The following is a 72,089-nucleotide window of genomic DNA, read 5'->3' on the forward strand; positions in this document are numbered from 1 at the left end:
AGCACAAAAGGAACGTGTTGCAGGGGAAACTTACTCTGGTTTCTCAGTCTGTTTCCTAGTGCCTTTTTGAAGTTCCTGCAGTTTTCACTGTAAAACCGAGTTGGAAATAGTACCTCCCCATATATATGTACGGAGTGTAGTTTCCAACTGAAAAGAAACATTGTGTTCCCAAAAAGCTACGTGAAGGAAGGCTTTCACACACATATATCTCTCTGAACTGAGAATGTGGATAGACGTTCGTTCATATAGTACAAATTGAAAAGGTTGTAGGAGAAACTTTTACTCTGGTTTCTCAGTCTGTTTCCTAGGCCGACTTGATGTTTCTGCATTTTTCACAGTAAAACCGTGTTCGAGCAAGTACCTCCCCATATATATATAAGGAGTGGTGATTGCAACTGAAAAGAAACTTTGTGGTTCCAACAATCTAGGTGAAGGATGGCTTCCACACACAATTATCCCTCAGATCTACGAATGTGGAGAGACTTTCGTTGATCTAGCACAAACGGAAGGGTTGCAAGAGACATTAACTTTGCTTCTCAAATCCGTTTCCTAGTCCCATTTTAGAGTGTTGCTTTCACTGAAAACCCCAGTTGGGAGAGTTATGACAGCTTGCCAAAGCGGCACCCCAGTTGATGAAACCAGGGGCTAGTACCTCCCCATATATATGTATGCAGTGGAGTTTGCTACTGAAAAGAAACTTTGTGTTCCCAACAAGCTAGGTGAAGGATGGCTTTCGCACACAATTTCCTCTCAGACCTGAGCACGTGGAGAGACGTTCGTTCATCTAGCACAAAGGGAACGGTTTGCAAGTGAAAACTTACTTAGTTTTCTCTATCTGTTTCCTAGTGCCATATTGAAGTTGGTGCAGATTTCACTGTAAAAACGAGTTGGAGCTAGTACCTCCCCATACATATGTATGGAGTGGAGTTTCAACTGAAAAGAAACTTTGTGTTCCCAAAAAGCTAGGTGAAGGGCGTCTTTCACTCACACTTATCTCTCAGAACTGAGCATGTGGAGAGACGTTCGTTCAGCTAGCACAAAGAGAAAGATATGAAGGAGAAACTTTGTATATGTTTTCTCAGTCTGTTTCCCAGTGCCGGTTTGAAGTTGCTGCAATTTTCACTGTAAAATCGAGTTGGAGATAGTACCTCACCATATATATGTATGGAGTGGAGTTTGCCACTGAAAAGAAAGTTTGTGTTCCCTAGAAGCTAGGTGAAGGACGACTTTCACACACACTTATCTCTAAGAACTGAGCATGTGGAGAGACGTTCGTTCATGTAGCACAAAGGGAAAGAGTTGCAGGTGAGATTTTACTCTGGATTCTCTGTCTGTTTCCTAGTGCCGGATGGAAGTTCCTGCAGTTTTCACTGTAAAAGAGAGTTGGATCTACAACCTCCGCATGTATATGTACGGAGTGTAATTTGCAACTGTAAAGAATCTTTGTGTTCCCAACAAGCTAGCTGAAGGACGGTTTTCATACACACTTATCCCTCAGAACTGAGCATGTGGAGAGACGTTGTTTCATCTAGTTCAAAGGGAACGGGTTGCAGGAGAAAGTTTATCTCTGGTTTCTCAGTCTATTTCCTAGTGCCGGTTTGAAATTCCTGCAGTTTTCACTATAAAACCGAGATGGAGCTAGAACCTCCCCATATGTATGTATGGAGAGGCGTTGGCAACTGAAAAGAAACTTTGTGTTCCCAACAAGCTATGTGAAGGACGGCTTTCAAACACACTTATCTCTCAGAAATATACACGTGGAGAGACGTTCATTCATCTAGCACAAAAGGAACGTGTTGCAGGAGAAACTTACTCTGGTTTCTCAGTCTGTTTCCTAGTGCCTTTTTGAAGTTCCTGCAGTTTTCACTGTAAAACCGAGTTGGAAATAGTACCTCCCCATGTATATGTACGGAGTGTAGTTTCAAACTGAAAAGAAACATTGTGTTCCCAGAAAGCTACGTGAAGGACGGCTTTCGCACACAATTTTCTCTCAGACCTGAGCACGTGGAGAGACGTTCGTTCATCTAGCACAAAGGGAATGGGTTGCAAATGAAAATTTACTTAGTTTTCTCAATCTGTTTCCTAGAGCCATTTTGAAGTTGGTACAGATTTCACTGTAAAAACGAGTTGGAGCTAGTACCTCCCCATATATATGTATGGAGTGGAGTTTCAACTGAAAAGAAACTTTGTGTTCCCAAAAAGCTAGGTGAAGGGCGTTTTTCACTCACACATATCTCTCAGAACTGAGCATGTGGAGAGACGTTCGTTCAGCTAGCACAAAAGTAAGGTATGAAGGAGAAACTTTGTATATGTTTTCTCAGTCTGTTTCCCAGTGCCGGTTTGAAATTTCTGCAGATTTCACATTAAAAACGAGTTGGATCTTGTACCTCCCCATATATATTTATGGAATGGAGTTTGCATCTGAAAAGAAACTTTGTGTTCCGAGCAAGATAAGTGAAGGACGGCTTTCACACACACTTATCTCTCAGAACTGAGCATGTGAAGAGACGTTCGTTCATCTAACACAAAGGTAACGTGTTGCAGTTGTAACATTTACTCTGGTTTCTCAGTCTGTCCTAGTGTCTGTTTGAAGTTGCTGCAGTTTTCACTGTAAAATCGAGTTGGAGCTAGTACTTCCCCATATATATGTATGGAGTGGAGTTTGCCACTGAAAAGAAACTTTGTGTGCCCTAGAAGCTAGGTGAAGGACGGCTTTCAAACACACATATCCCTCAGAACTGAGCATGTGGAGAGACGTTCGTTCATCTAGCACAAAGAGAATGGTTTGCAGGAGAAACTTTTAGTCTGGTTTCTCAGTCTGTTTCCTTGTGCCGGTTTGAAGTTCCTGCAGTTTTCACCGTAAAACCGAGTTGGAGCTTGTACCTCCCCATATATATGTATGGAGTGGAGTATGCAACTGAAAAGAACTTTGTGTTCCCAACAAGCAAGTTGAAAGACGGCTTTCACACACAATTATCTCTCAGAACTGAGCATGTGGAGAGACGTTCGTTCATGTAGCACAAAGGGAACGGGTTGCAGGTGAAATTTTACTCTGGTTTCTCAGTCTTTTTCCTAGTGCCGGATGGAAGTTGCTGCAGTTTTTACTGTAAAAGAGAGTTGGAGCTTCAACCTCCGCATGTATATATATGGAGTGGAGTTTGCAACTGAAAAGAAACTTTGTGTTCCCAACAAGGATAGGTGAAGGACGGTTTTCATACACACTTATCCCTCATAACTGAGCATGTGGGAGACGTTGTTTCATCTAGCTCAAAGGGAACGGTTTGCAGGAGAATCTTTATCTCTCTTTTCTCAGTCTATTTCCTAGTGTCGGTTTGAAATTCCTGCAGTTTTCACAGTAAAATCGATATGGAGCTAGAACCTCCCCATATGTATGTATGGACAGGCGTTTGCAACTGAAAAGAAACTTTGTGTTCCCATCAATCTATGTGAAGGACGGCTTTCACACACACTTATCTCTCAGATATAAACACGTGGAGAGACTTTCGTTCATCTAGCACAAAAGGAACGTTTTGCAAGGGAAACTTATTTAGTTTCTCATTCTGTTTCCTAGTGCCGGTTTGAAATTCCTGCAGTTTTCACTGTAAAACCGAGTTGGAGCTAGAACCGCACCATATGTATATATGGAGGGGCGTTTCCAACTGAAAAGAAACTTTGTGTTCTCAACAAGCTATGTGAAGGCGGCTTTCACACACACTTATCTCTCAGAATTAAACAATTGGAGAGACTTTCGTTCATCTAGCACAAAAGGAACGTGTTGCAGGCGAAACTTACTCCGGTTTCTCAGTCTGTTTCCTAGTGCCGGTTTGATGTTCCTGCTGTTTTCAGTGTAAAACGTAGTTGGAAATAGTACCATCCCATATATATGTACGGAGTGTAATTTGCAACTGAAAAGAAACATTGTGTTCCCAAAAATCTAGGTGAAGGCCGGCTTTCACACACACATATCTCTCAGAACTGAGAAAGTGAAGAGACGTTCCTTCATATAGCACAAAGTGAACAGGTTGCAGGAGAAAATTTTACTCTGGTTTCTCAGTGTGTTTCATAGATCCTGCTTGAAGTTCCTGCAGTTTTCACTGTAAAACCGAGTTGGAGCTATTACTTCCCCATATATATGTTTGGAGTAGAGTATGTAACTGAAAAGAATCTTTGTGTTCCCAACAAGTTAGGAGAAGTACTACTTTCACACAAACATATCTCTAAGAACTGAGCATGTGGAGAGACTTTCGTTCATCTAGCACAAAGGGAATGGTATGCAGAAGAAAATTTTACTCTGGATTCTCAGTGTGTTTCCTAGTGCTGGCTTGTAGTTCCTGCATTTTTCACTGTAAAACGAGTTCAAGCTAGTACCTCCCCATATATATATAAGGAGTGCGGTTTGCAACTTAAAAGAAACTTTGTGTTCCCATTAAGCTAGGTGAAGGACGGCTTTCACACACAATTATCCCTCAGAACTGAGCATGTGGAGAGACGTTCGTTCATCTAGCACAAAGGGAAATGTATGAAGCAGAAACTTAGAATATGTTTTCTCAGTCTGTTTCCCAGTGCCGGTTTGAAGTTTCTGCAGTTTTCACTGTAAAATCGAGTTGGATCTTGTACTTCCCCATATATATGTAAGAGTTTAGTTTGCAACTGAAAAGAAAATTTGTGTTCCCAAAAAGCTAATTGAAGGACGGCTTTCACACACACTTTTCTCTAAGAACTGAGCATGTGGATAGACGATCTTTCATCTAGCAAAAAGGGAACTGGTTGCAGGGGTAACATTTACTCTGGTTTCTCAGTCTGTTTCCTAGTGCCTTTTTGAAGTTGCTGCACTTTTCACTTTAAAACGAAGTTGGAGCTACTTCCTCCCCATATGTATGTATGGAGTGTAGTTTGCAACTGAAAAGAAACTTTGTGTTCCCAACAAGCTAGGTGAAGGACGGCTTTCACACACAATTATCCCTCAGAACTGAGCATGTGGAGACACGTTCGTTCATGTAGCACAAAAGGAACGGGTTTCAGGTGAAATAGTACTCTGGTTTCTCAGTCTATTTCCTAGTGCCGGTTTGAATTTCCTGCAGTTTTCACTGTAAAACCGAGTTGGAAATAGAACCTCCCAATATGTATGTATGTAGAGGCGTTTGCAACTGAAAAGATACTTTGTGATCCCAACAAGCTATATGAAGTACGGCTTTCACACACACTTGTCTCTATGAAATAAACACGTGGAGTGACGTTCGTTCATCTAGCACAAAAGGAACGTGCTGCAGGCGAAACTTACTCTGGTTTATCAGTCTGTTTCCTAGTGCCGGTTTGATGTTTCTGCTGTTTTCACCGTAAAACCTAGTTGAAATAGTACCTTCCCATATATATGTACGGAGTGTAGTTTGCAACCGAAAAGAAACATTGTGTTCCCAAAAAGCTAGGTGAAGGCCGGCTTCCACACACACATATTTCTCAGAACTGAGAATGTGCAGACACGTTCGTTCATATAGCACAAATTGAACAGGTTGCGGGAGAAAATTTTACTCTGGTTTCTCAGTGTGTTTCATAGTGCCTGCTTGAATTTCCTGCAGTTTTCACTGTAAAACAGAGTTGGAGCTAGTACTTCCCCATATATATGTATGGAGTAGAGTATGTAACTGAAAAGAAACTTTGTGTTCCCAAAAAGTTAGGAGAAGTACGACTTTCACACAAAATTATCTCTAAGAACTGAGCATGTGGAGAGAATTTCGTTCATCTAGCACAAAGGAAACGGGTTGCAGAAGAAAATTTTACTTTGGTTTCTCAGTCTGTTTCTTAGTGCCGGTTTGAATTGCCTGCAGTTTTCACCGTAAAACTGAGTAGGAGCTTGTACCTCCACATATTTATATATGGAGTGGATTTTGCAACTGAAAAAACTTTGTGTTCCCAACAAGCTAGTTGAAGGATGGCTTTCAAACACTTATCTCTCAGAAATGAGCATGTGGAGAAAAGTTCGTTCATGTAGCACAAAGGGAACGGGTTGCAGGGGAAACTTTAACTCTAGTTTCTCAGTCTGTTTCCTAGTGCAGTTTGGAAATTCCTGCAGTTTTCACTGTAAAACCGAGTTGGATCTTGTACTTCCCCATATATATATGTAAGGAGTTTAGTTTGCAACTGAAAAGAAAATTTGTGTTCCCAAAAAGCTAGGTGAAGTACGGCTTTCACACACACTTATCTCTAAGAAATGAGCATGTGGAGAGACGTTCGTTCATGTATCACAAAGGGAATGTGTTGCAGGGGTAACATTTACTCTGGTTTCTCAGTCTGTTTCCTAGTGCCGTTTTGAATTTACTGCAGTTTTCACATGTTAAACGAAGTTGGAGCTACTTCCTCCCCATATATATGTATGGAGTGGAGTTTGCAACTGAAAAGAAACATTGTGTTCCCAACAAGCTAGGTTAAGAAGCTTTCACATAAATTTATCTCTAAAAACTGAGCTTGTGGAGACTAAGTTCCTTTCTCTAGCAAAAAGGGAACGGGTTGTAGGAGAAACTTTTACTCTGGATTCTCAGTCTTTTTCCTAGTGTCTGTTTGAATTTGCTGCAGTTTTCACTGTAAAACCGAGTTGGAGCTATTACCTCCCAAAATATATGTGTGGAGTGGAGTTTGCAACTGAAAAGGAACTTTGTATTCCCAACGAGCTAAGTGAAGGACGGCTTTCACACACAATTATCCCTCAGATCTGAGCATGTGGAGAAACATTCGTTCATGTAGCAAAAAAGGAACGGGTTGCAGGTGAAATTTTACCCTGGTTTTTCAGTCTGTTTCCTAGTGCCGGATGGAAGTTCATGCAGTTTTCACTGTAAAAGAGAGTTGGATTTTCAACATCCGCATGTATATGTACGGAGTGTAATTTGCATCTGTAAAGAATCTTTGTGTTCAAAACAAGCTAGGTGAAGGACGGTTTTCATACACACTTATCCCTCAGAACTGAGCATGTAGAGAGATTTTGTTTCATCAAGCTCAAAGGGAACGGTTTCCAAGAGAAAATTTTACTCTGGTTTCTCAGTCTGTTTCCTAGTGCAGGTTTGATGTTCCTGCAGTTTTCATTGTAAAATCTAGTTGGAAATATTACCTTCCCATATATATGTACGGAGTGTAGTTTGCAACTGAAAAGAAACATTGTGTTCCCAAAATGATAGGTGAAGGCCGGCTTTCACAAACACATATCTCTCAGAAATGAGAATGTGGAGAGACGTTCGTTCATATAGCACAAAGTGAACAGGTTGCAGGAGAAAATTTTACTCTGGTTTCTCAGTGTGTTTCATAGATCCTGCTTGAGTTTCCTGCAGTTTTCACTGTAAAACCGAGTTGGAGCTAGTACCTACCCATATACATATAAGGAGTGGGGTTTGCAACTTAAAAGAAACTTTGTGTTCCCATCAAGCTAGGTGAAGGACGGCTTTCACACACAATTATCCCTCAGAACTGAGCATGTGGAGAGACGTTCGTTCATCTAGCACGAAGGAAAATATATGAAGTAGAAACTTAGAATATGTTTTCTGTTTCCCATTGCCGGTTTGAAGTTTCTGCAGTTTTCACTGTAAAACCGAGTTGGATCTTGTACTTCCCCATATATATGTAAGGAGTTTAGTTTGCAACTGAAGAGAAACTTTGTGATCCCAAAAAGCTAGGTGAAGGACTGCTTTCACACACACTTAACACTCAGAAATTAATATCTGGAGAGAAGTTCATTCATCTAGCACAAAGGGAACGGGTTGCAGGAGAAATTTTATCTCTCGTTTCTCAGTCTCTTTCCTAATGCCAGTTGGATGTTCCTGCATTTTTCACTGTAAAACCTAGTTGGAGCTAGTAACACCCCATGTATATGTATGGATTGGTGTTTGCAACTGAAAGGAAAATTTGTGTTCCCAACAAGCTAGGTGAAGAAAGGCTTTCACAAACTCTTATCTCTCAGAACTTAGCACGAGGAGAGAGGTTCGTTCATGTAGCACAAAGTGATCGGTTTGGAAGAGAAACATTTACTTTGTATTCTCAATCTGTTTCCTAGTGCCGGTTTGAAGTTGGTTCAGTTTTCACTGTAAAAACGAGTTGGAGCTAGTACCACCCCATATATATGTATGGAGCGGATTTTCCAACTGAAAAGAAACTTTGTGTTCCCAACAAGCTAGTTGAATGACGGCTTTCACCCAAACATATCTCTAAGAACAGAGCAAGTGGAGAGAGGTTCGTTCATCTAGCACAAAGAGAACGGATTGCAGGTGAATCTTTACACTGGTTTCTCAGTCTGATTCCCAGTGCTGGTTTGAAGTTGGTGCAGTTTCCAATTTAAAACCGAGTTGGAGCTAGTACCTCCCCATAAATATTTATGGAGTGGAGTTTGAAACAGAAAAGAAACTTTGTGTTCCCAACAAGCTAGTTGAAGTACGGCTTTAACACACATTTATCTGGAACTGAGCATGTGGAGAGACGTTCTTTCAACTATCAAAAAGGGAAGTGTTTGCTGGAAATACTTTTAGTCTGGTTTCTCAGTGTGTTTCCTAGTGCCGGTGGATGTTCCTGCATTTTTCACTGTAAAAACGATTTGTAGCTAGTACCTCCCCATATATATGTATGGAGTGGAGTTTGCAACTGAAAAGAAACTTCGTGTCCCCACGAGGTAGGTGAAGAGCGGCTTTAACACACACTTATCTCTGACAACTGAGCATGTGGAGAGACGTTCGTTCATCTAGCACAAAGAGTACGGGTTGGAGGAGAAACTATTAGTCTGGTTTCTCAGTCTGTTTCCTAGTGCCGCTTTGATGATCCTGCATTTTTCACGGTAAAATCGAGTTGGAGGTACTAACTCTCCATAAAAATGTATGGAGTGGATTTTACAAGTGAAAAGAAACTTTGTGTTCCCAACAAGCTTGTTAAAGTACGGCTATCACACACAGTTATCTCTCAGATCTGAGTATGTGGAGAGACGTTCTTTCATCTAACACAAACGGAAAGGGTTCCAGGAGAAATTTTACTCTGGTTTCTCAGTCTGTTTCCTAGTGCCTTTTTTAATTTACTGCAGTTTTCAGTGTAAAACCTAGTTGGAGCTAGTACCACCCTATGTACATGTATCGAGGGGTGTTGGTAACTAAAAAGAAACTATGTGTTCCCAACAAGCTAGGTGAATAACTGCTTTCACACACAGTTATTTCTCAGAACTGAGCACGTGGAGAGACGTTCGTTCATCTAGCAAAAAGGGAAAGGTTTGCAAGAGAAACTTTTACTTTGTATCTCAATCTGTTTCCTAGTGGTGGTTTGAAGTTGGTGCAGCTTTCACTGTAAATAGGATTTGGAGCTAGTACCTCCCCATATATATGTATGGAGTGGAGTTTGCAACTGAAAAGAAACTTTGTGTTCCCAACAAGCTAGGTGAAGGATGGCTTTCACACACACTTACTTCTCAGAACTGAGCATGTGGAGAGATATTCGTTCATCTAGCACAAAGGGAACAGGTTGCAGGGGAAATTTTATCTCTGGTTTCTCAGTCTGTTTCCTAGTGCCGGCTTGAAGTTCCTGCAGTTTTCACTGTAAATCAGAGTTGGAGCTAGTACCTCCCCATAAATATATATGGAGTGGAGTTTGCAACTCTAAAGAAACTTTGTGTTCCCAAAAAGCTAGTTGAAGGGCAGCTTTCTCACACACTAATCTCTCAGAACGGAGCATGTGGAGAGACGTTCGTTCATCTAGCACAAAGGGAACTGGTTGCAATAGAAACTATTACTTTGTTTTCTCCATGTGTTTCCTAGTGCCGGCTTGAAGTTCCTGCAGTTTTCACTGTAAATACGTGTTGGAGCTAGTACCTCCCCATATATATATATTTGGAGTTGAGTTTGCAACTGAAAAGGAACTTTGTGTTCCCAAAAACCTAGGTGAACAACGGCTTTCAACCACAATTTTCCCACAGAAATGAACTTGTGGATAGACGTTCATTCATCTAGCACAAAGTGAATGGGTTGAAGGAGAAACTTTTAAACTGGTTTCTCAGTCTGTTTCCTATTGCCAGCTTGATGTTCCTGAAGTTTTCACTGTAAAACAGAATTGGAGGTATAGCTCACCATATATATGTATGGAGAGGAGTTTGCAACTGAAAAGAAACTTTGTTTTCCCAACAAGCTAGTTGAAGGACGGCTTTCACAAACACATATCTCTCAGAAATGAGTATGTGTAGAGAAGTTCATTCATCTAGCACAAAGGGAAATTTGAAGGAGAAACTTTTACTAAGTTTGTCCATCTGTTTCCTAGTGCCAGTTTGAAGTTCCTGCAGTTTTCACTGTAAAACCGTGTTGGAGCTAAATCCTCCCCATAAATATGTATGAAGTGGAGTTTGCAACTGAAAAGAAACTTTGTGTTCCCAAAAATCTAGGTGAAGACTGCTTTCACACACACTTTTTTCTCAAAACTGATCAAGTGGAGAGAATTTGGTTCATCTAGCAAAAAGGGAACGGGTTGCAGGAGAAAATTTTACTCTGGTATCCCAGTCTGTTTCCTAGTGCTGAATAGAAGTTGCTGCAGTTTTCACTGAAAAATCGATTTGGAGCTAGTACCTCCCAATAATATGTATGGAGTGGAGATTCAACTGAAAAGAACATTGTTTTCCCAACAAGCTAGGTTAAGGACGACTTTCACACAGAATTATCCCTCAGAACTGAGAATGTATAGAGACGTTCGTTCATCTAGCACAAAGGGAACGGGTTGCAGGAGAAACTTGTTGTCTGCTTTCTCAGTCTGTTTCCTAGTGCCGGTTTGAAGTTCCTGCAGTTTTCACTGTAAAACCGATTTGGAGCTAGTACCTCCCCATATATATGTATGGAGTGGTGTTTGAAACTGAAAAGAAACTTTTGTCCCAAAAAGCTAGGTGTAGGACGGCTTTCACACACACTTATCTCTAAGAACTGAGCATGTGGAGAGACGTTCGTTCATCTAGCACAAAGGGAACGGGTTGCAGGGGAAACTTTTACTTTGGATACTCAGTCTGTTTCCTAGTTCCGGCTTGAATTTCCTGCAGTTTTTAGTGTAAAACAGAGTTGGAGCTATTACCTCCCTATATATATTTATGGAGTGGTGTTTGCAACTGAAAAGAAACATTGTGTCCCAACAAGCCAGGTGAAGGACGGCTTTCAAACACATGTATCTCTAAGGACTGAGCATGTGGAGAGACATTCGTTCATCTAGCACAAAGGGAACAGGTTTCAGGGGAAATTTTACTCTGGTTTCTCATTCTGATTCCTAGTGCCGGCTTGAAGTTCCTGCAGTTTTCAATGTAAATCCGAGTTGGATCTAGTAGCACCCCATATATATGTATGGAGTGGGGTTTGCAACAGAAAGAATCTTTGTGTTCCCAACAATCTAGGTGAAGAACGGCTTTCACACACACTTACCCTCAGAATTGAGCATGTCGAGAGACTTTCTTTCATCTAGCACAAAGGGAACGGTCTGGAGGAGAAACTTTTAGTCTATTATCTCAGTCTGTTTCCTAGTGCCGGGTTGAAGTTCCTGAATTTTTCACTGTAAAACCGAGTTGGATCTTGTACTTCCCCTATATATATGTATGGAGTGGAGTTTACAACTGAAAATTTAATTTTTGTTCCCAAAAAGCTAAGTGAAGAACGGTTTTCACACACACTTAACTCCCAGAACTGAGTACGTAGAGAGAAGTTCATTCATCTAGCACAAGGTGAAATATTTGAAGGAGAAAATTTAATATGATTTGTCAGTTTCCTAGTGCCGGTTTCAAGTTCCTGCAGTTTTCACTGTAAAACAGTGTTGGAGCATGTACCACCCCATAAATATGTATGGAGAGGAGTTTTCAACTGAAAAAAACTTTGTGTTCCCAACAAGCTAGGTGAAGGACGGCTTTCACAGAAAATTGTCTCTAAGATCTGAGCAAGTGGAGAGACGTTCTTTCATCTAGCACAAAGGGAACGGTATGCAGGGGAAACTTTTACTCTGGTTTCTCAGTCTGTTTCCTTGTGCCGGTTCGAAGTTGCTGCAGTTTTCACTGTAAAATACAGTTGGAGCTAGTACCTCCCCATAATATGTATGGAGTGTTGTTTGCAACTGAAAAAAACCTTGTGTTCCCAACAAGCTAATTGAAGGACGGCTTTCACACACAATTATCCCTCAGAACTGAGCATGTGGATAGACCTTCATTCATCTAGCATAAAGGGAACGGGTTGCAAGGGAAACTTTTACTCTGGTTTCTCAGTCTGTTTCCTAGTGCAGGCTTGAATTCCTGCAGTTTTCACAGTAAAACCGATTTGGAACTAGTACATCCCCATATATATATATGGAGTGGAGTTTGCAACTGAAAACAAAATTTGTGTCCCAACGAGCTAGGTGAAGGACGGCTTTCACACACACTTATCTCTAAGAATTGAGCATATGGAGAGACGTCCGTTCATCTAGCACAAAGGGAACCGGTTGCAGGTGAAACTTTTACTCTGTTTCTCAGTCTGTTTCCTAGTGCCGGCTTGAAGTTCCTGCAGTTTTCACTGTAAAACAGAGTTGGAGATAGTACCTCCCAATAAATATGTATGGAGTGTATTTTGCATCTGAAAACAAACTTTGTGTTCCCAACAAGACAGGTGAAGTTCGGCTTTCACACAAAATTATCCCTAAGAAATGAGCAAGTAGACAGAAGTTCTTTCATCTAGCACAAACGGAACGGGATCCAGGAGAAACTTTTACTCTGGTTTCTCAGTCTGTTTCCTAGTGCCTTTTTTAAGTTACTGCAGTTTTCAGTGTAAAACCTAGTTGGAGCTAGTACCACCCCATGAATATATATGGAGTGGTGTTTGCACCTGAAAAGAAACTTTGGGTTCCCAACAAGCTAGTTGAATAACTGTTTTCACACACTGTTATTTCTCAGGACTTAGCACGTGGAGAGACGTTCGTTCATCTAGCACAAAGGGAACGGATTGCAAGAGAAATTTTTACTTTGTTTTCTCAATTTTTTCGTAGTTCTGGTATGAATTTGGTGCAGCTTTCACTGTAAAAACGAGTTGGAGCTAGTACCTCCCCATATATATGTATGGAGTCGAGTTTGCAACTGAAAAGAAACTTTGTGTTCCCAACAAGCTAGTTGAAGGACGGCTTTCACACACACTTAATTCTCAGAACTGAGCATGTGGAGAGACATTCGTTCATCTAGCACAAAGGGAACAGGTTTCAGGGGAAATTTTATCTCCCGTTTCTCAGTCTGTTTCCTAGTGCCGGTTGAAAGTTCCTGCAATTTTTACTGTAAAACCGAGTTGGAGCTATTACCTCCCTATATATATGTATGGAGTGGTGTTTGCAACTGAAAAGAAACATTGTGTCCCAACAAGCCAGGTGAAGGACGGCTTAACACACATTTATCTCTAAGGACTGAGCATGTGGAGAGACGTTCGTTCATCTAGCACAAAGGGAACGGGTTGCAGGGGAAATTTTACTCTGGTTTCTCATTCTGTTTCCTAGTGCTGGCTTGAAGTTCCTGCAGTTTTCAATGTAAATCCGATTTGGAGCTAGTAGCACCCCATATATATGTATGGAGTGGGGTTTGCAACAGAAACAATCTTTGTGTTCCCAACGATCTAGGTGAAGAACGGCTTTAACACACACTTATCCCTCAGAACTGAGCATGTGGAGATACTTTCTTTCATCTAGCACAAAGGGAACTTTCTGGAGGAGAAACTTTTAGTCTATTATCTCAGTCTGTTTCCTAGTGCCGGGTTGAAGTTCCTGAATTTTTCACTGTAAAACCGAGTTGGATCTTGTACTTCCCCTATATATATGTATGGAGTGGAGTTTACAACTGAAAATTAAATTTGTGTTCCCAAAAAGCTAAGTGAAGAACGGCTTTCACACACACTTATCTCCCAGAACTGAGTATGTAGAGAGAAGTTCATTCATCTAGCACAAAGTGAAATATTTGAAGGAGAAAATTTACTATGATTTGTCAGTTTCCTAGTGCCGGTTTGAACTTCCTGCAGTTTTCACTGTAAAACAGTGTTGGAGCATGTACCACCCCATAAATATGTATGGAGAGGAGTTTTCAACTGAAAACAACTATGTGTTCCCAACAAGCTAGGTGAAGGACGGCTTTCACACAAAATTATCTCTAAGATCTGAGCAAGTGGAGAGACGTTCTTTCATCTAGTACAAAGGGAACGGTTTGCAGGGGAAACTTTTACTCTGGTTTTTCAGTCTGTTTCCTTGTGCCGGTTCGAAGTTGCTGCAGTTTTCACTGTAAAATAGAGTTGGAGCTAGTACCTCCCCATATATATGAAAGGAGTGGAGTTTGCTACTGAAAAGAAACTTTGTGTCCCAACAAGCTAGGTGTAGGACGGCTTTCACACACACTTATCTCTAAGAACTGAGCATGTGGAGAGACGTTCGTTCATCTAGCACAAAGGGAACGGGTTGCAGGGGAAAGTTTTACTCTGGATTCTCAGTCTGTTTCCTAGTGCCGGCTTGAATTTCCTGCAGTTTTCAGTGTAAAATCAAGTTGCAGATAGTACCTCCCAATAAATATGTATGGAGTGTATTTTGCAACTGAAAACAAACTTTGTGTTCCCAACAAGATAGGTGAAGTTCGGCTTTCACACAAAATTATCCCCAAGAAATGAGCAAGTAGAGAGAAGTTCTTTCTTCTAGCACAAACGGAACGGTATCCAGGAGAAACTTTTACTCTGGTTTCTCAGTCTGTTTCCTAGTGCCTTTTTTATTTTACTGCAGTTTTCAGTGTAAAACCTAGTTGGAGCTAGTACCATCCCATGTATATGTATGGAGTGTTGTTTGCACCTGAAAAGAAACTTTGGGTTCCCAACAAGCTTGTTGAATAACTGCTTTTACACACAGTGATTTCTCAGAACTGAGCACGTGGAGAGACGTTCGTTCATCTAGCACAAAGAACGTTTAGCAAGAGAAACTTTTACTTTGTTTTCTCAATCTGTTTCCTAGTGCCTGTTTGAAGTTGGTGCAGTTTTCACTGTAAAAAAGAGTTGGAGCTAGTACCACCCCATAAATATGTATGGAGTGGAATTTTCAACTGAAAACAAAATTTGTGTTCCCAACAAGCTAGATGAAGGACGGGTTTCATACAAAATTATCTCTCAGAAATGAGCATGTGAAGAGTATTTCGTTCTTCTAGCACAAATGGAACGGGATGCAGGAGGAACTTTATCTTTGGTTTCTCAGTCTGTTTCCAAGTGCCGTTTTGGAGTTCCTGCAGTTTTCAATGAAAAACCGAGATGGATCTTGTACATCTCCATATATATGATAGGAGTGGATTTTGCAACTGAAAAGAAACTTTGTGTCCCAACTAGCTAGGTGAAGGACGGCTTTCACACACACTTATCTCTAAGAACTTAGCATGTGGAGAGACGTTAGTTCATCTAGCACAAAGGGAACGGTTTGCAGGGGAATCTTTTACACAGTTTTCTCAGTCTGTTTCCTAGTGCCGGCTTGAAGTTCCTGCAGTTTTCACTGTAAAAGAGAGTTGGAGCTCGTACCTCCCCATAAATATATATGGAGTGGAGTTTGCAACTGAAAAGAAACTTTGTGTTCCCAACAAGCTAGGTGAAGGACGGCTTTCTCACACACTAATGTCTCAGAACTGAGCATGTGGAGAGACGTTCATTCATCTAGCACAAAGGAACGGGTTGCAGGGGAAACTTTTACTCTGGTTTCTCAGTCTGTTTCCTAGTGCCGGCTTGAAGTTCCTGCAGTTTTTACTGTAAAACCGAGTTGGAGCTAGTACATCCCCATATATATGTATGGAGTGCAGTTTGCAACTGAAAAGAAATTTTGGGTTCACAGCAAGCTAGGTGAAGGAGAGTTTCACACACACTTATCACTCAGAAATGAGCATGTGGAGAGACGTTCGTTCATCTAGCCCAAATGAACTGGTTGCAATAGAAACTTTTACTTTGTTTTCTCAATCTGTTTAATAGTGCCGGCTAGAAGTTCCTGCAGTTTTCACTGTAAAAACGAGTTGGATCTAGTACCTCCCCATAAATATGTATTGAGTGGAGTTTGCAACTGAAAAGAAACTTTGTGTTCCCAACAAGCTAGGTGAAGGACGGCTTTCACACACACTTATCTCTCAGAAATGAGCATGTGGAGAGAGGTTCGTTCTTCTAGCACAAATGGAACGGGATGCAGGAGGAACTATATCTCTGGTTACTCAGTCTGTTTCCTAGTGCCGTTTTGGAGTTCCTGCAGTTTACACTGAAAAAACGAGTTGGAGCTTGTACCACCCCATATATATGAATGGAGTGGAGTTTGCAACTGAAAAGAAACTTTGTGTCCCAACAAGATAGGTGAAGTTCGGCTTTCACACAAAATTATCCCTAAGAAATTAGCAAGTAGAGAGAAGTTCTTTCTTCTAGCACAAACGGAACGTGATCCAGGAGAAACTTTTACTCTGGTTTCTCAGTCTGTTTCCTAGTGCCTTTTTTAAGTTACTGCAATTTTCAGTGTAAAACCTAGTTGGAGCTAGTACCACCCCATGTATATGTATGGAGTGGTGTTTGCACCAGAAAAGAAACTTTGGGTTCCCATCAAGCTAGTTGAATAACTGCTTTTACATACAGTTATTTCTCAGAACTGAGCACGTGGAGAGACGTTCGTTCATCTAGCACAAAAGAACGTTTTGCAAGAGAAACTTTTACTTTGTTTTCTCAATCTGTTTCCTAGTGCTGCTTTGAAGTTGGTACAGCTGTCAATGTAAAAACGTCTTGGAGCTAGTACCTCCCCATATATATGTATGGAGTGGAGTTTGCAACTGAAAAGAAACTTTGTGTTCCCACAATCTAGTTGAAGGGCGGCTTTCACACACACTTACCTCTCAGAAATGAGCATGTGGAGAAACATTCGTTCATCTAGCACAAAGGGAACGGGTTGCAGGGGAAATTTTCTCTCTGTTTTCTCAGTCTGTTTCCTAGTGCCGGTTGGAAGTTCCTGCAATTTTTACTGTAAAACAGAGTTGGAGATAGTACCTCCCCATATATATGTATGGAGTGGTGTTTGCAACTGAAAAGTAACATTTTGTCCCAAAAATCCAGGTGAAGGATGGCTTTAACACACATTTATCTCTAAGGACTGAGCATGTGGAGAGACGTTCGTTCATCTAGCACAAAGGGAACGGGTTGCAGGGGAAATTTTACTCTGGTTTCTCATTCTGTTTCCTAGTGCCAGCTTGAAGATCCTACAGTTTTCAATATAAATCCGAGTTGGAGTTAGTAGCACCCCATAAATATGTATGGAGTGGAGTTTGTAACAGAAAAAATCTTTGTGTTCCCACAAGCTAGGTGAAGAACGGCTTTCACACACACTTATCCCTCAGAACTGAGCATGTCGAGAGACTTTCTTTCATCTAGCACAAAGGGAACGGTCTGGAGGAGAAACCTTTAGTCTATTATCAAAGTCTGTTTCCTAGTGCCCGGCTTGAATTTCCTGAATTTTTCACTGTAAAACCGAGTTGGATCTTGTACTTCCCCATATATATGTATAGAGTGGAGTTTGCAACTGAAAATATAATTTGAGTTTCCATAAAGCTAGGTGAAGGACCACTTTCACACACACTTATTTCTCAGAACTGAGTATGTGGAGAGAAGTTCATTTAACTAGCACAAAGTGAAATATTTTAAGGAGAAATTTTACAATGTTTTGTCTGTTTCCTAGTACCGGTTTGAAGTTCCTGCAGTTTTCACTGTAAAACAGAGTTGGAGCTTGTACCACCCCATAAATATGTATGGAGTGGAATTTTCAACTGAAAAACAAAATTTGTGTTCCCAACAAGCTAGATGAAGGACGGCTTTCACACAAAATATTTTCTAAGATCTGAGCAAATGGAGAGACGTTCGTTCATCTAGCACAAAGGGAACGGGTTGCAGAGGAAAGATTTACTCTGGTTTCTCAGTCTGTTTCCTAGTGCTGGCTTGAAGTTCCTGCAGGTTTCACAGTAAAACCTAGTTGAAGCTAGTACCTCCCCATAAATATGTATGGATTGGAGTTTGCAACTGAAAAGAAACATTGTGTTCCCAAAGCTAGGTGAAGGACGGCTTTCTCACACACTAATCTCTCAGAATTGAGCATGTGGAGAGACTTTCTTTCACCTAGCACAAAGGGAATGATTTGCACGAGAAACTTTATCTCTGGTTTCTCAGTCTGTTTCCTAATGCCGGTTGGAAGTTCCTGCATTTTTCACTGTGAAACCGATTTGGAGCTTGTACCTCCCCATATATATGTATGGAGTGGAGTTTGCAACTGAAAAGAAACTTTGTGTCCCAACAAGCTAGGTGTAGGACGGCTTTCACATACACTTATCTCTAAGAAATTTTCATGTTGAGAGACGTTCGTTCATCTAGCACAAATGGAATGGTTTGCAGGGGAATCTTATAATCAGGTTTTTCAGGCTTTTTCCTAGTGCCGGCTTGAAGTTCCTGCAGTTTTCACTGTAAATCAGACTTGGAGCTAGTACCTCCCCATAAATATATATGGAGTGGAGTTTGCAACTCTAAAGAAACTTTGTGTTCCCAAAAAGCTAGTTGAAGGGCGGCTTTCTCACATACTAATCTCTCAGAACTGAGCATGTGGAGAGACTTTCTTTCATCTAGCACAAAGGGAATGGTTTGCACGAGAAACTTTATCTCTGGTTTCTCAGTCTGTTTCCTAGTGCCGGCTTGTAATTCCTGCATTTTTCACTGTAAAACAGAGTTGGAGCTAGTACCTCCCCATATATATGTATGGAGTGGAGTTTGCAACTGAAAAGAAACTTTGTGTCCTAACAAGCTAGGTGAAGGACGGCTTTCACACACACTTATCTCTAAGAACTGAGCATGTGGAGAGACGTTCGTTCATCTAGCACAAATGGAACGGTTTGCAGGGGATACTTTTACCCAGGTTTCTCAGTCTTTTTCCTAGTGCCGGCTTGAAGTTCCTGCAGTTTTCACTGTAAATCAGAGTTGGAGCTAGTACCTCCCCATAAATATATATGGAGTGGAGTTTGCAACTCTAAAGAAACTTTGTGTTCCCAAAAAGCTAGTTGAAGGGCGGCTTTCTCACACACTAATCTCTCAGAACGGAGCATGTGGAGAGACGTTCGTTCATCTAGCACAAAGGGAAACTGGTTGCAATAGAAACTATTACTTTGTTTTCTCAATGTGTTTCCTAGTGCCGGCTTGAAGTTCCTGCAGTTTTCACTGTAAATACGTGTTGGAGCTAGTACCTCCCCATATATATATATTTGGAGTTGAGTTTGCAACTGAAAAGGAACTTTGTGTTCCCAAAATCCTAGGTGAACAACGGCTTTCAACCACAATTATCCCACAGAAATGAACTTGTGGATAGACGTTCATTCATCTAGCACAAAGTGAATGGGTTGAAGGAGAAACTTTTAAACTGGTTTCTCAGTCTGTTTCCTAGTGCCGGCTTGATGTTCCTGAAATTTTCACTGTAAAACAGAATTGGAGGTATAGCTCACCATATATATGTATGGAGAGGAGTTTGCAACTGAAAAGAAACTTTGTTTTCCCAACAAGCTAGTTGAAGGACGGCTTTCACAAACACATATCTCTCAGAACTGAGTATGTGTAGAGAAGTTCATTCATCTAGCACAAAGGGAAATTTGAAGGAGAAACTTTTACTATGTTTGTCCATCTGTTTCCTAGTGCCAGTTGGAAGTTCCTGCAGTTTTCACTGTAAAACCGAGTTGGAGCTAAATCCTCCCCATAAATATGTATTGAGTGGAGTTTGCAACTGAAAAGAAACTTTGTGTTCCCAACAAGCTAGGTGAAGGACGGCTTTCACACACACTTATCTCTCAGAAATGAGCATGTGGAGAGAGGTTCGTTCTTCTAGCACAAATGGAACGGGATGCAGGAGGAACTATATCTCTGGTTACTCAGTCTGTTTCCTAGTGCCGTTTTGGAGTTCCTGCAGTTTACACTGAAAAAACGAGTTGGAGCTTGTACCACCCCATATATATGAATGGAGTGGAGTTTGCAACTGAAAAGAAACTTTGTGTCCCAACAAGATAGGTGAAGTTCGGCTTTCACACAAAATTATCCCTAAGAAATTAGCAAGTAGAGAGAAGTTCTTTCTTCTAGCACAAACGGAACGTGATCCAGGAGAAACTTTTACTCTGGTTTCTCAGTCTGTTTCCTAGTGCCTTTTTTAAGTTACTGCAATTTTCAGTGTAAAACCTAGTTGGAGCTAGTACCACCCCATGTATATGTATGGAGTGGTGTTTGCAACCAGAAAAGAAACTTTGGGTTCCCATCAAGCTAGTTGAATAACTGCTTTTACATACAGTTATTTCTCAGAACTGAGCACGTGGAGAGACGTTCGTTCATCTAGCACAAAAGAACGTTTTGCAAGAGAAACTTTACTTTGTTTTCTCAATCTGTTTCCTAGTGCTGGCTTTGAAGTTGGTACAGCTGTCAATGTAAAAACGTCTTGGAGCTAGTACCTCCCCATATATATGTATGGAGTGGAGTTTGCAACTGAAAAGAAACTTTGTGTTCCAACAATCTAGTTGAAGGGCGGCTTTCACACACACTTACCCTCTCAGAATGAGCATGTGGAGAAACATTCGTTCATCTAGCACAAAGGGAACGGGTTGCAGGGGAAATTTTCTCTCTGTTTTCTCAGTCTGTTTCCTAGTGCCGGTTGGAAGTTCCTGCAATTTTACTGTAAAACAGAGTTGGAGATAGTACCTCCCCATATATATGTATGGAGTGGTGTTTGCAACTGAAAAGTAACATTTTGTCCCAAAAATCCAGGTGAAGGATGGCTTTAACACACATTTATCTCTAAGGACTGAGCATGTGGAGAGACGTTCGTTCATCTAGCACAAAGGGAACGGGTTTGCAGGGGAAATTTTACTCTGGTTTCTCATTCTGTTTCCTAGTGCCAGCTTGAAGATCCTACAGTTTTCAATATAAATCCGAGTTGGAGTTAGTAGCACCCCATAAATATGTATGGAGTGGAGTTTGTAACAGAAAAAATCTTTGTGTTCCCACAAGCTAGGTGAAGAACGGCTTTCACACACACTTATCCCACAGAACTGAGCATGTCGAGAGACTTTCTTTCATCTAGCACAAAGGGAACGGTCTGGAGGAGAAACCTTTAGTCTATTATCAAAGTCTGTTTCCTAGTGCCGGCTTGAATTTCCTGAATTTTTCACTGTAAAACCGAGTTGGATCTTGTACTTCCCCATATATATGTATAGAGTGGAGTTTGCAACTGAAAATATAATTTGAGTTTCCATAAAGCTAGGTGAAGGACCACTTTCACACACACTTATTTCTCAGAACTGAGTATGTGGAGAGAAGTTCATTTAACTAGCACAAAGTGAAATATTTTAAGGAGAAATTTTACAATGTTTTGTCTGTTTCCTAGTACCGGTTTGAAGTTCCTGCAGTTTTCACTGTAAAACAGAGTTGGAGCTTGTACCACCCCATAAATATGTATGGAGTGGAATTTTCAACTGAAAACAAAATTTGTGTTCCCAACAAGCTAGATGAAGGACGGCTTTCACACAAAATATTTTCTAAGATCTGAGCAAATGGAGAGACGTTCGTTCATCTAGCACAAAGGGAACGGGTTGCAGAGGAAAGATTTACTCTGGTTTCTCAGTCTGTTTCCTAGTGCTGGCTTGAAGTTCCTGCAGGTTTCACAGTAAAACCTAGTTGAAGCTAGTACCCTCCCCATAAATATGTATGGATTGGAGTTTGCAACTCTAAAGAAACTTTGTGTTCCCAAAAAGCTAGTTGAAGGGCGGCTTTCTCACACACTAATCTCTCAGAACGGAGCATGTGGAGAGACGTTCGTTCATCTAGCACAAAGGGAACTGGTTGCAATAGAAACTATTACTTTGTTTTCTCAATGTGTTTCCTAGTGCCGGCTTGAAGTTCCTGCAGTTTTCACTGTAAATACGTGTTGGAGCTAGTACCTCCCCATATATATATATTTGGAGTTGAGTTTGCAACTGAAAAGGAACTTTGTGTTCCCAAAATCCTAGGTGAACAACGGCTTTCAACCACAATTATCCCACAGAAATGAACTTGTGGATAGACGTTCATTCATCTAGCACAAAGTGAATGGGTTGAAGGAGAAACTTTTAAACTGGTTTCTCAGTCTGTTTCCTAGTGCCGGCTTGATGTTCCTGAAATTTTCACTGTAAAACAGAATTGGAGGTATAGCTCACCATATATATGTATGGAGAGGAGTTTGCAACTGAAAAGAAACTTTGTTTTCCCAACAAGCTAGTTGAAGGACGGCTTTCACAAACACATATCTCTCAGAACTGAGTATGTGTAGAGAAGTTCATTCATCTAGCACAAAGGGAAATTTGAAGGAGAAACTTTTACTATGTTTGTCCATCTGTTTCCTAGTGCCAGTTGGAAGTTCCTGCAGTTTTCACTGTAAAACCGAGTTGGAGCTAAATCCTCCCCATAAATATGTATTGAGTGGAGTTTGCAACTGAAAAGAAACTTTGTGTTCCCAACAAGCTAGGTGAAGGACGGCTTTCACACACACTTATCTCTCAGAAATGAGCATGTGGAGAGAGGTTCGTTCTTCTAGCACAAATGGAACGGGATGCAGGAGGAACTATATCTCTGGTTACTCAGTCTGTTTCCTAGTGCCGTTTTGGAGTTCCTGCAGTTTACACTGAAAAAACGAGTTGGAGCTTGTACCACCCCATATATATGAATGGAGTGGAGTTTGCAACTGAAAAGAAACTTTGTGTCCCAACAAGATAGGTGAAGTTCGGCTTTCACACAAAATTATCCCTAAGAAATTAGCAAGTAGAGAGAAGTTCTTTCTTCTAGCACAAACGGAACGTGATCCAGGAGAAACTTTTACTCTGGTTTCTCAGTCTGTTTCCTAGTGCCTTTTTTAAGTTACTGCAATTTTCAGTGTAAAACCTAGTTGGAGCTAGTACCACCCCATGTATATGTATGGAGTGGTGTTTGCACCAGAAAAGAAACTTTGGGTTCCCATCAAGCTAGTTGAATAACTGCTTTTACATACAGTTATTTCTCAGAACTGAGCACGTGGAGAGACGTTCGTTCATCTAGCACAAAAGAACGTTTTGCAAGAGAAACTTTTACTTTGATTTCTCAATCTGTTTCCTAGTGCTGCTTTGAAGTTGGTACAGCTGTCAATGTAAAAACGTCTTGGAGCTAGTACCCTCCCCATATATATGTATGGAGTGGAGTTTGCAACTGAAAAGAAACTTTGTGTTCCCAACAATCTAGTTGAAGGGCGGCTTTCACACACACTTACCTCTCAGAAATGAGCATGTGGAGAAACATTCGTTCATCTAGCACAAAGGGAACGGGTTGCAGGGGAAATTTTCTCTCTGTTTTCTCAGTCTGTTTCCTAGTGCCGGTTGGAAGTTCCTGCAATTTTTACTGTAAAACAGAGTTGGAGATAGTACCTCCCCATATATATGTATGGAGTGGTGTTTGCAACTGAAAAGTAACATTTTGTCCCAAAAATCCAGGTGAAGGATGGCTTTAACACACATTTATCTCTAAGGACTGAGCATGTGGAGAGACGTTCGTTCATCTAGCACAAAGGGAACGGGTTGCAGGGGAAATTTTACTCTGGTTTCTCATTCTGTTTCCTAGTGCCAGCTTGAAGATCCTACAGTTTTCAATATAAATCCGAGTTGGAGTTAGTAGCACCCCATAAATATGTATGGAGTGGAGTTTGTAACAGAAAAAATCTTTGTGTTCCCACAAGCTAGGTGAAGAACGGCTTTCACACACACTTATCCCTCAGAACTGAGCATGTCGAGAGACTTTCTTTCATCTAGCACAAAGGGAACGGTCTGGAGGAGAAACCTTTAGTCTATTATCAAAGTCTGTTTCCTAGTGCCGGCTTGAATTTCCTGAATTTTTCACTGTAAAACCGAGTTGGATCTTGTACTTCCCCATATATATGTATAGAGTGGAGTTTGCAACTGAAAATATAATTTGAGTTTCCATAAAGCTAGGTGAAGGACCACTTTCACACACACTTATTTCTCAGAACTGAGTATGTGGAGAGAAGTTCATTTAACTAGCACAAAGTGAAATATTTTAAGGAGAAATTTTACAATGTTTTGTCTGTTTCCTAGTACCGGTTTGAAGTTCCTGCAGTTTTCACTGTAAAACAGAGTTGGAGCTTGTACCACCCCATAAATATGTATGGAGTGGAATTTTCAACTGAAAACAAAATTTGTGTTCCCAACAAGCTAGATGAAGGACGGCTTTCACACAAAATATTTTCTAAGATCTGAGCAATGGAGAGACGTTCGTTCATCTAGCACAAAGGGAACGGGTTGCAGAGGAAAGATTTACTCTGGTTTCTCAGTCTGTTTCCTAGTGCTGGCTTGAAGTTCCTGCAGGTTTCACAGTAAAACCTAGTTGAAGCTAGTACCTCCCCATAAATATGTATGGATTGGAGTTTGCAACTCTAAAGAAACTTTGTGTTCCCAAAAAGCTAGTTGAAGGGCGGCTTTCTCACACACTAATCTCTCAGAACTGAGTATGTGTAGAGAAGTTCATTCATCTAGCACAAAGGGAAATTTGAAGGAGAAACTTTTACTATGTTTGTCCATCTGTTTCCTAGTGCCAGTTCGAAGTTCCTGCAGTTTTCACTGTAAAACCGAGTTGGAGCTAAATCCTCCCCATAAATATGTATTGAGTGGAGTTTGCAACTGAAAAGAAACTTTGTGTTCCCAACAAGCTAGGTGAAGGACGGCTTTCACACACACTTATCTCTCAGAAATGAGCATGTGGAGAGAGGTTCGTTCTTCTAGCACAAATGGAACGGGATGCAGGAGGAACTATATCTCTGGTTACTCAGTCTGTTTCCTAGTGCCGTTTTGGAGTTCCTGCAGTTTACACTGAAAAAACGAGTTGGAGCTTGTACCACCCCATATATATGAATGGAGTGGAGTTTGCAACTGAAAAGAAACTTTGTGTCCCAACAAGATAGGTGAAGTTCGGCTTTCACACAAAATTATCCCTAAGAAATTAGCAAGTAGAGAGAAGTTCTTTCTTCTAGCACAAACGGAACGTGATCCAGGAGAAACTTTTACTCTGGTTTCTCAGTCTGTTTCCTAGTGCCTTTTTTAAGTTACTGCAATTTTCAGTGTAAAACCTAGTTGGAGCTAGTACCACCCCATGTATATGTATGGAGTGGTGTTTGCACCAGAAAAGAAACTTTGGGTTCCCATCAAGCTAGTTGAATAACTGCTTTACATACAGTTATTTCTCAGAACTGAGCACGTGGAGAGACGTTCGTTCATCTAGCACAAAAGAACGTTTTGCAAGAGAAACTTTTACTTTGTTTTCTCAATCTGTTTCCTAGTGCTGCTTTGAAGTTGGTACAGCTGTCAATGTAAAAACGTCTTGGAGCTAGTACCTCCCCATATATATGTATGGAGTGGAGTTTGCAACTGAAAAGAAACTTTGTGTTCCCAACAATCTAGTTGAAGGGCGGCTTTCACACACACTTACCTCTCAGAAATGAGCATGTGGAGAAACATTCGTTCATCTAGCACAAAGGGAACGGGTTGCAGGGGAAATTTTCTCTCTGTTTTCTCAGTCTGTTTCCTAGTGCCGGTTGGAAGTTCCTGCAATTTTTACTGTAAAACAGAGTTGGAGATAGTACCTCCCCATATATATGTATGGAGTGGTGTTTGCAACTGAAAAGTAACATTTTGTCCCAAAAATCCAGGTGAAGGATGGCTTTAACACACATTTATCTCTAAGGACTGAGCATGTGGAGAGACGTTCGTTCATCTAGCACAAAGGGAACGGGTTGCAGGGGAAATTTTACTCTGGTTTCTCATTCTGTTTCCTAGTGCCAGCTTGAAGATCCTACAGTTTTCAATATAAATCCGAGTTGGAGTTAGTAGCACCCCATAAATATGTATGGAGTGGAGTTTGTAACAGAAAAAATCTTTGTGTTCCCACAAGCTAGGTGAAGAACGGCTTTCACACACACTTATCCCTCAGAACTGAGCATGTCGAGAGACTTTCTTTCATCTAGCACAAAGGGAACGGTCTGGAGGAGAAACCTTTAGTCTATTATCAAAGTCTGTTTCCTAGTGCCGGCTTGAATTTCCTGAATTTTTCACTGTAAAACCGAGTTGGATCTTGTACTTCCCCATATATATGTATAGAGTGGAGTTTGCAACTGAAAATATAATTTGAGTTTCCATAAAGCTAGGTGAAGGACCACTTTCACACACACTTATTTCTCAGAACTGAGTATGTGGAGAGAAGTTCATTTAACTAGCACAAAGTGAAATATTTTAAGGAGAAATTTTACAATGTTTTGTCTGTTTCCTAGTACCGGTTTGAAGTTCCTGCAGTTTTCACTGTAAAACAGAGTTGGAGCTTGTACCACCCCATAAATATGTATGGAGTGGAATTTTCAACTGAAAACAAAATTTGTGTTCCCAACAAGCTAGATGAAGGACGGCTTTCACACAAAATATTTTCTAAGATCTGAGCAAATGGAGAGACGTTCGTTCATCTAGCACAAAGGGAACGGGTTGCAGAGGAAAGATTTACTCTGGTTTCTCAGTCTGTTTCCTAGTGCTGGCTTGAAGTTCCTGCAGGTTTCACAGTAAAACCTAGTTGAAGCTAGCACCTCCCCATAAATATGTATGGATTGGAGTTTGCAACTCTAAAGAAACTTTGTGTTCCCAAAAAGCTAGTTGAAGGGCGGCTTTCTCACACACTAATCTCTCAGAACGGAGCATGTGGAGAGACGTTCGTTCATCTAGCACAAAGGGAACTGGTTGCAATAGAAACTATTACTTTGTTTCTCAATGTGTTTCCTAGTGCCGGCTTGAAGTTCCTGCAGTTTTCACTGTAAATACGTGTTGGAGCTAGTACCTCCCCATATATATATATTTGGAGTTGAGTTTGCAACTGAAAAGAAACTTTGTGTTCCCAACAAGATAGGTGAAGTTCGGCTTTCACACAAAATTATCCCTAAGAATTAGCAAGTAGAGAGAAGTTCTTTCTTCTAGCACAAACGGAACGTGATCCAGGAGAAACTTTTACTCTGGTTTCTCAGTCTGTTTCCTAGTGCCTTTTTTAAGTTACTGCAATTTTCAGTGTAAAACCTAGTTTGGAGCTAGTACCACCCCATGTATATGTATGGAGTGGTGTTTGCACCAGAAAAGAACTTTGGGTTTCCCATCAAGCTAGTTGAATAACTGCTTTACATACAGTTATTTCTCAGAACTGAGCACGTGGAGAGACGTTCGTTCATCTAGCACAAAAGAACGTTTTGCAAGAGAACTTTTACTTTGTTTTCTCAATCTGTTTCCTAGTGCTGCTTTGAAGTTGGTACAGCTGTCAATGTAAAAACGTCTTGGAGCTAGTACCTCCCCATATATATGTATGGAGTGGAGTTTGCAACTGAAAAGAAACTTTGTGTTCCCAACAATCTAGTTGAAGGGCGGCTTTCACACACACTTACCTCTCAGAAATGAGCATGTGGAGAAACATTCGTTCATCTAGCACAAAGGGAACGGGTTGCAGGGGAAATTTTCTCTCTGTTTTCTCAGTCTGTTTCCTAGTGCCGGTTGGAAGTTCCTGCAATTTTTACTGTAAAACAGAGTTGGAGATAGTACCTCCCCATATATATGTATGGAGTGGTGTTTGCAACTGAAAAGTAACATTTTGTCCCAAAAATCCAGGTGAAGGATGGCTTTAACACACATTTATCTCTAAGGACTGAGCATGTGGAGAGACGTTCGTTCATCTAGCACAAAGGGAACGGGTTGCAGGGGAAATTTTACTCTGGTTTCTCATTCTGTTTCCTAGTGCCAGCTTGAAGATCCTACAGTTTTCAATATAAATCCGAGTTGGAGTTAGTAGCACCCCATAAATATGTATGGAGTGGAGTTTGTAACAGAAAAAATCTTTGTGTTCCCACAAGCTAGGTGAAGAACGGCTTTCACACACACTTATCCCTCAGAACTGAGCATGTCGAGAGACTTTCTTTCATCTAGCACAAAGGGAACGGTCTGGAGGAGAAACCTTTAGTCTATTATCAAAGTCTGTTTCCTAGTGCCGGCTTGAATTTCCTGAATTTTTCACTGTAAAACCGAGTTGGATCTTGTACTTCCCCATATATATGTATAGAGTGGAGTTTGCAACTGAAAATATAATTTGAGTTTCCATAAAGCTAGGTGAAGGACCACTTTCACACACACTTATTTCTCAGAACTGAGTATGTGGAGAGAAGTTCATTTAACTAGCACAAAGTGAAATATTTTAAGGAGAAATTTTACAATGTTTTGTCTGTTTCCTAGTACCGGTTTGAAGTTCCTGCAGTTTTCACTGTAAAACAGAGTTGGAGCTTGTACCACCCCATAAATATGTATGGAGTGGAATTTTCAACTGAAAACAAAATTTGTGTTCCCAACAAGCTAGATGAAGGACGGCTTTCACACAAAATATTTTCTAAGATCTGAGCAAATGGAGAGACGTTCGTTCATCTAGCACAAAGGGAACGGGTTGCAGAGGAAAGATTTACTCTGGTTTCTCAGTCTGTTTCCTAGTGCTGGCTTGAAGTTCCTGCAGGTTTCACAGTAAAACCTAGTTGAAGCTAGTACCTCCCCATAAATATGTATGGATTGGAGTTTGCAACTGAAAAGAAACATTGTGTTCCCAAAAGCTATGTGAAGGACGGCTTTCTCACACACTAATCTCTCAGAATTGAGCATGTGGAGAGACTTTCTTCACCTAGCACAAAGGGAATGATTTGCACGAGAAACTTTATCTCTGGTTTCTCAGTCTGTTTCCTAATGCCGGTTGGAAGTTCCTGCATTTTTCACTGTGAAACCGATTTGGAGCTTGTACCTCCCCATATATATGTATGGAGTGGAGTTTGCAACTGAAAAGAAACTTGTGTCCCAACAAGCTAGGTGTAGGACGGCTTTCACATACACTTATCTCTAAGAAATTTTCATGTTGAGAGACGTTCGTTCATCTAGCACAAATGGAATGGTTTGCAGGGGAATCTTATACTCAGGTTTTTTCAGGCTTTTTTCCTAGTGCCGGCTTGAAGTTCCTGCAGTTTTCACTGTAAATCAGACTTGGAGCTAGTACCTCCCCATAAATATATATGGAGTGGAGTTTGCAACTCTAAAGAAACTTTGTGTTCCCAAAAAGCTAGTTGAAGGGCGGCTTTCTCACATACTAATCTCTCAGAACTGAGCATGTGGAGAGACTTTCTTTCATCTAGCACAAAGGGAATGGTTTGCACGAGAACTTTATCTCTGGTTTCTCAGTCTGTTTCCTAGTGCCGGCTTGTAATTCCTGCATTTTTCACTGTAAAACAGAGTTGGAGCTAGTACCTCCCCATATATATGTATGGAGTGGAGTTTGCAACTGAAAAGAAACTTTTGTCCTAACAAGCTAGGTGAAGGACGGCTTTCACACACACTTATCTCTAAGAAACTGAGCATGTGGAGAGACGTTCGTTCATCTAGCACAAATGGAACGGTTTGCAGGGGATACTTTTACCCAGGTTTCGCAGTCTTTTTCATAGTGCCGGCTTTGAAGTTCCTGCAGTTTTCACTGTAAATCAGAGTTGGAGCTAGTACCTCCCCATAAATATATATGGAGTGGAGTTTGCAACTCTAAAGAAACTTTGTGTTCCCAAAAAGCTAGTTGAAGGGCGGCTTTCTCACACACTAATCTCTCAGAACGGAGCATGTGGAGAGACGTTCGTTCATCTAGCACAAAGGGAACTGGTTGCAATAGAAACTATTACTTTGTTTTCTCAATGTGTTTCCTAGTGCCGGCTTGAAGTTCCTGCAGTTTTCACTGTAAATACGTGTTGGAGCTAGTACCTCCCCATATATATATATTGGAGTTGAGTTTGCAACTGAAAAGGAACTTTGTGTTCCCAAAATCCTAGGTGAACAACGGCTTTCAACCACAATTATCCCACAGAAATGAACTTGTGGATAGACGTTCATTCATCTAGCACAAAGTGAATGGGTTGAAGGAGAAACTTTTAAACTGGTTTCTCAGTCTGTTTCCTATTGCCGGCTTGATGTTCCTGAAAGTTTTCACTGTAAAACAGAATTGGAGGTATAGCTCACCATATATATGTATGGAGAGGAGTTTGCAACTGAAAAGAAACTTTGTTTTCCCAACAAGCTAGTTGAAGGACGGCTTTCACAAACACATATCTCTCAGAACTGAGTATGTGTAGAGAAGTTCATTCATCTAGCACAAAGGGAAATTTGAAGGAGAAACTTTTACTATGTTTGTCCATCTGTTTCCTAGTGCCAGTTCTGAAGTTCCTGCAGTTTTCACTGTAAAACCGAGTTGGAGCTAAATCCTCCCCATAAATATGTATGAAGTGGAGTTTGCAACTGAAAAGAAACTTTGTGTTCCCAAAAATCTAGGTGAAGACTGCTTTCACACACACTTTTTTCCTCAAAACTGATCAAGTGGAGAGAATTTGGTTCATCTAGCAAAAAGGGAACGGGTTGCAGGAGAAAATTTTACTCTGGTATCTCAGTCTGTTTCCTAGTGCTGGAATAGAAGTTGCTGCAGTTTTCACTGTAAAATAGATTTGAAGCTAGTACCTCCCAATAATATTTATGGAGTGGAGATTCAACTGAAAAGAACATTGTTTTCCCAACAAGCTAGGTTAAGGACGACTTTCACACAGAATTATCCCTCAGACTGAGCATGTGGAGAGACGTTCGTTCATCTAGCACAAAGGGAACGGGTTTGCAGGAGAAACTTGTTGTCTGCTTTCTCAGTCTGTTTACTAGTGCCGGTTGAATTTCCTGCAGTTTTTCACTGTAAAACCGAGTTGGAGCTTGTACCTCCCCATAAATGTGTATGGAGTGGGGTTTGCAACTGAAAACGAACTTTGTTTTCCCAACAAGCTAGGTGAAGGACGGCTTTCACACACCACATATCTCTCAGAACTAAGCATGTGGAGAGAGGTTCGTTCATCTAGCACAAATGGAACGGGATGCAGTAGAAAATTTATCTCTGGTTTCTCTGTTTCCTAGTGCCGTTTTTAAGTTCCTGCAGTTTTCACTGTAACACCGAGTTGGAGCCTAGTACCTCCCCATATATATGAATGGAGTGGAGTTTGCAACTGAAAAGAAACATTTTGTCCCAACAAGCTAGGTTTAGGACGGCTTTCACACACACTTATCTCTAAGAAATGAGCATGTGGAGAGACGTTCGTTCATCTAGCACAAAGGGAACTGGTTGCAGAGGAAACTTTTACTCTGGTTTCTCAGTCTGTTTCCTAGTCCCGGCTAGAATTTCCTACAGTTTCACTGTAAACCAAGTTGGGGATAGTACCTCCCCATAAATATGTATGGAGTGTATTTTGCAACTGAAAACAAACTTTGTGTTCCCAACAAGATAGGTGAAGTTCGGCTTTAACACAAACTTATCCCTAAGAACTGAGCAAGTAGATAGAAATTCTTTCATCTAGCCCAAACGGAACGGGTTCCATGAGAATCTTTTACTCTTTTTTCTCAGTCTTTTGCCTAGTGCCTTTTTAAGTTACTGCAGTTTTCAGTGTAAAACCTAGTTGGATCTAGTAGCACCCCATGTATATGTATGCAGTGGTGTTTGCAACTGAAAAGGAACTTTGTGCCCCCAACAAGCTAGTTGAATAACTGCTTTCACACACAGTTATTTCTCAGAACTGAGCACGTGGGGAGACGTTCGTTCATCTAGCACAAAGGGAACGGGTTGCAGAGGTAAGATTTACTCTGGTTTCTCTGTTTCCTAGTGCCGGCTTTAATTTCCTGCAGTTTTACTCTAAAACCGAGTTGGAGCTAGTAGTTCCCCATAAATATGTATGGAGTGGAGTTTGCAACTGAAAAGAAATTTTGGGTTCACAGCAAGCTAGGTGAAGGCTGCTTTCACACACACTTATCTCTCAGTACTGAGCACGTGGAGAGACGTTCGTTCATCTAGCCCAAATGAACTGGTTGCAATAGAAACTTTTACTTTGTTTTCTTAATCTGTTTCCTAGTGCCGGTTTGAAGTTGGTGCAGTTTTCACTGTAAAAAAGAGTTGGAGCTAGTACCACCCCATAAATATGTATGGAGTGGAGTTTTCAACTGAAAACAAAATTTGTGTTCCCAACAAGCTAGATGAAGGACGGGTTTCACACAAAATTATCTCTCAGAAATGAGCATGTGAAGAGTATTTCGTTCTTCTAGCACAATGGAACGGGATGCAGGAGGAACTTTATCTCTGGTTTCTCAGTCTGTTTCCAAGTGCCGTTTTGGAGTTCCTGCAGTTTTCAATGAAAAACCGAGTTGGAGCTAGTACCTCTCCATATATATGATAGGAGTGGATTTTACAACTGAAAGAAACTTTGTGTCCCTACAAGCTAGGTGAAGGACGGCTTTCACACACACTTATCTCTAAGAACTTAGCATGTGGAGAGACGTTAGTTCATCTAGCACAAAGGGAACGGTTTGCATGGGAATCTTTTACACAGTTTTCTCAGTCTGTTTCCTAGTGCCGGCTTGAAGTTCCTGCAGTTTTCACTGTAAAACAGAGTTGGAGCTCGTACCTCCCCATAAATATATATGGATTGGAGTTTGCAACTGAAAAGAAACTTTGTGTTCCCAACAAGCTAGGTGAAGGACGGCTTTCTCACACACTAATCTCTCAGAACTGAGCATGTGGAGAGACGTTCATTCATCTAGCACAAAGGGAACGGGTTGAAGGGGAAACTTTTACTCTGGTTTCTCAGTCTGTTTCCTAGTGCCGGCTTGAAGTTCCTGCAGTTTTTACTGTAAAACAGAGTTGGAGCTAGTACATCCCCATATATATGTATGGAGTGTAGATTGCAACTGAAAAGAAATTTTGGGTTCACAGCAAGCTAGGTGAAGGAGAGTTTCACACACACTTATCACTCAGAAATGAGCATGTGGTGAGACGTTCTTCATCTAGCCCAAATGAACTGGTTGCAATAGAAACTTTTACTTTGTTTTCTCAATCTGTTTAATAGTGCCGGCTAGAATTTCCTGTGGTTTTCACTGTAAAAACGAGTTGGATCTAGTACCTCCTCATAAATATGTGTTGAGTGGGGTTTGCAACTGAAAAGAAACTTTGTGTTCCCAACAAGCTAGGTGAAGGACGGCTTTCACACACACTTATCTCTCAGAAATGAGCATGTGGAGAGAGGTTCGTTCTTCTAGCACAAATGGAACGGGATGCAGGAGGAACTTTATCTCTGGTTACTCAGTCTGTTTCCTAGTGCCGTTTTGGAGTTCCTGCAGTTTACACTGAAAAACCGAGTTGGAGCTTGTACCACCCCATATATATGAATGGAGTGGAGTTTGCAACTGAAAAGAAACTTTGTGTCCCAACAAGCTAGGTGAAGGACGGATTTCACACACACTTATTTGTAAGAACTTAGCATGAGGAGAGACGTTCGTTCATCTAGCACAAAAGGAACGGTTCGCAGGGGAAACTTTTCACAGGTTTCTCATTCTGTTTCCTATTGCTGGCTTGAATTTCCTGCAGTTTTACTGTAAAACCCAGTTCGAGCTTGTACTTCCCATAAATATGTATGGAAAGGAGTTTGCAACTGAAAAGAAATTTTGGGTTCACAGCAAGCTAAGTGAAGGCGGCTTTCACACACACTTTTCTCTCAGTACTGAGCACGTGGTGAGACGTTCGTTCATCTAGCCCAAATGAACTGGTTGCAATAGAAACTTTTAATTTGTTTTCTCAATCTGTTTCCTAGTGCCGGCTTGAAGTTCCTGCAGTTTTCACTGTAAAACAGAGTTGGACCTCGTACCTCCCCATAAATATATATGGAGTGGAGTTTGCAACTGAAAAGGAACTTTGTGTTCCCCACAAGCTAAGTGAAGTACGGCTTTGACACACACTTATGATTCAGTACTTAGCATTTGGGGAGACTTTCGTTCCTCCAGCACAAAGGGAACTGGTTGGAGGAGAAACTATTAGTCTGGATTCTGAGTCTGTTTCCCCATGCCGGCTTGAAGTTCCTGCAGTTTTCACTGTAAAACCGAGTTGGAGCTATTACGTAACCATACATATATATGGATTGGAGTTTGCAACAAAAAGAAACTTTGTGTTCCCAACAAGCTAAATGAAGGACTGCTTTAACACACACTTATCTCTCAAATCTGAGCATTTGGAGAGAAGTTCGTTCATCTAGCACAAATGGAACGGGTTGCAGGAGAAAGTTGTAGTCTGGTTTCTCAGTCTGTTACATAGTGCCGGTTGAAGATCCTGCAGTTTTCACTGTAAAAAGTATTTGGAGCTTGTACTTCCCCATATATATCTATGGAGTGGAATTTGCAACTGAAAAGAAACTTTGTTTTCCCAACAAGCTAGGTGAAGTTCGGCTTTCCCACAAATTTAACTCTAAGAACTGAGCAAGTGGAGAGATTTTCGTTCATCTAGCACAAAGGGAACGGGTTGCAGGAGAAACTTTTACTCTGTTTTCCTGTCTGTTTCCAAGTGCTGGTTTGAAGTTGCTGCATTTTTCACTGTAAAATCGATTTGGAGCTATTACCAAGCCATAATATGTATGGAGTGGAATTTGCAAATGAAAAGAACTATGTTTCCCAACAAGCTAAGTGAAGGACGGCTTTCACACAAAATTATCCCTCAGAACGGAGCATGTGGAGAGACGTTCGTTCATCCAGCACTAAGGGAACGGGTTGCAGGAGAAACTTTTAGTCTGGATTCTCAGTCTGTTTCCTAGTGCCGGTTGAAGATCCTGAAGTTTTCACAGTAAAACCGAGTTGGATCTAGTACCTCCCCATAAATATATATGGAGTGGAGTTTGCAACTGAAAAGAAACTTTGATTTCCAAACAAGCTAGGTGAAGGACGGCTTTCACACACACTTATCTCTCAGATCTGAGCACGTGTAGAGACTTTCGTTCATCTAGCACAAAAGGAAATGTTTGCAATAGAAATTTTTACTTTGTTTTCTCAATCTGTTTCCAAGTGCCTGTTTGAATTTGGTGCAGTGTTCACTGTAAAAACGACTTGGAGTTAGTATATCCCCATATATATGTATGGAGTGGAGTTTGCAACTGAAAAGAAACTTTGTGTTCCCAACAAGCTAGGTGAAGGACGGCATTCACACACACTTATTTCTCAGAACTGAGCATGTGGAGAGACGTTCGTTCATGTTGCCAAAGGGAACAGGTTGTAGGAGAAACTTTTATTTTTGTTTCTCAGTCTGTTTACTAGTGCCGGATGAAGTTCCTGCAGTTTTCTTGTAAAACCGAGTTTGAGCTTGTACTTCCCCATATATATGTATGGAGTGGAATTTGAAACTGAAAATAAACTTTGTGTTCACAGAAAGCTAAGTAAAGGACGGCTTTCTCACACACTTATCCCTCAGAACTGAGCATGTGGAGAGACGTTCGTTCATCTAGCACAAAGGGAACGGTTTGCAGGAGAAACATTAATCTGGTTTCTCAGTCTGTTTCCTAGTGCTGGGTTAAGTTCCTGCAGTTTTCACTGTAAAAACGGTTTTGTGCTTGCACTTCCCCATATATATCTATGGAGTCGGGTTTGCAACTGAAAAGAAACTTTGTGTTCCAAACACGCTTATGAAGGACGGCATTCACACACACTTATCCCTCAGAAATGAGCATGTGGAGAGACGTTCGTTTCTTCTAGAACAAAGGGAAAGTTTTGAAGGAGAAACTTTTACTATGTTATGTCAATTTGTTTCCTAGTGCCGGTTTGAAGTTCCTGAAGTTTTCATTGTAAAACCGAGTTGGAGCTTGTACCACCCCATAAATATGTATGGAGTGGAGTTTGCAACTGAAAATAACCTTTGTGTTCCCAACAAGCTCGGTGAAGGACTGCTTTCACACAAATTTATCTCTTAGGACTGATCAAGTGGAGAGTCTTTCGTTCATCTAGCACAAAGGGAACGGGTTGCAGGATAAACTTTTACTCTGGTTTCTCAGGCGGTTTCCTAGTGCCGGTTGGACGTTGCTGCAGTTTTCACTGTAAAATCGATTTGGAGGTAGTACCTCCCCATAATATGTATGGACTGGAATTTGCAACTTAAAAGATCTATGTTTTCCCAACAAGCTTATCGAAGGACGGCTTTCACACACAATTATCCCTCAGTACGGAGCATGTGGAGACACGCTTGTTCATCCAGCACAAAGGGATCGGGTTGCAGGAGAAACTTTTAGTCTGGTTTCTCAGTCTGTTTCCTAGTGCGTGTTGAGGATCCTGCAGTTTTCACTGTAAAAACCGAGTTTGATCTAGTCACTCCCCATAAATATATATGGAGTGGAGTTTGCAACTGAAAAGAAACTTTGGGTTCCCAACAAGCTAGTTGAAGGACGGCTTTCACACACACTAATCTCTCAGAACTTAGCACGTGTAGAGACGTTCGTTCATCTAGCACAAATGGAACTGGTTGCAATAGAAATTTTACTTTGTTTTCTCAATCTGTTTCCTAGTGCCTGTTTGAAGTTGATGCAGTTTTCACTGTAAAAACTTGTTGGAGCTTGTACCTCCCCATATATATGTATGGAGTGGGGTTTTCAAATGAAAAGAAACTTTGTGTTCCCCACAAGCTAGGTGAAGGACGGCTTTCACCCACAATTATCCTTGAGAACTGAGCATGTGGAGAGACGTTCGTTCATCTAGCACAAAGGGAACGGGTTGGAGGAGAAACCGTTTGTGTGGTTTCTCTGTCTGTTTCCTCATGCCGGTTTAATCTTCCTGCAGTCTTCAATGAAAAACCGAGTTGGATCTAGTAGCACCCCATATATATATATGGAGTGGAGTTTGCAACAGAAAAGAAAATTTGTGTTCCCAACAAGCTACGTAAAGAACGACTTTCACACACAGTTATTTCACAGAACTGAGCATGTGGAGAGACGTTCGTTCATCTAACACAAAGGAAACTGGTTGCAGGTTTAACTTTTTGTCTGGTTTCTCAGTCTGTTTCCTAGTGCCGGCTTGAAGTTCCTGCAGTTTTCACTGTAAAACCGAGTTGGAGCTTGTACTTCCCCATATATATGTACCGCGTGGAGTTTGCAACTGAAAAGAATCTTTATGTTCCAAACAAGCTTGTGAAGGACGGCATTCACACACACTTATCCCTCAGAACTGATCAAGTGGAGAGACTTTCTTTAATCGACCACAAATGAAAGGTTTAAGGGAGAAACTTTTTCTATGTTTTGTCACTCTGTTTATTTGTGCCGGTTGGAAATTCCTTCAGTATTCAGACTAAAACTGAGTTGGAGCTTGTACTTCCCCATATATATTTATGGAGTGGAGTTTGCAACTGAAAAGTAATTTTGTGTTCCCAACAAGCTAGGTGAAGGACGGCTTTCACACAAAATAATCTCTAAGAACTGAGCAAGTGGAGAGACTTTCATTCATCTAGCACAAAGGGAACGGGTTGCAGGAGAAATTTTTACTCTTGTTTCTCAGTCTGTTTTCTAGTGCCGGTAGAAGTTCCTGAATTTTTCACTGTAAAAACGAGTTGGAGATAGTACCTCTCCATAAATATGTATGGAGTGGAGTTTCAACTGAAAAGAAACTTTGGGTTCCCAACAAGATAGGTGAAGGACGGCTTTCACACACACTTTTCTCTCAGAACTGAGCACGTGGAGAGACGTTCGTTCATATAGCAAAAAGGGAACTGGAAGCAATAGAAATTTTTACATTGTTTTCTCAATCTGTTTCCTAGTACCACTTTGAAGTTGGTGCAGTTTTCACTGTAAAAAGTGTTGGAGCTGGTAACTCGCCATATATATGTATATATTGGACTTTGCAACTGAAAAGAATTTTTATGTTCCCAACAAGCTAGGTGAAGGACGGCATTCACACACACTTATCCCTCAGAACTGATCATGTGGAGAGATTTTCTTTAATCTACCACAAATGAAAGGTTTATGTGAGAAACTTTTACTATATTTTGTCATTCTGTTTATTTGTGCCGGTTGGAAATTCCTGCAGTATTCAGAGTAAAACTGAGTTGGAGCTTGTACTTCCCCATATATATTTATGGAGTGGAGTTTGCAACTGAAAAGTAATTTTGTGTTCCCAACAAGCTAGGTGAAGGACGGCTTTCACACAAAATAATCTCTAAGAACTGAGCAAGTGGAGAGACTTTCATTCATCTAGCACAAAGGGAACGGGTTGCAGGAGAAATTTTTACTCTTGTTTCTCAGTCTGTTTTCTAGTGCCGATAGAAGTTCCTGAATTTTTCACTGTAAAAACGAGTTGGAGCTAGTACCTATCCATAAATATGTATGGAGTGGAGTTTCAACTGAAAAGAAACTTTGGGTTCCCAACAAGATAGGTGAAGGACGGCTTTCACACACACTTTTCTCTCAGAACTGAGCACGTGGAGAGACGTTCGTTCATCAAGCAAAAAAGGGAACTGGAAGCAATAGAAACTTTTACTTTGTTTTCTAAATCTGTTTCCTAGTACCACTTTGAAGTTGGTTCAGTTTTCACTGTAAAAAGAGTTGGAGCTTGTACCTCGCCATATATATGTATATATTGGACTTTGCAACTGAAAAGAAACTTTTTGTTCCCAAAAAGCAAGGTGAAGGACGGCATTCACAAACACATATCCCTCAGAACTGAGCATGTGGTGAGACGTTCGTTCATCTAGCACAAAGGGAAAATTTGAAAGGAGAAACTAATACTATGTTTAGTCAATCTGTTTCCTAGTGCTTGTTTGAAGTTCCTGCAGTTTTCACTTTAAAACCGAGTTGGAGCTAGTACCAACCCATATGTATGTATGGTGTACAGTTTGCAAATGCAAAGAATCTTTGGGTTCCCAAAGATAGGTGAAGGACGGCTTTAACACACACTAATCTCTCAGAACTGAACATGGGGAGAGACGTTCGTTCATCTAGCACAAAGGGAACGGGTTGCAGGAGAAATATTTCCTCTGGATTCTCAGTCTGTTTCCTAGTGCCAGTTTGAAGTTCACGCAGTTTTCACTGTAAAACCGAGTTGGAGCTAGTACCTCCCCATATATATGTATATATTGGAGTTTGCAACTGCAAAGAATCTTTGTGTTCCCAACAAGCTAGTTGAAGCAAGGCTTTCACACACATTTATTTGTCAGAAATGAGCATGTGGAGAGGCGTTCGTTCATCTAGCACAAAGGGAACGGGTTGAAAGTGAAATTTTACTCTGTTTTCTCAGTCTGTTTCCTACTGACGGTTGGAATTTCCTGAACTTTTCACTGTAAAACCGAGTTGGATCTAGTACCTCCCCTTAAATTTGTATGAATTCTAGTCTGCAACTGCAAAGAAACTTTGTGTTCCCTACAAGCTAGGTGAAGTACGGCTTTCACACACACTTATCTCTCAGAAATGAGCATGTGGAGAGACGTTCGTTCAAATAGCACAAAGGAACGGGTTGCAGGAGAAACTTTTACTCTGGTTTCTCACTCTTTTTCCTAGTGCCGATTTGAAGTTCCTGCAGTTTTCACTGTAAAACCGAGTTGGAGCTTGTACCTCCCCATATATATGTATGGAGTGGAGTTGGCTACTGCAAAGAAACTTTGTGTTCCCAAAAAGCTAGGGGAAGGACGGCTTTCACACACACTTATCTGTCAGAAATGAGCATGTGGAGAGGCGTTCGTTCATCTAGCACAAAGGGAACGGTTTGCAGGAGAAACTTTTAATCTGGTTTCTCAGTCTATTTCCTAGTGCCGGTTTGAAGTTCCTGCAATTTTCACTGTAAAACCGATTTGGATCTAGTACCTCCCCATATATATGTATGAATTGGATTTTGTAACTGCAAAGAAACTTTGTGTTCCCAACAAGCTAGGGGAAGGACGGCTTTCAGGCACACTTATTTCTCAGAAATGAGCATGTGGAAAGACGTTCGTTCACTTGCACAAAGGGAACGGGTTGCAGGAGAAACTTCTACTCTTGTTTCTCAGTCTGTTTCCTAGTGACGGTTTGAAGTTCCTGCAGTTTTCACTGTAAACCGAGTTGGAGCTTGTACCTCCCCATATATATGTATGGAGTGGAGTTGGCTACTGCAAAGAAAATTTGTGTTCCCAACAAGCTAGGTGAAGGACGGCTTTCACACTCACTTATCTCTCAGACCTGAGCAAGTGGAGAGAATTTCGTTCATCTAGCACAATTGGAACGTGTTGCAGGAGAAAGATTTACTCTGGATTCTCAGTCTGTTTCCTAGTGCCGGTTTGAAATTCCTGCAGTTTTCACTGTAAACCGATTTGGAGCTTGTACCTCCCCATATATATCAATGGAGTTGATTTGGAAACTTAAAAGATACTTTGTGTTCCAACAAGCTATGTGAAGTACGGCTTTCACACACATATGTCTCTCAGAAATGAGTATGAGGAGAGACGTTCGTTCATCTAGCACAAAGGAACGATTTGCAGGAGAAACTTTTACTCTGGATTCTCAGTCTGTTTCCTACTGCCGGTTTGAAGTTCCTGCAGTTTTCACTGTAAAACCGAGTTTGTGCTAGTACCGCCACATATATACGTATATATTGGAGTATGCAACTGCCTAGAAACTTTGTGTTCCCAACAAACTAGGGGAAGGAAGGCTTTCACACACACTTATCTGTCAGAAATGAGCATGTGGAGAGGCGTTCGTTCATCTAGCAAAAAGGGAACGGTTAGCAGGGGAAACTTTTACTCTGGTTTCTTAGTCTTTTTTCTAGTGCCGGGTTGAAGTTCCTGCAATTTTCAGTGTAAAACCGATTTGGAGCTAGTACCTCCCCATATATATGTATGAATTGGAGTTTGCAACTGCAAAGAAACTTTGTGTTCCCAACAAGGTAAGGGAAGGACGGCTTTCAAGCACAATTATCTCTCAGAACTGAGCATGTGGAGAGACGTTCGTTCACTTGCACAAAGGGAACGTGTTGCAGGAGAAACTTCTACTCTTGTTTCTCAGTCTGTTTCCTAGTGCCGATTTGAAGTTCCTGCAGTTTTCACTGTAAAACGTAGTTGGAGCTTGTACCTCCCCATATATATGTATGAAGTGGAGTTGGCAACTGCAAAGAAACTTTGTGTTCCCAACAAGCTAGTTGAAGGACGGCTTTCACACAAATTTATCTCTCAGAACTGAGAATGTGGAGAGACGGTCGTTCATCTAGCACAAGTGGAACGGGTTGCAGGAGAAACTTTTACTCTGTATTCTCAGTCTGTTTCCTAGTGCCGGTTTTAAGTTCCTGCAGTTTTCACTGTAAAACCGAGTTGGAGTTTGTACCTACCATTATATATGTATGGAGTCGTGTTATCAACTTAAAAGAAACTTTGTGTTCCCAACAAGCTAAGTGAAGGAAGCTTTCACACACAATTATCTCTCAGAACTGAGCATGTGGAGATACGTTCGTTCATCTAGCACAAAGGGAAAGTGTTGCAGGATAAACATTTACTCTGGTTTCTCAGTCTGTTTCCTACTGCCGGTTTGAAGTTCCTGCAATCTTCACTGTAAAACCGATTTGGAGCTATTACCTCCATATATATATGAATGGATTCGAGTTGGCTACTGCAAAGAAACTTTGTGTTCCCAACAAGCTAAGTGAAGGACGGCTTTCACACACAATTTTCTCTCAGAACTGAGCATGTGGAGATACGTTCGTTCATCTAGCACAAAGGAACGGGTTGCAGGAAAAACTTTTACTCTGGTTTCTCAGTCTGTTTCCTGGTGCCGGTTTGTAGTTCCTGCAGGTTTCACTGTAAAACCGAGTTGGAGTTAATGCCTCCCCAAATATATTTATGAATTGGAGTAGGCAACTGCAAAGAAACTTTGTGTTCCCAACAAGCAAGGTGAAGGACGGCTTTCACACACACTTATCTCTCAGAACTATGGATTTGGAGAGACGTTCGTTCATCTAGCACAAAGGGAACGGGTTGCAGGAGAAACTTTTACTCTATATTCTCAGTCTGTTTCCTAGTGCCGGTTTGAAGTTCCTGTAGTTTTCACTGTAAAACCGAGTTGGAGCTTGTACCTCCCCATATATATGTATGGAGTGGGGTTGTCAAATGCAAATAAACTTGGTGTTCCCAACAAGATAGTTGAAGGACGGCTTTCAAACACACTTATGTCTCAGATCTGAGCAGGTGGAGAGACTTTCGTTCATCTAGCACAAAGGGAACGGTTTGCAGGAGAAACTTTTACTCTGGATTCTCAGTCTGTTTCCTAGTGCCGGTTTGAATTTCTTGCAGTTTTCACTGTAAAATCGAGTTGGAGTCAGTACGTTCCCATATATATGTAAGGAGTGGAGTTGGCAACTGAAAAGAAACTTTGTGTTCCCAACAAGCTAGGGGAAGGACGGCTTTCATACACACTTGTCTCTTAGAACTGAGCATGTGGAGAGACGTTCGTTCATCTAGCACACAGGGAACGGGTGGCATGAGAAACTTTTACTCTGGTTTCTCTGTCTGTTTCCTAGAGCCGGTTTGAAGTTCCTGCAATTTTAATTGTAAAACAGGGTTGGAGCTTGTACCTCCCCATATATATGTATGAATTGCAGTTGGCAACTGCAAAGAAACTTTGTGTTCCCAACAAGCTAGGTGAAGGACGGCTTTAACACACACTAATCTCTCAGAAATGAGCATGTGGAGAGAAGTTCGTTCATCTAGCACAAAGGGAACTGGTTGCAGGAGAAACATTTCCTCTGGATTCTCAGTCTGTTTCCTAGTGCCAGTTGAAGTTCATGCAGTTTTCACTGTAAAACCGAGTTGGAACTAGTACCTCCCCATATATATGTATATATGGAGTTTGCAACTGCAAAGAATCTTAGTGTTCCCAACAAGCTCGTTGAAGCACGGCTTTCACACACACTTATCTGTCAGAAATGAGCATGTGGAGAGGCGTTCTTTCATCTAGCACAAAGGGAACGGGTTGAAAGTGAAATTTTACTCTGTTTTCTCAGTCTGTTTCCTAGTGCCGGTTGGAATTTCCTGAACATTTCACTGTAAAACCGAGTTGGATCTAGTACCTCCCCTTAAATTTGTAAGAATTCTAGTCTGCAACTGCAAAGAAACTTTGTGTTCCCAACAAGCTAGGTGAAGTACGGCTTTCACACCCACTTATCTCTCAGAAATGAGCATGTGGAGAGACGTTCCTTCAAATAGCACAAAGGAACGGGTTGCAGGAGAAACTTCTACTCTTGTTTCTCAGTCTGTTTCCTAGTGCCGATTTGAAGTTCCTGAAGTTTTCAATGTAAAACCTAGTTGTAGCTTGTACCTCCCCATATATATGTATGAAGTGGAGTTGGCAACTGCAAAGAAACTTTGTGTTCCCAACAAGCTAGTTGAAGGACGGCTTTCACACACACTTATCTCTCAGAACTGAGCGTTTGGAGAGACGGTCGTTCATGTAGCACAAATGGAACAGGTTGCAGGAGAAAATTTACTCTGAATTCTCAGTCTGTTTCCTAGTGCCGGTTTGAAGTTCCTGCAGTATTCACTGTAAAACCGAGTTGGATTTAGTATATACACTTATATATGTATGGAGTCGAGTTGGCTACTGCAAAGAAACTTTGTGTTCCCAACAAGCTAGTTGAAGGACGGCTTTCACACACACTTATCTCAGAGAACTGAGCATGTGGAGAGATGTTCGTTCATCTAGCACAAATGAACGTGTTGCAGGAGAAACTTTTACTCTGATTTCTCAGTCTGTTTCCTAGTGACGGTTTGAAGTTCCTGCAGTTTTCACTCTAAAACCGAGTTGGAGCTTGTACCTCCCCATATATATGTATGGAGTGGTGTTGGCTACTGCAAGGAAACTTTGTGTTCCCAAAAAGCTATGGGAACGACGGCTTTCACACACATTTGTCTCTCAGAATTGATTATGTGGAGAGACGTTCGTTCATCTAGCACAAAGGAACGGGTTGCAGGAGAAACTTTTACTCTGGATTCTCAGTGGGTTTCCTACTGCCGGTTTGAAGTTCCTGCAGTTTTCACTGTAAAACCGAGTTTGTGCTAGTACCGCCCCATATATACGTATATATTGGAGTATGCAACTGCAAAGAAACTTTGTGTTCCCAACAAGCTAGGGGAAGGACGGCTTTCACACACACTTATCTCTCAGAACTGAGCATGTGGAGAGACGTTCGTTCACTTGCACAAAGGGAACGGGTTGCAGGAGAAACTTCTACTCTTGTTTCTCAGTCTGTTTCCTAGTGCCGATTTGAAGTTCCTGCAGTTTTCACTGTAAAACGTAGTTGGAGCTTGTACCTCCCCATATATATGTATGAAGTGGAGTTGGCAACTGCAAAGAAACTTTGTGTTCCCAACAAGCTAGTTGAAGGACGGCTTTCACACAAATTTATCTCTCAGAACTGAGCATGTGGAGAGACGTTCGTTCATCTAGCACAAATGGAACGGGTTGCAGGAGAAACTTTTACTCTGGATTGTTAGTCTGTTTCCTAGTGCCGGTTTGAAGTTCCTGCAGTTTTCACTGTAAAACCGAGTTGGAGTTAGTACTTCCATATATATATGAATGGATTCGAGTTGGCTACTGCAAAGAAAGTTTGTGTTCCCAACAAGCTAGGTGAAGGACGGCTTTCACACACACTTATCTCTCAGAACTGAGTATGTGGAGATACGTTCGTTCATCTAGCACAAAGGAACGGGTTGCAGGAGAAACTTTTACTCTGGTTTCTCAGTCTGTTTCCTAGTGACGGTTTGAAGTTCCTGCATTTTTCACTGTAAAACCGAGTTGGAGATTGTACTTCCCCATATATATATATGGAGTGGTTGTGGCAACTGCAAAGAAACTATGTGTTCCCAACAAACTAGATGAAGGACGGCTTTCACACACACTTATCTCTCAGAACTGAGTATGTGGAGAGACGTTCGTTCATCTAGCACAAAAGAACGTGTTGCAGGATAAATTTTACTCTGGTTCTCAGACTTTTTCCAAGTTCCGGTTTGAAGTTCCTGCTGTTTTCACTTTAAAACCGAGTTGGAGCTAGTACCAACCCATATGTATGTATGGTGTACAGTTTGCAAATGCAAAGAATCTTTGTGTTCCCAACAAGCTAGGTGAAGGACGGCTTTCACACACACTAATTTCTCAGAACTGATCATGTGGAGAGACGTTCGTTCATCTAGCACAAAGGGAACGGGTTGCAGGAGAAACTTTTCCTCTGGATTCTCAGTCTGTTTCCTAGTGCCAGTTTGAAGTTCATGCAGTTTTCACTGTAAAACCAAGTTGGAGCTCGTACCTCCCCATATATATGTATATATTGGAGTTTGCAACTGCAAAGAATCTTTGTGTTCCCAACAAGCTAGGTGAAGCATGACTTTCACACACACTTATCTGTCAGAAATGAGCATGTGGGGGGGCGTTCGTTCATGTAGCACAAAGGGAACGGTTAGAAAGTGAAATTTTACTCTGTTTTCTCAGTCTGTTTCCTAGTGCCGGTTGTAATTTCCTGAACTTTTCACTATAAAACCGAGTTGGATCTAGTACCTCTCCTTAAATTTGTATGAATTCTAGTTTGCAACTGCAAAGAAACCTTGTGTTCCCAACAAGCCAGGTGAAGTACGGCTTTCACACACACTTATCTCTCAGAACTCAGCATGTGGAGAGACTTTCGTTCAACTAGCACAAAGGAACGGGTTGCAGGAAAAACTTTTACTCTGGTTTCTCAGTCTTTTTCCTAGTGCCGTTTTGAAGTTCCTGCAGTTTTCACTGTAAAACCGAGTTGGAGCTAGTACCTCCTCATATATATGTATGGAGTGGAGTTGGCAACTGCAAAGAAACTTTGTGTTCCCAAAATGCTAGGGGAAGGACGGCTTTTACACACACTTATATGTAAGAAATGAGCATGTGGAGAGGCGTTCGTTCATCTAGCACAAAGGGAACGGGTTGCAGGAGAAACTTTTACTCTGGTTTCTCAGTCTTTTTCCTAGTGCCGGTTTGAAGTTCCTGCAATTTTCACTGTAAAACCGATTTGGAGCTAGTACCTCCCCATATATATGTATGAATTGGAGTTTGCAACTGCAAAGAAACTTTGTGTTCCCAACAAGCTAGGAGAAGGACGGCTTTAAGGCACACTTATCACTCAGAACTGAGCATGTGGAGAGACGTTCGGTCACTTGACAAAGGGAACGGTTTGCAGGAGAAACTTCTACTTTTGTTTCTCAGTCTGTTTCCTAGTGTCGATTTGAAGTTCCTGCAGTTTTCACTGTAAAACCTAGTTGGAGCTTGTACCTCCCCATATATATGTATGGAGTGGGGTTGTCAAATGCAAATAAACTTGGTGTTCCCAACAAGATAGTTGAAGGACGGCTTTCACACACACTTGTCTCTCAGATCTGAGCAGGTGGAGAGACTTTCGTTCATCTAGCCCAAAGGGAACGGTTTGCATTAGAAACTTTTACTCTGGTTTCTCAGTCTGTTTCCTATTGCCGGTTAGAATTTCTTGCAGTTTTCACTGTGAAATCGAGTTGGAGTTAGTACGTTCCCACATATATGTAAGGAGTGGAGTTGGCAACTGTAAAGAAACTTTGTGTTCCCAACAAGCAAGGGAAGGACGGCTTTCATACACAATTATCTCTCAGACCTGAGCATGTGGAGATACTTTCGTTCATCTAGCACAAAGGGAAATTGTTGCAGGAGAAATTTTACTCTGGTTTCTCAGTCTGTTTCCTAGAGACGGTTTGAAGTTCCTGCATTTTTCACTTTAAAACCTAGTTGGAGCTAGTACCTCCATATATATATGAATGTATTCGAGTTGGCTACTGCAAAGAAAGTTTGTGTTCCCAACAAGCTAGTTGAAGGATGGCATTCACACACACTAATTTCTCAGAACTGATCATGTGGAGAGACGTTCGTTCAACTAGCACAAAGGGAACGGGTTGCAGTAGAAACTTTTCCTCTGGATTCTCAGTCTGTTTCCTAGTGCCAGTTTGAAGTTCATGCAGTTTTCACTGTAATACAGAGTTGGAGCTAGAACCTCCCCATATATATATATATATTGGAGTTTGAAACTGCAAAGAATCTTTGTGTTCCCAACAAGCTAGGTGAAGCATGGCTTTCACACACACTTATCTGTCAGAAATGAGCATGTGGGGGGGCGTTCGTTCATCTAGCACAAAGGGAACGGTTTGAAAGTGAAATTATGCTCTGTTTTCTCAGTCGGTTTCCTAGTGTCGGTTGTAATTTCCTGAACTTTTCACTATAAAACCGAGTTGGATCTAGTACCTCTCCTTAAGTTTGTATGAATTATAGTTTGCAACTGCAAAGAAACCTTGTGTTCCCAACAAGCCAGGTGAAGAACGGCTTTCACACACACATATCTGTCAGAACTGAGCATGTGGAGAGACTTTCGTTCAACTAGCACAAAGGAACGGTTTGCAGGAGAAACTTTTACTCTGGTTTCTCAGTCTGTTTCCTAGTTCCGGTTTGAATTTCCTGCAGTTTTCACTGTAAAACCGAGTTGGAGCTAGTACCTCCCCTTAAATATGTATGAATTCTAGTTTGCAACTGCAAAGAAACTTTGTGTTCCCAACAAGCTAGGTGAAGGACGGCTTTCACACACACTTATCTCTCAGAACTGAGCATGTGGAGAGACTTTCGTTCATCTAGCACAAAGGAACGGGTTGCAGGAGAAACTTTTACTCTGGTTTCTCAGTCTGTTTCCTAGTGCCGGTTTGAACTTCCTGCAGTTTTCACTGTAAAACCGAGTTGGAGCTAGTACCTCCCCATATATATGTATGGGTGGAGTTGGCAACTGCAAAGAAACTTTGTGTTCCCAACAAGCTAGTTGAAGGACGGCTTTCACACACAATTATCTCTCAGAAGTATGGATTTGGATAGACGTTCGTTCATCTAGCACAAAGGGAACGGGTTGTAGGAGAAACTTTCCCTCTGGATTCTCAGTCTGTTTCCTAGTCCCGGTTTGAAGTTCCTGCAGTTTTCACTGTAAAACCGAGTTGGAGCTAGTACCACCCCATATATATATATGGAGTGGGGTTGTCAAATGCAAATAAACTTGGTGTTCCCAACAAGATAGTTGAAGGACGGCTTTCACACACACTTATCTCTCAGATCTGAGCAGGTGGAGAGACTTTCGTTCATCTAGCACAAAGGGAACGGTTTGCCGGAGAAACTTTTACTCTGGTTTCTCAGTGTGTTTCCTAGTGCCGGTTTGAATTTCTTGCAGTTTTCACTGTAAAATCGAGTTGGAGTTAGTACGTTCCCATATATATGTAAGGAGTGGAGTTGGCAAATTTAAAGAAACTTTGTGTTCCCAACAAGCTAGTGGTAGTACGGCTTTCATACACACTTGTCTCTTAGAACTGAGCATGTGGAGAGACATTCGTTCATCTAGCACACAGGGAACGGGTGGCATGAGAAATTTTTATTTGGTTTCTCTGTCTGTTTCCTAGAACCGGTTTGAAGTTCCTGCAGTTTTAACTGTAAAACAGGGTTGGAGCTTGTACCTCCCCATATATATGTATGAATTGTAGTTGGCAACTGCAAAGAAACTTTGTGTTCCCAACAAGCTAGGTGAAGGACGGCTTACACACACTTTTATCTCTCAGAACTGAGCATTTGGAGAGACGTTAGTTCACCTAGCACAAAGAGAACGGGTTGCAGGAGAAATTTTACTTTGGTTTCTCAGTCTGTTTCCTAGTGCCGTTTTGAAGTTCCTGCAGTTTTCACTGTAAAACCGAGTTGAAGCTTGTACGTCCCCGTATATATGTATGTAGTGGAGTTGGCAACTGCAAAGAAACTTTGGGTTCCCATCAAGCAAGTTGAAGGACGGCTTTCACAAACACTTATCTCTCAGAACTGAGCATCTGGAGAGACGTTCGTTCATCTAGCACAAAGGGAACGGGTTGCAGGAGAAACTTTTACACTGGTTTCTCAGTCTGTTTCCTGGTGCCGGTTTGAAATTCCTGCAGTTTTCACTGTAAAACCGAGTTGGAGCTAGTACGTTCCCGTATATACGTATGGAGTGCAGTTGGCAACTGCAAAGAATCTTTGTGTTCCCAAAAATCTAGGTGAAGTACGGCTTTCACACACACTTATCTGTCAGAAATGAGCATGTGGAGAGACGTTCGTTCATCCAGCACAAAGGGAACGGGTTGCAGGGGAAACTTTTCCAGTTGATTATCAGTCTGTTTCCTAGTACCTGTTTGAAGTACATGCAGTTTTCACTCTAAAACCGAGTTGGAGCTAGTACCTCCCGATATATATGTATATATTGGAGTTTGCAACTGCAAAGAATCTTTGTGTTCCCAACAAGCTAGTTGAAGGACGGCTTTCACACACACTTAACCCTCAGAACTGAGCATGTGGAGAGACTTTCGTTCATCTAGCACAAGTGGAACGGTTTGCATGAGAAACTTTTACTCTGGATTCTCAGTCTGTTTCCTAGTGCCGGTTTTAAGTTCCTGCAGTTTACACTGTAAAACCGAGTTGGAGTTTGTACCTACCATTATATATGTATGGAGTCGTGTTATCAACTTAAAAGAAACTTTGTGTTCCCAACAAGCTAAGTGAAGGACGGCTTTCACACACAATTTTCTCTCAGAACTGAGCATGTGGAGATACGTTCGTTCATCTAGCACAAAGGAACGGGTTGCAGGAAAAACTTTTACTCTGGTTTCTCAGTCTGTTTCCTGGTGCCGGTTTGTAGTTCCTGCAGGTTTCACTGTAAAACCGAGTTGGAGTTAATGCCTCCCCAAATATATTTATGAATTGGAGTAGGCAACTGCAAAGAAACTTTGTGTTCCCAACAAGCAAGGTGAAGGACGGCTTTCACACACACTTATCTCTCAGAACTATGGATTTGGAGAGACGTTCGTTCATCTAGCACAAAGGGAACGGGTTGCAGGAGAAACTTTTACTCTATATTCTCAGTCTGTTTCCTAGTGCCGGTTTGAAGTTCCTGCAGTTTTCACTGTAAAACCGAGTTGGAGCTTGTACCTCCCCATATATATGTATGGAGTGGGGTTGTCAAATGCAAATAAACTTGGTGTTCCCAACAAGATAGTTGAAGGACGGCTTTCAAACACACTTATGTCTCAGATCTGAGCAGGTGGAGAGACTTTCGTTCATCTAGCACAAAGGGAACGGTTTGCAGGAGAAACTTTTACTCTGGATTCTCAGTCTGTTTCCTAGTGCCGGTTTGAATTTCTTGCAGTTTTCACTGTAAAATCGAGTTGGAGTCAGTACGTTCCCATATATATGTAAGGAGTGGAGTTGGCAACTGAAAAGAAACTTTGTGTTCACAACAAGCTAGGGGAAGGACGGCTTTCATACACACTTGTCTCTTAGAACTGAGCATGTGGAGAGACTTTCGTTCATCTAGCACACAGGGAACGGGTGGCATGAGAAACTTTTACTCTGGTTTCTCTGTCTGTTTCCTAGAGCCGGTTTGAAGTTCCTGCAATTTTAATTGTAAAACAGGGTTGGAGCTTGTACCTCCCCATATATATGTATGAATTGCAGTTCGCAACTGCAAAGAAACTTTGTGTTCCCAACAAGCTAGGTGAAGGACGGCTTTAACACACACTAATCTCTATGAACTGAGCATGTGGAGAGACGTTCGTTCATCTAGCACAAAAGGAACGGGTTGCAGGAGAAACATTTCCTCTGGATTCTCAGTCTGTTTCCTAGTGCCAGTTTGAAGTTCATGCAGTTTTCACTGTAAAACCGAGTTGGAACTAGTACCTCCCCATATATATGTATATATGGAGTTTGCAACTGCAAAGAATCTTAGTGTTCCCAACAAGCTAGTTGAAGCACGGCTTTCACACACACTTATCTGTCAGAAATGAGCATGTGGAGAGGCGTTCTTTCATCTAGCACAAAGGGAACGGGTTGAAAGTGAAATTTTACTCTGTTTTCTCAGTCTGTTTCCTAGTGCCGGTTGGAATTTCCTGAACATTTCACTGTAAAACCGAGTTGGATCTAGTACCTCCCCTTAAATTTGTAAGAATTCTAGTCTGTAACTGCAAAGAAACTTTGTGTTCCCAACAAGGTAGGTGAAGTACGGCTTTCACACCCACTTATCTCTCAGAAATGAGCATGTGGAGAGACGTTCGTTCAAATAGCACAAAGGAACGCGTTGCAGGAGAAACTTTTACTCTGGTTTCTCACTCTGTTTGCTAGTGCCGATTTGAAGTTCCTGAAGTTTTCAATGTAAAACCTAGTTGTAGCTTGTACCTCCCCATATATATGTATGAAGTGGAGTTGGCAACTGCAAAGAAACTTTGTGTTGCCAACAAGCTAGTTGAAGGACGGCTTTCACACACACTTATCTCTCAGAACTGAGCATTTGGAGAGACGGTCGTTCATCTAGCACAAATGGAACAGGTTGCAGGAGAAAATTTACTCTGAATTCTCAGTCTGTTTCCTAGTGCCGGTTTGAAGTTCCTGCAGTATTCACTGTAAAACCGAGTTGGATTTAGTATATACCCTTATATATGTATGGAGTCGAGTTGGCTACTGCAAAGAAACTTTGTGTTCCCAACAAGCTAGTTGAAGGACGGCTTTCACACACACTTATCTCAGAGAACTGAGCATGTGGAGAGATGTTCGTTCATCTAGCACAAATGAACGTGTTGCAGGAGAAACTTTTACTCTGATTTCTCAGTCTGTTTCCTAGTGACGGTTTGAAGTTCCTGCAGTTTTCACTGTAAAACCGAGTTGGAGCTTGTACCTCCCCATATATATGTATGGAGTGGTGTTGGCTACTGCAAGGGAACTTTGTGTTCCCAAAAAGCTATGGGAACGACGGCTTTCACACACATTTGTTTCTCAGAATTGAGTATGTGGAGAGACGTTCGTTCATCTAGCACAAAGGAACGGGTTGCAGGAGAAACTTTTACTCTGGATTCTCAGTGGGTTTCCTACTGCCGGTTTGAAGTTCCTGCAGTTTTCACTGTAAAACCGAGTTTGTGCTAGTACCGCCCCATATATACGTATATATTGGAGTATGCAACTGCAAAGAAACTTTGTGTTCCCAACAAGCTAGGGGAAGGACGGCTTTCACACACACTTATCTCTCAGAACTGAGCATGTGGAGAGACGTTCGTTCACTTGCAAAAAAGGGAACGGGTTGCAGGAGTAACTTCTACTCTTGTTTCTCAGTCTGTTTCCTAGTGCCGATTTGAAGTTCCTGCAGTTTTCACTGTAAAACGTAGTTGGAGCTTGTACCTCCCCATATATATGTATGAAGTGGAGTTGGCAACTGCAAAGAAACTTTGTGTTCCCAACAAGCTAGTTGAAGGACGGCTTTCACACAAAATTATCTCTCAGAACTGAGCATGTGGAGAGACGTACGTTCATCTAGCACAAATGGAACGGGTTGCAGGAGAAACTTTTACTCTGGATTGTTAGTCTGTTTCCTAGTGCCGGTTTGAAGTTCCTGCAGTTTTCACTGTAAAACCGAGTTGGAGTTAGTACTTCCATATATATATGAATGGATTCGAGTTGGCTACTGCAAAGAAAGTTTGTGTTCCCAACAAGCTAGGTGAAGGACGGCTTTCACACACACTTATCTCTCAGAACTGAGTATGTGGAGATACGTTCGTTCATCTAGCACAAAGGAACGGGTTGCAGGAGAAACTTTTACTCTGGTTTCTCAGTCTGTTTCCTAGTGACGGTTTGAAGTTCCTGCATTTTTCACTGTAAAACCGAGTTGGAGATTGTACTTCCCCATATATATGTATGGAGTGGTTGTGGCAACTGCAAAGAAACTATGTGTTCCCAACAAACTAGATGAAGGACGGCTTTCACACACACTTATCTCTCAGAACTGAGTATGTGGAGAGACGTTCGTTCATCTAGCACAAAAGAACGTGTTGCAGGATAAATTTTACTCTGGTTTCTCAGACTTTTTCCAAGTTCCGGTTTGAAGTTCCTGCTGTTTTCACTTTAAAACCGAGTTGGATCTAGTACCAACCCATATGTATGTATGGTGTGCAGTTTGCAAATGCAAAGAATCTTTGTGTTCCCAACAAGCTAGGTGAAGGACGGCTTTCACACACACTAATTTCTCAGAACTGATCATGTGGAGAGACGTTCGTTCATCTAGCACAAAGGGAACGGGTTGCAGGAGAAACTTTTCCTCTGGATTCTCAGTCTTTTTCCTAGTGCCAGTTTGAAGTTCATGCAGTTTTCACTGTAAAACCAAGTTGGAGCTCGTACCTCCCCATATATATGTATATATTGGAGTTTGCAACTGCAAAGAATCTTTGTGTTCCCAACAAGCAAGGTGAAGCATGGCTTTCACACACACTTATCTGTCAGAAATGAGTATGTGGGGGGGCGTTCGTTCATCTAGCACAAAGGGAACGGTTTGAAAGTGAAATTTTACTCTGTTTTCTCAGTCTGTTTCCTAGTGCCGGTTGTAATTTCCTGAACTTTTCACTATAAAACCGAGTTGGATCTAGTACCTCTCCTTAAATTTGTATGAATTCTAGTTTGCAACTGCAAAGAAACCTTGTGTTCCCAACAAGCCAGGTGAAGTACGGCTTTCACACACACTTATCTCTCAGAACTGAGCATGTGGAGAGACTTTCGTTCAACTAGCACAAAGGAACGGGTTGCAGGAAAAACTTTTACTCTGGTTTCTCAGTCTGTTTCCTAGTGCCGTTTTGAAGTTCCTGCAGTTTTCACTGTAAAACCGAGTTGGAGCTAGTACCTCCTCATATATATGTATGGAGTGGAGTTGGCAACTGCAAAGAAACTTTGTGTTCCCAAAATGCTAGGGGAAGGACGGCTTTTACACACACTTATATGTAAGAAATGAGCATGTGGAGAGGCGTTCGTTCATCTAGCACAAAGGGAACGGGTTGCAGGAGAAACTTTTACTCTGGTTTCTCAGTCTTTTTCCTAGTGCCGTTTTGAAGTTCCTGCAATTTTCACTGTAAAACCGATTTGGAGCTAGTACCTCCCCATATATATGTATGAATTGGAGTTTGCAACTGCAAAGAAACTTTGTGTTCCCAACAAGCTAGGAGAAGGACGGCTTTAAGGCACACTTATCACTCAGAACTGAGCATGTGGAGAGACGTTCGGTCACTTGACAAAGGGAACGGTTTGCAGGAGAAACTTCTACTTTTGTTTCTCAGTCTGTTTCCTAGTGTCGATTTGAAGTTCCTGCAGTTTTCACTGTAAAACCTAGTTGGAGCTTGTACCTCCCCATATATATGTATGGAGTGGGGTTGTCAAATGCAAATAAACTTGGTGTTCCCAACAAGATAGTTGAAGGACGGCTTTCACACACACTTGTCTCTCAGATCTGAGCAGGTGGAGAGACTTTCGTTCATCTAGCCCAAAGGGAACGGTTTGCATTAGAAACTTTTACTCTGGTTTCTCAGTCTGTTTCCTATTGCCGGTTTGAATTTCTTGCAGTTTTCACTGTGAAATCGAGTTGGAGTTATTACGTTCATACATATATGTAAGGAGTGGAGTTGGCAAATGTAAAGAAACTTTGTGTTCCCAAAAAGCAAGGGAAGGACGGCTTTCATACACAATTATCTCTCAGACCTGAGCATGTGGAGATACTTTCGTTCATCTAGCACAAAGGGAAATTGTTGCAGGAGAAATTTTACTCTGGTTTCTCAGTCTCTTTCCTAGAGACGGTTTGAAGTTCCTGCATTTTTCACTTTAAAACCTAGTTGGAGCTAGTACCTCCATATATATATGAATGGATTCGAGTTGGCTACTGCAAAGAAAGTTTGTGTTCCCAACAAGCTAGGTGAAGGACGGCATTCACACACACTTAACTCTCAGAACTGAGCATGTGGAGATACGTTCGTTCATCTAGCACAAAGGAACGGGTTGCAGGAGAAACTTTTACTCTGGTTTCTCAGTCTGTTTCCTAGTGACGGTTTGAATTTCCTGCATTTTTCACTGTAAAACCGAGTTGGAGATTGTACCTCCCCATATATATGTATGGAGTGGAGTTGGGAACTGCAAAGAAACTTTGTGTTCCCAACAAACTAGATGAAGGACGGCTTTCACACACACTTATCTCTCAGAACTGAGCATGTGGAGAGACGTTCGTTCATCTAGCACAAAAGAACGTGTTGCAGGTTAAATTTTACTCTGGTTTCTCAGACTGTTTCCAAGTTCCGGTTTGAAGTTCCTGCAGTTTTCACTGTAAAACCGAGTTGGAGCTAGTACCAACCCATATATATGTATGGAGTGCAGTTTGCAACTGCAAAGAATCTTTGTGTTCCCAACAAGCTAGGTGAAGGACGGCTTTCACACACACTAATTTCTCAGAACTGATCATGTGGAGAGACGTTCGTTCAACTAGCACAAAGGGAACGGGTTGCAGTAGAAACTTTTCCTCTGGATTCTCAGTCTGTTTCCAAGTTCCGGTTGTAATTTCCTGAACTTTTCACTATAAAACCGAGTTGGATCTAGTACCTCTCCTTAAGTTTGTATGAATTATAGTTTGCAACTGCAAAGAAACCTTGTGTTCCCAACAAGCCAGGTGAAGAACGGCTTTCACACACACTTATCTCTCAGAACAGAGCATGTGGAGAGACTTTCGTTCAACTAGCACAAAGGAACGGATTGCAGGAGAAACTTTTACTCTGGTTTCTCAGTCTGTTTCCTAGTGCCGTTTTGAAGTTCCTGCAGTTTTCACTGTAAAACCGAGTTGGAGCTAGTACCCCCTCATATATATGTATGGAGTGGAGTTGGCAACTGCAAAGAAACTTTGTGTTCCCAACAAGATAGGGGAAGGACGGCTTTCACACAAACTTATCTCTCAGAGCTGAGCATGTGGAGAGACTTTCGTTCATCTAGCACAAAGGAACGGATTGCAGGAGAAACTTTTACTCTGGTTTCTCAGTCTGTTTCCTAGTTCCGGTTTGAATTTCCTGCATTTTTCACTGTAAAACCGAGTTGGAGCTAGTACCTCCCTTTAAATATGTATGAATTCTAGTTTGCAACTGCAAAGAAACTTTGTGTTCCCAACAAGCTAGGTGAAGGACGGCATTCACACACACTTATCTCTCAGAACTGAGCATGTGGAGAGACTTTCGTTCATCTAGCACAAAGGAACGGGTTGCAGGAGAAACTTTTACTCTGGTTTCTCAGTCTGTTTCCTAGTGCCGGTTTGAACTTCCTGCAGTTTTCACTGTAAAACCGAGTTGGAGCTAGTACCTCCCCATATATATGTATGGGTGGAGTTGGCAACTGCAAAGAAACTTTGTGTTCCCAACAAGCTAGTTGAAGGACGGCTTTCACACACAATTATCTCTCAGAAGTATGGATTTGGATAGACGTTCGTTCATCTAGCACAGAGGGAACGGGTTGTAGGAGAAACTTTCCCTCTGGATTCTCAGTCTGTTTCCTAGTGCCGGTTTGAAGTTCCTGCAGTTTTCACTGTAAAACCGAGTTGGAGCTAGTACCTCCCTATATACATATATGGAGTGGGGTTGTCAAATGCAAATAAACTTGGTGTTCCCAACAAGATAGTTGAAGGACGGCTTTCACACACACTTATCTCTCTGAACTGAACATCTGGAGAGACTTTCGTTCATCTATCATAAAGGGAACGGGTTGCCGGAGAAACTTTTACTCTGGTTTCTCAGTGTGTTTCCTAGTGCCGGTTTGAATTTCTTGCTGTTTTCACTGTAAAATCGAGTTGGAGTTAGTACGTTCCCATATATATGTAAGGAGTGGAGTTGGCAAATGAAAAGAAACTTTGTGTTCCCAAGAAGCTAAGGGTAGTACGGCTTTCATACACACTTGTCTCTTAGAACTGAGCATGTGGAGAGACATTCGTTCATCTAGCACACAGGGAACGGGTGGCATGAGAAACTTTTATTTGGTTTCTCTGTATGTTTCCTAGAACCGGTTTGAATTTCCTGCAGTTTTAACTGTAAAACAGGGTTGGAGCTTGTACCTCCCCATATATATGTATGAATTGTAGTTGGCAACTGCAAAGAAACTTTGTGTTCCCAACAAGCTATGTGAAGGAAGGCTTTCACACACAATGATCTCTCAGAACTTAGCATGTGGAGAGATGTTCGTTCATCTAGCACAATGGAACGTGTGGCAGGAGAAACTTATACCCTGGTTTCTCAGTCTGTTTCGTAGTGCCGGTTTGAAGTTCCTGCATTTTTCACTGTAAAACGGAGTTGGAGCTAGTACCTACCCTTATATATGTATGAATTCAAGTTTGCAACTGCAAAGAAACTTTGTGTTCCCAACAAGATAGGTGAAGGTCGGCTTTCACACACACTTATCTCTCAGACCTGAGCATGTGGAGAGACGTTCATTCATCTAGCACAAAGGGAACGGGTTGCAGGAGAAACTTTTACTCTGGTTTCTCAGTCTGTTTCCTAGTGCCGGTTTGAAGTTCCTGCAGTTTTCACTGTAAAACCGAGTTGGAGCTAGTACGTTCCCGTATATATGTATGGAGTGCAGTTGGGAACTGCAAAGAAACTTTGTGTTCCCAAAAATCTAGGTGAAGTACGGCTTTCACACACACTTATCTGTCAGAAATGAGCACGTGGAGAGACGTTCGTTCATCCAGCACAAAGGGAACGGGTTGCAGGGGAAACTTTTCCAGTTGATTATCAGTCTGTTTCCTAGTACCTGTTTGAAGTACATGCAGTTTTCACTCTAAAACCGAGTTGGAGCTAGTACCTCCCCATATATATGTATATATTGGAGTTTGCAACTGCAAAGAATCTTTGTGTTCCCAACAAGCTAGTTGAAGGACGGCTTTCACACACACTTACCTCTCAGAACTTTGCATGTGGAGAGACTTTCGTTCATCTAGCACAAGTGGAACGGTTTGCAGGAGAAACGTTCACTCTGGATTCTCAGCCTGTTTCCTGGTGCCGGTTTGTATTTCCTGCATTTTTCACTGTAAAACCGAGTTGGAGCTAGTACCACATCATATATTTTTATGGAGTGGAGTTGGCAACTGCATAGAAACTTTGTGTTCACAACAAGCTAGGTGAAGGAAGGCTTTCACACACAATGATCTCTCAGAACTTAGCATGTGGAGAGATGTTCGTTCATCTAACACAAATGGAACGTGTTGCAGGAGAAACTTTTACTCTGGATTCTCAGTCTGTTTCCTAGTGCCCGATTGAAGTTCCTACATTTTTCACTGTAAAACCGAGTTGGTGTTAGTACCTAACCTTATATATGTATGAAGTCGGGTTGTCAATTTAAAAGAAACTTTTTGATCCCAACAAGCTAGTTGAAGGACGGCTTTCACACACAATTTTCTCTCAGACCTGAGCATGTGGAGATACGTTCGTTTATCTAGCACAAAGTGAAAGTGTTGCAGGAGAAACTTTACTCTGATTTCTCAGTCTGATTCCTAGTGCCGGTTTGAAGTTCCTGCAATTTTCATTTTAAAACTGAGTTGGAGCTTGTACCTCCCCATATATATGAATGGATTCGTGTTGGCTACTGCAAAGAAACTTTGTGTTCCCAACAAGCTAGTTGAAGGACGGCTTTCACACACACTTATCTCTCAGAAATGAGCATGTGGAGAGACGTTCGTTCATCTAGCACAATGGGAACGGGTTGCAGGAGATACTTCCACTCTGGATTCTCAGTCTGTTTCCTAGTGCCGGTTTGAAGTTCCAGGAGTTTTCACTGTAAAACCGAGTTGGAGCTAGTACCACCCCATATATTTGTATGGAGTGGAGTTGGCAACTGCGAAGATACTTTGTGTTCCCAACAAGCTAGTTGAAGGACGGCATTCACACACACTTATCTCTCAGAACTTAGCATGTGGACAGACTTTCGTTCATCTAGCACAAAGGGAACGGTTTGCAGGAGAAACTTTCCCTCTGGATTCTCAGTCTGTTTCCTGGTGCCGGTTTGTACTTCTTGAAGTTTTCACTGTAAAACCGAGTTGGAGCTAGTACCTCCCCATATATATGTATGAATTGAAGTTTGCAACTGCAAAGAAACTTTGTGTTCCCTACAAGCTAGGTGAAGGACGGCTTTCACAAACACTTATCTCTCAGAACTGAGCATCTGGAGAGACGTTCGTTCATCTAGCACAATGGGAACGGGTTGCAGGGGAAATTTTACTCTGGTTTCTCAGTCTGTTTCCTAGTGCCGGTTTGAAGTTCCTGCTGTTTTCACTGTAAAACCGTGTTGGAGCTAGAACGTCCCCGTATATATATATGGAGTGCAGTTGACAACTGCAAAGAGACTTTGTGTTCCCAAAAAGCTAGGTGAAGGACGGCTTTCACACACACTTATCTGTCAGAAATGAGCATGTGGAGAGACGTTCGTTCATCTAGCACAAAGGGAACGGGTTGCAGGAGAGACATATACTCTGTTTTCTCAGTCTGTTTCCTAGTGCCGGTTTGAAGTTCCTGCAGTTTTCACTGTAAAATCGAGTTGGAGTTAGTACCTCCCCATATATATATGGAGTGGGGTTGTCAAATGCAAATAAACTTGGTGTTCCCTACAAGATAGTTGAAGGACGGTTTTCACACACACTTATCTCTCAGATCTGAGCAGGTGGAAAGACTTTCGTTCATCTAGCACAAAGGGAACGGTTTGCAGGAGAAACTTTTACTCTGGTTTCTCAGTCTGTTTCCTATTGCCGGTTTGAATTTCTTGCAGTTTTCACTGTAAAATCGAGTTGGAGTTAGTACTTTCCCATATATATGTAAGGAGTGGAGTTGGCAACTGAAAAGAAACTTTGTGTTCCCAACAAGCTAGGGGAAGGACGGCTTTCATACACACTTCTCTCTTAGAACTGAGCATGTGGAGAGACGTTCGTTCATCTAGCAAAAAGGGAACGGGTAGCATGAGAAACTTTTACTCTGGTTTCTTTGTCTGTTTCCTAGAGCCGGTTTGAAGTTCCTGCAGTTTTAACTGTAAAACAGTTTTGGAGCTTGTACCTCCCCATATATATGTATGAATTGTAGTTGGCAACTGCAAAGAAACTTTGTGTTCCCAACAAGCTTGGTGAAGGACGGCTTTCACACACACTTATCTCTCAGAACTGAGCATTTGGAGAGACGTTAGTTCACCTAGCACAAAGAGAATGGGTTGCAGGAGAAATTTTACTTTGGTTTCTCAGTCTGTTTCCTAGTGCCGGTTTGAAGTTCCTGCAGTTTTCACTGTAAAACCGAGTTGGAGCTAGTACGTCCCCGTATATATGTATGTAGTGGAGTTGGCAACTGCAAAGAAACTTTGTGTTCCCAACAAGCTTGGTGAAGGACGGCTTTCACAAACACTTATCTCTCAGAAATGAGCATCTGGAGAGACATTCGTTCATCTAGCACAAAGGGAACGGGTTGAAGGAGAAACTTTTACTCTGGTTTCTCAGTCTGTTTCCTAGTGCCGGTTTGAAGTTCCTGCAGTTTTCAGTGTAAAACCGAGTTGGAGCTAGTACGTTCCCGTATATATGTATGGAGTGCAGTTGGCAACTGCAAAGTAACTTTGTGTTCCCAAAAATCTAGGTGAAGTACGGCTTTCACACACACTTATCTGTCAGAAATGAGCATGTGGAGAGACGTTCTTTCATGTAGCACAAAGGGAACGGGTTGCAGGGGAAAATTTTCCACTTGATTCTCAGTCTGTTTCCTAGTACCGGTTTGAAGTTCATGCAGTTTTCACTCTAAAACCGAGTTGGAGCTAGTACCTCCCCATATATATGTGTATATTGGAGTTTGCAACTGCAAAGAATCTTTGTGTTCCCAACAAGCTAGTTGAAGTACGGCTTTCACACACACTTATCTCTCAGAACTGAGCATGTGGAGAGACTTTCGTTCATCTAGCACAAAGGGAACGGTTTGCAGGGGAAACTTTTACTCTGGTTTCTCAGTCTGTTTCCTATTGCCGGTTTGAATTTCTTGCAGTTTTCACTGTAAAATCGAGTTGGAGTTAGTACTTTCCCATATATATGTAAGGAGTGGAGTTGGCAACTGAAAAGAAACTTTGTGTTCCCAACAAGCTAGGGGAAGGACGGCTTTCATACACACTTCTCTCTTAGAACTGAGCATGTGGAGAGACGTTCGTTCATCTAGCAAAAAGGGAACGGGTAGCATGAGAAACTTTTACTCTGGTTTCTTTGTCTGTTTCCTAGAGCCGGTTTGAAGTTCCTGCAGTTTTAACTGTAAAACAGGTTTGGAGCTTGTACCTCCCCATATATATGTATGAATTGTAGTTGGCAACTGCAAAGAAACTTTTTGTTCCCAACAAGCTTGGTGAAGGACGGCTTTCACACACACTTATCTCTCAGAACTGAGCATGTGGAGAGACGTTCGTTCATCTAACAAAAATGGAACGTGTTGCAGGAGAAACTTTTACTCTGGATTCTCAGTCTGTTTCCTAGTGCCGGTTTGAAGTTCCTGCAGCTTTCACTGTAAAAGCGAGTTGGAGCTAGAACCTCCCCATATATATGTATGGAGTGGAATTGGCAACTTAAAAGGAACTTTGTGTTCCCAACAAGCTAGGTGAAGTACGGCTTTCACACACACTTGTCTCTCAGAACTGAGTATGTGGAGAGACGTTCGTTTATCTAGCACAAAGGGAACGGATTGCAGGAGAAACAATTACTCTGGTTTCTCAGTGTGTTTCCTAGTGCCGGTTTGAAGTACCTGCCTTTTTCACTGTAAAACCGAGTTGGAGCTAGTACCAGCCCATATATATGTATGGTTTGGATTTGGCAACTTAAAAGAAACTTTGTGTTCTCAAAAAGCTTGGTGAAGTACGGCTTTCACACAGATTTATATCTCAGACCTGAGCATGTGGAGAGACGTTCGTTCATCTAGCACAAAGGGAACGGGTTGCAGGAGAAATTTTTACTCTGGTTTCTCAGTCTGTTTCCTAGTGCCGGTTTGAAGTTCCTGCAGTTTTCACTGTAAAACCGATTTGGAGCTTGTACCTCCCCATATAAATGTATGGAGTGGAGTTGGCAACTTAAAAAATCTTTGTGTTCCCAACAAGCTAGATGAAGGACGGCTTTCACACACAATTATCTCTCAGAACTGAGCATGTGGAGAGACATTCGTTCATCTAGCACAAAGGGAACGGGTTGCAGGAGAAACTTTTTCTCTGGTTTCTCAGTCTGTTTCCTAGTGCCGGTTTGTAGTTCCTGCAGTTTTAACTGTAAAACCGACTTGGAGCTAGTACCTCCCCATATATATGTATGGAGTGGAGTTGACAACTTAAAAGAAACTTTGTGTTCACAACAAGCTAGGGGAAGGACGGCTTTCACACACACTTATCTCTCAGAACTGAGGATGTGGATAGACGTTCGTTCATCTAGCACAAATGGAACTGGTTGCAGGGGAAACTTTTACTCTGGTTTCTCAGTCTGTTTCCTAGTGCCGGTTTGAAGTTCCTGCAGTTTTCTCTGTAAAAGTGAGTTGGACCTATTTCCTCCACATAAATATGTATGAATTCTAGTTTGCAACTGCAAAGAAAATTTGTGTTCCCAAAAAGCTATGTGAAGGACGGAATTCACACTCACTTATCTCTCAGAACTAAGCATGTGGTGAGAAATTCGTTCATCTAGCACAAAGGGAACGGGATTCAGGAGAAACTTTTTCTCTGTATTCTCAGTCTGTTTCCTATTGCCGGTTTGAAGTTCCTGCAGGTTTCACTGTAAAACCGTGTTTGAGCTATTTCCTCCCCGTATATATGTATATGTTGGGGTTTGCAACTGCAAACATACTTTGTGTTCCCAACAAGCTAGTTTAAGGGCGGCTTTCACACACACTTATCTCTCAATAATGAGCATGTGGAGAGACGTTCGTTTATCTAGCACAAAGGGAACGGGTTGCAGGGAAACTTTTACCCTGGTTTTTCAGTCTGTTTCCTAGTGCCTGTTTGAAGTTCCTACAGTTTTCACTGTAAAACAGAATTGGAGCTAGTACCTCCCCATATATATGCATGGATTGGAGTTGGCAACTGAAAAGAAACTTTGTGTTCCCAACAAGCTAGGTGAAAGAGGGCTTTCATACACACTTAACTCTCAGAAGTGAGGATGTGGAGAGACGTTCGTTCATCTAGCACAAATGGAACTGGTTGCAGGAGAAACAATTACTCTGGTTTCTCAGTCTGTTTCCTAGTTCCGGTTTGAATTTCCTGCAGTTTTCACTGTAAAACAGAGTTCGAGCTAGTACTTCCCCATAAATATGTATGAATACTAGTTTCCAACTGCAAAGAAACTTTGTGTTCCTAACATACTAGGTGAAGGACGGATTTCACACTCACTTATCTCTGAGAACTGAGCATGTGGTGAGACGTTCGTTCATCTAGCACAAAGGGAACGGGATGCAGGAGAACTTTTACTCTGGATTCTCAGTCTGTTTCCTATTGCCGGTTTAAAGTTACTGCAGTTTTCACTGTAAAACCGAGTTTGAGCTAGTTCCTCCCCATATATAAGTATATATTGGAGTTTGCAACTGCAAAGATACTTTGTGTTCCCAACAAGCAATTGAAGGGCGGCTTTCACACACACTTATCTCTCAAAAATGAGCATGTGGGAGACGTTCGTTTATCTAGCACAAAGGGAACGGTTGGCAGGGAAACTTTTACTCTGGTTTCTCAGTCTGTTTCCTAGTGCCGGTTTGATGTTCCTGCAGTTTTCACTTTAAAACCGAGTTGGAGCTAGTTCGTCCCCTTAATATATATGGAGTGGAGTTGGCAACTGAAAAGAAACTTTGTGTTCCCAACAAGCTAGGGGAAGGACGGCTATCACACTCACTTATCTCTCAGAACTGAGCATGAGGAGAGACGTTCGTTCATTAGCACAAAGGGAAAAGTGTTGCAGGAGAAACTATTACTCTGGTTTCTCAGTGTGTTTCCTAGAGCCGGTTTGAATTTCCTGCAGTTTTCACTGTAAAACAGAGTTGGAGCTAGTACCAGCCCATATATATGTATGGTTTGGATTTGGCAACTTAAAAGAAACTTTGTGTTCTCAAAAAGATTGGTGAAGTACGGCTTTCACACAGATTTATATCTCAGACCTGAGCATGTGGAGAGACGTTCGTTCATCTAGCACAAAGGGAACGGGTTGCAGGAGAAATTTATACTCTGGTTTCTCAGTCTGTTTCCTAGTGCCGGTTTGAAGTTCCTGCAGTTTTCACTGTAAAACCGATTTGGAGCTTGTACCTCCCCATATAAATGTATGGATTGGAGTTGGCAACTTAAAAAAATCTTTGTGTTCCCAACAAGCTAGGTGAAGGACGGCTTTCACACACAATTATCTCTCAGAACTGAGCATGTGGAGAGACATTCGTTCATCTAGCACAAAGGGAACGGGTTGCAGGAGAAACTTTTTCTCTGGTTTCTCAGTCTGTTTCCTAGTGCCGGTTTGTAGTTCCTGCAGTTTAAACTGTAAAACAGACTTGGAGTTAGTACCTCCCCATATATATGTATGGAGTGGATTTGGCAACATAAAACAAACTTTGTGTTCCCAACAAGCTATGTGAAGGACGGCTTTCACACACACTTATCTCTCAGACCTGAGCATGTGGAGAGAATTTTGTTCATCTAGCACAAAAGGAACTTGTTGCAGGAGAAAATTTTACTCTGTTTTCTCAGTCTGTTTCCTAGTCCTGGTTTGAAGTTCCTGCAGTTTTCACTGTAAAACCGATTTGGAGCTAGTACCTCCACTTAAATATGCATGGATTGGGGTTGGCAACTGAAAAGAATCTTTGTGTTCCAAACAAGCTAGGTGAAGGAAGTCTTTCACACTCAATTATCTCTCAGAAATGAGCATGTGTAGAGACGTTCGTTCATCTAACACAAATGGAACGGATTGCAGGAGAAACTTTTATTCTGGATTCTCAGTCTGTTTCCTAGTGCCGGTTTGAAGTTCCTGCTGTTTTCACTGTAAAACCGTGTTGGAGCTAGTACGTCCCCATATATATGTATGGAGTGGAGTTGGCAGCTGCAAAGAAACTTTTTGATCCCAACAAGCTAGTTGAAAGAAGGCTTTCACACACACTTATCTCTCAGAACTGAGCATGTGGAGAGGCGTTCGTTCATCTAGCACAAAGGGAACGTGTTGCAGGAGAAACATTTACTCTGGTTTCTCAGTCTGTTTCCTAGTGCCGGTTTGAAGTTCCAGGAATTTTCACTGTAAAACAGTGTTGGAGCTAGTACCTCCCCATATATATGTATGAATTCTAGTTTGCAACCTCAAAGAAACTTTGTGTTCCCAACAAGCTAGGTGAAGGACGGCTTTCACACTCACTTATCTCTCTGAATTGAGCACGTGGGGAAACGTTCGTTCATCTAGCACAAAGGGAACGGGATGCCGGAGAAATTTTTACTCTGGATTCTCAGTCTGTTTCCTATTGCCGGTTTGAATTTCCTGCATTTTTCACTGTAAAACCGAGTTGGAGCTAGTACCTCCCCATATATATGCATGGATTGGAGTTGGCAACTGAAAAGAAACTTTGTGTTCCCAACAAGCTAGGTGAAGGACGGCTTTCACACACACTTATCTATCAGAACTCAGCATGTGGAGAGACGTTCGTTGATCCAGCACAAAGGGAACGGGTTGCAGGAAAAACTTTTACTCTGGTTTCTCAGTCTGTTTCCTAGTGCCGGTTTGAAGTTCCTGCAGGTTTCACTGTAAAACTGAGTTGGAGCTAGTACCTCCCCATATATATGTATGAATTGGAGTTTGCAACTGCAAAGAATCTTTGTGTTCCCAACAAGCTAGGGGAAGGACGGCTTTCAAACACACTTATCTCTCAGAGCTGATCATGTGGAGAGACGTTCGTTCATCTCCACAAAGGGAACTTGTTGCAGGAGAAATTTTTACTCTAGTTTCTCAGTCTGTTTCCTAGTGCCGGTTTGAAGTTCCTGCAGTTTTCACAGTAAAACCGAGTTGGAGCTAGTACCTCCACATATATATGCATGGATTGGAGTTGGCAACTTAAAAGAAACTTTGTATTCCCAACATGTTAGGCGAAGGACGGCTTTCACACATAATTATCTCTCAGAACTGAGGCTGTGGAAAGACTTTCGTTCATCTAGCACAAAGGGAACGGGTTGCAGGAGAAACTATTACTCTGGTTTCTCAGTCTGTTTCCTAGTGCCGGTTTGAAGTTCCTGCAGTTTTCTCTTTTAAACAGAGTTGGAGCTAGAATCTCCCCATATATATGTATGCATTCTACTTTGCAACTGCAAAGAAACTTAGTGTTCCCAACAAGCTAGGTGAAGGACGCCTTTCACACTCACTTATCATCCGAACTGAGGTTGTGGTGAGACGTTCGTTCATCTAGCACAAAGGGAACTTGTTGCAGGAGAAACTTTTACTCTAGTTTCCAGTCTGTTTCCTAGTGCAGGTTTGAAGTTCCTGCAGTTTTCACTGTAAAACCGAGTTGGAGCTTGTACGTCCCCATGTATATGTATGGAGTGGAGTTGGCAACTGCAAAGAAACTTTTTGTTCCCAACAAGCTAGGTGAAGGAAGGCTTTCACACACACTTATCTCTCAGAACTGAGCATGTGGAGAGGCGTTATTTCATCTAGCACAAAGGAAACGGGTTGTAGGGGAAACATTTACAAAGGTTTCTCAGTCTGTTTCCTAGGGCCGGTTTGAAGTTCCTGCAGTTTTCACTGTAAAACAGTGTTGGAGCTAGTACCTCCCCATATATATGTATGAATACTAGTTTGCAACTGCAAAGAAACTTTGTGTTCCCAACAAGCTAAGGGAAGGACGGCTTTAACACTCACTTATCTCTCTGAACTGAGCATGTGGGGAAACGTTCGTTCATCTAGCACAAAGAGAACGGGATGCCGGAGAAATTTTTACTCTGGATTCTCACTCTGTTTCCTATTGCCGGTTTGAATTTCCTGCAGATTTCACTGTAAAACAGAGTTGGAGCTAGTACCTCCCCATATATATGCATGGATTGGAGTTGGCAACTTAAAAGAAACTTTGTGTTCCCAACAAGATAGGTGAAGGACGGCTTTCACACACACTTATCTATCAGAACTGAGCATGTGGAGAAACGTTCGTTCATCTAGCACAAAGGAACGGGTTGCAGGATAAACTTTTACTCTGGTTTCTCAGTCTGTTTCCTAGTGCCGGATTGAAGTTCCTGCAGTTTTTCCTGTAAAACCGAGTTGGAGGTAGTACCTCCCCATATATATGTATGGAGTGGATTTGGCAACTTAAAAGAAAGTTTATGTTCCCAACAAGCTAGGTGAAGGACGGCTTTCACACACACTTATCTCTCAGAACTGAGCATGTGGAGAGACGTTCGTTGATCCAGCACAAATGGAAAGGGTTTCAGGAGAAACTTTTACTCTGGTTTCTCAGTCTGTTTCCTAGTGCCGGTTTGAATTTCCTGCAGTTTTCACTGTAAAACCTAGTTGGAGCTAGTACCTCCCCATATATATGCATGGATTGGAGTTGGCAACTGAAAAGAAACTTTGTGTTCCCAACAAGCTAGGTGAAGGAAGGCTTTCACACACAATTATCTCTCAGAACTGAGCATGTGGAGAGGCGTTCGTTCATCTAGCACAAAGGGAACGGTTTGCAGGAGAAACTGTTACTCTGGTTTCTCAGTCTGTTTCCTAGTTCCGGTTTGAAGTTCCAGTTATTTTCACTTTAAAAACGAGTTGGAGATAGTACTTCCCCATATATATGTATGAATTTGTGTTTGCAACTGCAAAGAAACTTTGTGTTCCCAACAAGCTAGGGGAAGGATGGCTTTCACACTCACATATCTCTCAGAGCTGAGCATGTGGAGAGACGTTCGTTCACTAGCACAAAGGGAACGGGTTGAAGGAGAAACTTTTACTCTGGTTTCTCAGTCTGTTTCCTAGTGCCTGTTTGAAGTTCCTGCAATTTTCTCTGTAAAACCGAGTTGGAACTAGTACCTCCCCATATATTTTTATGGATTGGAGTTGGCAACTTAAAAGAAACTTTATATTCCCAACAAGCTAGGCGAAGGAAGGCTTTCACACGTAATTATCTCTCAGAACTGAGGCTGTGGAAAGACGTTCGTTCATCTAGCACAAAGGGAAAGGGTTGCAGGACAAACTATTACTCTGGTTTCTCAGTCGGTTTCATAGTGCCGGTTTGAAGTTCCTGCAGTTTTCACTGTTAAACAGAGTTGGAGCTAGTACCTCCCCATATATATGTATGAATTCTACCTTTCAACTGCAAAGAAACTTTGTGTTCCCAACAAGCTAGGTGAAGGACGCCTTTCACACTCATTTATCAACAGAACTGAGGTTGTGGTGAGACGTTCGTTCATCTAGCACAAAGGGAACAGGATGCAGGAGATATTTTTACTCTGGATTCTCAGTCTGTTTACTATTGCCGGTTTGAAATTTCTGCAGTTTTCACTGTAAAACCGAGTTGGAGCTAGTACCTCCCCATATATATGCATGGATTGGAGTTGGCATCTGAAAAGAAACTTTGTGTTACCAACAAGCTATGTGAAGGAAGGCTTTCACACACAATTATCTCTCAGAAGTTAGCATGTGGACAGACTTTCGTTCATCTAGCAAAAATGGAACGGGTTGTAGGGAAAATTTTATTCTGCTTTCTCAGTCTCTTTCCTAGTGCTGGTTTGAAGTTCCTGCAATTTTCACTGTAAAACCGAGTTGGAACTAGTACCTCCCCATATATATGTATGCAGTGGAGTTGGCAACTGCAAAGAAACTTTGTGTTCCCAACAAGCTAGGTGAAGGACGGCTTTCACAAACACTTATTTCTCAGAACTGAGCATGTTGAGAGACGTTCGTTCATCTAGCACAAAGGGAACGGTTGTAGGAGAAACTTTTACTCTGGATTCTCTGCCTGTTTCCTAGTGCCTGTTTGAAGGTCCTGCAGTTTTCACTGTAAAACAGTGTTTGAGCTAGTACTTCCCCATATATATGTATGGAGTGGAGTTGGCAAATTAAAAGAAACTTTGTGTTCCCAACAAGCTATGTGAAGGACTGCTTTCTCACATACTTATCTCTCAGAACTGAGGCTGTGGAAATACGTTCGTTCATCTGGCACAAAGGGAACGGTTTACAGGAGAAACTATTACTCTGGTTTCTCAGTCTGTTTCCTAGTGCCGGTTTGAAGTTCCTGCAGTTTTCACGGTAAAACAGAGTTGGAGCTAGTACCTCCCCATATATATGTATGAATTCTAGTTTGCAACTGCAAAGAAACTTTGTGTTCCCAACAAGCTAGGTGAAGGACGGATTTCACACTCACTTATCTCTCAGAACTGAGGTTTTGGGGAGACGTTCTTTCATCTAGAACAAAGAGAACGGGATGCAGGAGAAATTTTTCTCTGGATTCTCAGTCTGTTTCCTATTGCCGGTTTGAAGTTCCTGCAGTTTTCACTGTAAAACCGAGTTGGAGCTAGTACCTCCCCATATATATGCATGGATTGGAGTTGGCAACTGAAAAGAAACTTTGTGTTCCCAACAAGCTAGTGGAAGGACGGCTTTCACACACACTTATCTCTCAGAACTGAGCATGTGGAGATAATTTCGTTCACTAGCACAAATGGAACGGGTTGCAGGAGAAACTTTTACTCTGGTTTCTCAGTCTGTTTCCCAGTGCCGGTTTGAAGGTCCTGCAGTTTTCACTGTAAAAAAATAGTTGGAACTAGAACCTCCCCATATATATGTAAGCAGTGGATTTGGAAACTGCAAAGAAACTTTGTGTTCCCGACAAGCTAGGTGAAGGACGGCTTTCACACACACTTATCTCTCAGAACTGAGCATGTGGAGAAAAGTTCCTTCATCTAGCACAAAGGAACGGGTTGCAGGAAAAACTTTTACCCTGGATTCTCAGTCTGTTTCCTTGTGCCGGTTTGAAGTTCCTGCAGTTTTCACTGTAAAACAGTGTTGGAGCTCGTACCTCCCCATATATATGTATGGAATGGAGTTGGCAACTTAAAAGAATATTTGTGTTACCAACAAGCTTGGTGAAGGGCGGCTTTCACACACAATTATCTCTCAGAACTGAGCATGTGGAGAGAAGTTCGTTCATTAGCACAAATGGAACGTGTTGCTGGAGAAACTTTTACTCTGGTTTCTCAGTCTGTTTCCTAGTGCCGGTTTGAAGTTCCAGGAATTTTCACTGTAAAAAAATAGTTGGAACTAGTACCTCCCCATATATATGTAAGCAGTGGATTTGGAAACTGCAAAGAAACTTTGTGTTCCCAACAAGCTAGGTGAAGGACGGATTTCACACACACTTATCGCTCAAAAATGAGCATGTGGGGAGACGTTCGTTCATCTAGCACAAAGGGAAAGGGTTGCATGAGAAACTTTTACTCTAGTTTCCAGTCTGTTTCCTAGTGCAGGTTTGAAGTTCCTGCAGTTTTCACTGTAAAACCGAGTTGGAGCTTGTACGTCCCCATGTATATGTATGGAGTGGAGTTGGCAACTGCAAAGAAACTTTTTGTTCCCAACAAGCTAGGTGAAGGAAGGCTTTCACACACACTTATCTCTCAGAACTGAGCATGTGGAGAGGCGTTATTTCATCTAGCACAAAGGAAACGGGTTGTAGGGGAAACATTTACAAAGGTTTCTCAGTCTGTTTCCTAGGGCCGGTTTGAAGTTCCTGCAATTTTCACTGTAAAACAGTGTTGGAGCTAGTACCTCCCCATATATATGTATGAATTCTAGTTTGCAACTGCAAAGAAACTTTGTGTTCCCAACAAGCTATGTGAAGGACGGCTTTCACACCCACTTATCTCTCAGAACTGAGCATGTGGAGAGACGTTCGTTCATCTAGCACAAAGAGAACGGTTTCCAGGTGAAACTTTTACTCGGGTTTCTCAGTCTGTTTCCTAGTGCCGGTTTGAAGTTCCTGCAGTTTTCACTGTAAAACCGTGTTGGAGTTTGTACCTCCACATATATGTGTATAGAGGGGAGATTGCACCTGAAAAGAAACTGTGTTCCCAATAAGCTAGGTGAAAGACGGCTTTCACACACAATTATATCTCAGAACTGAGCATGTGGAGAGACGTTCGTTCATTTAGCACAAAGTGAAATGGTTGCACGGGAAACTTTTACTCTGGTTTCTCAGTCTGTTTCTAGTGCCGGTTTGAAGTTCCTGCAGTTTTCACAGTAAAAGGAAGTTAGAGCTAGTACCACCCCATATATATTTATGGAATGTAGATTGCAAATGAAAATGAACTTTGTGTTCCCAACAACCTAGGTGAAGTCGGCTTTCACACACATTTGTCCATTAGAACTGTGCATGTGGAGAGAAGTTCGTTCATCTAACACAAAGGGAACGGGTTGCAGAAGGAACATTTACTCTGGTTTCTCAGTCTGTTTCCTAGAGACGGTATGAAGTTGTACCAGATTTAACTGTAAAATCTATTTGGAGTTCTACCACCCCATATATATGTATGGAGTGTAGATAACAACTGAAAAAAATTTGTGTTCTCAAAAAGCTAGTAGAAGACGGCTTTCACACACACTTGTCTCTCCGAACTGAGCATGTGGGGAGACGTTGGTTTACCTAGCGCAAAAAGAACTGGTTGCAGGAAAAAATTTTACTCCGTTTTCTCAGTCTTTTTCCAAGTGCCCGTTTGTAGTTCCTGCAGTTTTCACTGTAAAACCTATTTTGGGCTGTACCTTCTCATATATATGTATGGAGTGGAGTTTGCAACTGAAAAGAAACTTTGTGTTCCCAACAAGCTAGGTGAAGGAAGGCTTAGACTAACACTTACCTCTCAATACTGAGCATGTGGAGAGACGTTCGTTCATCTAGCACAAAGGGAAAGGGTTGCAGGAGAAACTTTTACTCTGGTTTCTCAGTCTGTTTCCTAGTGCCAGTTTGAAATTCCTGCAGGTTTTCCTCTAAAACCGAGTTGGAGCTTGTACCTCCCCATATATATGTATGGAGTGGATTTGGCAACTTAAAAGAAACTTTATGTTCCCAACAAGCTAGGTGAAAGACGGCTTTCACACACACTTATCTCTCAGAACTGAGCATGTGGAGAGACGTTCGTTCATCCAGCACAAAGGGAACGGGTTGCAGGAGAAACTTTTACTCTGGTTTCTCAGTCTGTTTCCTAGTGCCGGTTTGAAATTCCTGCAGTCTTGAGTGTAAAATCGAGTTGGAGCTAGTACCTCCCCATATATATGT

The sequence above is a fragment of the Camelus ferus genome, chromosome 18 (genome assembly GCF_009834535.1).
Source record: "Camelus ferus isolate YT-003-E chromosome 18, BCGSAC_Cfer_1.0, whole genome shotgun sequence".
NCBI lineage: Eukaryota > Metazoa > Chordata > Mammalia > Artiodactyla > Camelidae > Camelus > Camelus ferus.